This window comes from Solanum stenotomum, chromosome 12, assembly GCF_019186545.1.
Source record: "Solanum stenotomum isolate F172 chromosome 12, ASM1918654v1, whole genome shotgun sequence".
NCBI lineage: Eukaryota > Viridiplantae > Streptophyta > Magnoliopsida > Solanales > Solanaceae > Solanum > Solanum stenotomum.
In genome coordinates, this window is record NC_064293.1 from 44666277 (window position 1) to 44738149 (window position 71873).

The 71873-nt window shown below is 32.4% G+C and overlaps 7 protein-coding genes across 8 annotated transcripts; 4 read left to right on the forward strand and 3 right to left on the reverse strand.

The window, feature by feature from the left end:
- Positions 1 to 716: 716 nt before the first annotated feature.
- On the reverse strand, positions 717 to 3933 carry LOC125849423 (BTB/POZ domain-containing protein At3g49900). The gene is made up of 4 exons (XM_049529506.1): positions 3296 to 3933; positions 3074 to 3143; positions 1682 to 2203; positions 717 to 1528 (listed from the first exon to the last, which is right to left on the reverse strand). Exons 1-4 carry the CDS (start codon positions 3439 to 3441, stop codon positions 770 to 772), a joined length of 1497 nt encoding a protein of 498 aa, XP_049385463.1. The 5' UTR covers positions 3442 to 3933; the 3' UTR covers positions 717 to 769.
- Positions 3934 to 7329: 3396 nt separating this feature from the next.
- On the forward strand, positions 7330 to 7932 carry LOC125848162 (60S ribosomal protein L26-1-like). The gene has a single exon (XM_049527980.1). The coding sequence runs from the start codon at positions 7402 to 7404 to the stop codon at positions 7840 to 7842; it is 441 nt and encodes a 146-aa protein (XP_049383937.1). The 5' UTR covers positions 7330 to 7401; the 3' UTR covers positions 7843 to 7932.
- Positions 7933 to 9878: 1946 nt separating this feature from the next.
- LOC125848142 (mitochondrial outer membrane protein porin 2-like) lies at positions 9879 to 13684 on the reverse strand. The gene is made up of 6 exons (XM_049527950.1): positions 13508 to 13684; positions 13305 to 13372; positions 11032 to 11142; positions 10852 to 10938; positions 10545 to 10753; positions 9879 to 10435 (listed from the first exon to the last, which is right to left on the reverse strand). Exons 1-6 carry the CDS (start codon positions 13554 to 13556, stop codon positions 10129 to 10131), a joined length of 831 nt encoding a protein of 276 aa, XP_049383907.1. The 5' UTR covers positions 13557 to 13684; the 3' UTR covers positions 9879 to 10128.
- Positions 13685 to 19680: 5996 nt separating this feature from the next.
- On the forward strand, positions 19681 to 24608 carry LOC125848328 (calcium-transporting ATPase 2, plasma membrane-type-like). The gene is made up of 7 exons (XM_049528178.1): positions 19681 to 19904; positions 20459 to 20513; positions 20591 to 22542; positions 22659 to 22817; positions 23224 to 23395; positions 23519 to 23817; positions 23920 to 24608. The coding sequence occupies exons 1-7, from the start codon at positions 19728 to 19730 to the stop codon at positions 24157 to 24159; spliced, it is 3054 nt and encodes a 1017-aa protein (XP_049384135.1). The 5' UTR covers positions 19681 to 19727; the 3' UTR covers positions 24160 to 24608.
- A 2173-nt stretch (positions 24609 to 26781) lies between these two features.
- Positions 26782 to 29730, forward strand: LOC125849118 (BTB/POZ and TAZ domain-containing protein 4). Of its 2 annotated transcripts, none has more exons than XM_049529137.1 (6): positions 26782 to 26958; positions 27426 to 27690; positions 28051 to 28193; positions 28511 to 28814; positions 28918 to 29231; positions 29370 to 29730. In XM_049529137.1, exons 2-6 carry the CDS (start codon positions 27442 to 27444, stop codon positions 29494 to 29496), a joined length of 1137 nt encoding a protein of 378 aa, XP_049385094.1. In that variant the 5' UTR covers positions 26782 to 26958; positions 27426 to 27441; the 3' UTR covers positions 29497 to 29730. The 2 variants fall into 2 exon arrangements, with proteins under 2 accessions (XP_049385094.1, XP_049385093.1); XM_049529136.1 differs by having other exon boundaries at positions 26783 to 27169.
- Positions 29731 to 31997: 2267 nt separating this feature from the next.
- LOC125847574 (formin-like protein 6) lies at positions 31998 to 37278 on the reverse strand. Its single transcript, XM_049527192.1, has 4 exons — positions 35646 to 37278; positions 35365 to 35564; positions 34011 to 34252; positions 31998 to 33298 (listed from the first exon to the last, which is right to left on the reverse strand). Exons 1-4 carry the CDS (start codon positions 37067 to 37069, stop codon positions 32504 to 32506), a joined length of 2661 nt encoding a protein of 886 aa, XP_049383149.1. The 5' UTR covers positions 37070 to 37278; the 3' UTR covers positions 31998 to 32503.
- Positions 37279 to 61042: 23764 nt separating this feature from the next.
- On the forward strand, positions 61043 to 65478 carry LOC125847698 (BTB/POZ domain-containing protein NPY3-like). The gene is given in 6 exon segments (XM_049527363.1): positions 61043 to 61061; positions 61511 to 61932; positions 62756 to 62825; positions 63293 to 64468; positions 64642 to 65196; positions 65198 to 65478. Coding segments are annotated over 5 exon segments (1917 nt in total). The 5' UTR covers positions 61043 to 61061; positions 61511 to 61870; the 3' UTR covers positions 65252 to 65478.
- Positions 65479 to 71873: the final 6395 nt, after the last annotated feature.

Here is a 71873-nt window from a genome sequence, read left to right on the forward strand (position 1 = left end):
TATTTCAAGTTTCAACTTCAAAATGTATGATCAAATGAAAACTCAACTCAACGTCAATTTATGATTGAGTAATTCATTGAGGCGCAAATTTAAAATAATCAGACTCCTAAAGCTCTTCAGATTTGCATACATGAAGCCCACCGAAATGCTGGCAACCAAGATCTTTTCTCTATCTTCCCTTCAGGTTTACAACACACATACGGTTTAATTTCTGCCTCTTTAAATAAGTCACATGTGAACGTATTAATAAATCACGTTATTTTTATTGGACTACACTCTGTATAGCATAAATGAGAATTTAGTTTGCATATGCCACTCAGACCAATTTATAATTTGAGATACAAGTATACAATTGAAATTCTAAAGAGTTACTACAGCTTTTCAGTAGTTCGCCAGAAGGACAATTAAAACAACCTTCTACTTTTAATTTTTTTTTTTTTTTGGGGAGAAACTATTCTTTTCATGTTTTATTACTAATTATACTACTATTATTTTTCCTAAAAGCTTCACCAAACACTTCTACTCAACCAAACAAACTATGAATTGTGTGGTGTGCGGACATGGTCTCACATCGAGAAAACAATTTGGAAAGCAATACAAGTCAAGCAACTAGTAACACAATTTAAATCCTATACCAGTCCCCAAATCAATTTTGAAAAACGCTAACTTCCCCATGTTGTTGTTTACCAATAGGAGAAAACAAATTCAACAAAACCTCAAGTATCACATAAATGTAAATAAATTGTGCAAACGGAAGGACTTTAATTTTTTAATCTAGAGAACGAGGCTGCCTGCTAAAAGGCACATCCTTCTTTATCACCACAACCTCCCCATGTTGTTGTTTACCATCTTCGGCCTCTTTTACATTTTCCACCTTTGTCTCTGTTTTCTTCTTTGATACTCGGAATGCGCTCTTCAATCCATTCATAAACCTTCTACTAAAATTTATCTTTTCCACTTTCGTATTTTCCTCGTAAGATACTTCTGATGAATTAGACGATCCCATAACCGCTCTATCTCTAGCGGTAAGTATCCGGAAGCTTGCTGATGAAACTGATCCAATTTGTCCTCTATCGATCTTATTCTCGGAACTCAATCGAAAACTAGCAGAGCGAGCAGAGTTATGGGACAAATTATTCTTCGCGTTTTGATCTGATTCGTTAAGAAGTTTCTTCATGCCACTCAACTCTTGCTCTAAACTCTGGATTCGTGAGCTTGTGGCGTTCATAGCTGCCTTAAGCTGTGACACTTGACGAAGTGCTGCGTCTCGCTCTAGAATTGCACCCAAACTGACATCGTTTTTGCTTCGGAGAAGATCAATGTGATGATCGTGGTTGTCAGCAGCAGTGGACGTTAGGATAGAGCGGCGGGTGCTCAATTGCTCAATGAACATGGCTTGGACCACAAACCTTAATGGCATTCTGGCGTTTTGGACCGCATGCATGAGAAGTTGTGGCGAAAGGATGCTACAGTCGATGTAATTGCACATTATGATTTTTTCTTCATCTGTTATCTTCCCCTTGTATTCCTGTTGAAAGAACAGCGTAACTAACAAATTAAAGGAATGAAGTGCATCATTGCTAGTAGGGAAACTATGAACTAGATTAAAAATTTATACTCTCTTGTTCCAATTTGTGTGATATAGTTTGAATTTTGTAAATTGGGATTGGGGTTATCTTACCTTTAGATAAAGGTCAACAACTCTATAGAGCTGATCATGGCTTCCACTCAACCACCGATTCATGGACATCACGATTAACTGAAATTCCACAGGCCGCAACTCTTTAACTTCGCTGAGGCACTTCATAATGCTGTCACCGTTGTCTACCAAACTTAACGCTTCAATACATCTACTCAACAGTGACGATGTCGTTTCACACTCCGGGAGCAGAGGAACACAAGAACGCAGCACGATCGATGCATATTCACGATTAACGGCAATTACACGGCGGAAATATGCTTCCGTTTTCTGAGCCAAGTTTTCGCCACCTGCAATGTTATTAGCCTCCGCCATCTCTAGCAATTCCGCCGCCGTATGAAGTGCGGCGACGTTAAACGGCGTAACGACGATGTGCGAGTCATAACAAAACTCTGCGATCAAAGAGAATGTTTCGGCCGTTATCTTTAACGGCGGAGAGAGGGTTAATTCGGACAAACCCTTCAGCTTTCTTTTCAGAAATCCACTCCTTGCTGCCAACGGATCCTAAGGTAAATTTAGTAAATACTCAGTAAATGCCCCCAGTTTTTGCATTAATTGAGAAATGTACACTTCAGTTGTAGGCACAGCTATCAAGTGCATAATTGTAAAACAATTTTATGATCTTCAATTATGTAGTGGATATTTCCAAAGCTAGTGTCAATTTGAATTATAAGAACTGCAAAATATAATAGGTCTATTTTATATCTCGAAATATTCAAACCTTTTGAAAACAAAAGAAAAAGAAGTGGTGAGAATTTAGTAGTCCAAAATAAAACTCAAAACTATTTTGTCTTTTTTAACTTTTAAGGGATAATTTTATTTTATTTTTAATTTGTTAATGCAACACTTATTTCTGTAGGAAAATACTAGTAAATTTTTGCAATCAGATATTCTAAAAATGAAAGAAGAAAGGGGGTATTCTGGAAATATGTAGTAACTAGGAATGGGCCTTGATGACTATAGACAATTGCATCTCATATTAACATTTTATTATAGTGTACTTTTTTTGGACTATACTGTTTGAACTTGAACATCTTATCATGTTAATTCTTGTATTGTTTGTGAAATAGTTTTCATATTTATGTATAGACAGACAGATAGTATAGATTTGTATTGAAACAATTTAACTTAAGTTTATGTTAAGATACGAACAAATAAACAAATTATTCGGTCAACTTTAGTCCTGTTTCAGATTGATGGAGATGTAGCAACAACACACCAACAAGTCAATAATTTTAAAGAAAAAAATTGTCGAAGAAACAAAAAAACAAATTAAAAAAAGGAACAAGTTCCTTCTGAATCAATTTACCCATGGGTAAAAAAGGAGGAAAAGATAAAGGTGAAAAATGAAAAATGATTGGAGCATGAAAGTACCTTGTGTAAGCGAAAACGTGAGCTCTCAACATGTATGACTACATCAGTCTCATTTCCAGTGACTTTGGACCTTACATAACAAATGCAGATCATAAATCAAGCGTAAACCATGTTTATTGAAAGTAAATTCACATTTTAGTAAACCTCCAATTCCTATAATTTTAAAAAAGACAGATTATCTGATACAACATATAAGATTCATATAAGTAATTAAATTATTACCAGGAGACGACCCTAGAGCGGGGAGGTGAAGGAGATGGGGAGATTCGTGGAGAGATCGAAAGAGAAGTAGTAGAGGAATCTTCAGCATCGTCTTCATAAATAGTATCAACAATCCCTAAATCTGCCCAATTTCTGATGGCTTCCATGGCCAACCCCTTTAATTTTCACCTTACAGCCCAGTTCAACTGCTTCCGCTGAAAACGTTACGTTTTTTGTTTTATGATTTTAGGGGCTGAGTACTAATGGAGAAACCAAGGAAATAGAGGAGGTGAAAAAAAAAAAGAGAATTATTCCCCCGCTGGTAATAATGTAGTTGAGGGGCATTAATTATTTGCAGGTAAGGTAATAAATGCTTTTTTTCCCTTAATAATCTTTTGGGAATGGAAATTCAAAATTACTTGCTTCCTTTTGTGAGTACTATTGAATGGTAATTTTGCAATCTGATTTGCTTTCTTATGTAAATCTCCACTTTCCTTAAAAACCCATCAAACTGCACAGAACCTGACTAGTCCAAACGGTTGGAAAGCTACACAGGACGGAAGAGAAACAAATATTTTACTAAAAATAGAATATGACGATCATTAATTTGTTTCTCGGTTGAAAAGAGATGTACTAAACCTGTTTACCAAATGGCAGCAACAAAGAAATATCCTCACATATATTCAATGTGAATCTGAATTAGTAAGAAATTTCAAATACTGAAAAAAAAGAAGTCTAAGCTTGTCTATGAAATGACAATGGCAAATACTATTGAAGGAGGGGTGGAAGCTATCGCTTTCAGGAGCGGTGCATGTAGTTGTGCCAAATTGAACTAAATAAGAGACTCATTCAAAGGGGGGGGAGGGGGGTGTTAATTGAGTAATTATTACTTTATTTTATGGAATTATTAGCGTAATTGTTTATGTTTATATTTGCATTAAATTATTATTCATGGTTGTTCCGTTTTGTTGACACCTGTGATAGCATTATGAGTGATGCATTCACCTAATTAAAGAAAATATAAATAGAGCAATGACTTTTTTTTTGTTAGTATTCTCCTTGTTTTGATGGTCAAAGAAACTTTTAAAATTGTATTAAGTAGGGATTTAATTGGAGAAGTATAATTAATAAGAATTATTAATGATCAATATTTAGAGCCCGGTCAAATATATAACTAGATATAACAAAATTAGCTCATACAATCATAACTTGTTCAATTCGTTCAAGTTTGGGTTGATTATTGTCTCACCCATTTATTAGCTTAACCCATCAATTTTGGATTGTTATCTAATCAAATTAATTCTTTTGAAATCTGGTCAAAATATTTTCAAAAAGACATTTTTTAAAAATTTGATGTATATATAGTCATAATAAAGAAAAATAACAATTTTATTATGTAGTGAAAGATTATAGAAGAACAAATAAAACAATTATAACTTAGTAAGAATTGAGGGGGTTAGATTTTAACCCGTATTTTAGCCCATTTCAACTCAAGTAACTTTTGAACGAATCAATAATCTAACCTTTTTAACTCACTTCATCTCCACTCATCCAAATTTAGCTCAACCCACTCATTTACCACATCTCAATAAGATTTCGTCTAAATTACTCTTGGCTGCACAAAAGAAGGATTGTTAAAAATAATACTAATAAAAAAAGTTCAAACGCTTTAAGGGACGTGGCTGGAGTTAAAAGGAGTTCAAGAACTTGATCAAAGAGAGAAGAATAGGTTCCAATTATTTTTGCCCTCACAAATCATAATTGATCAAAGGCATGAGATTGAACGGTCATGTGAATATGTTAATAAAAAATTAATGTAGTTAATATATTAAAAAACGACAGAGAGTTACATTTTTAGTAAAATAGGCAATTAAATGTTCATCTTAAAAAAAAGCTTGTCTTGTCTGAATTATTTTAGTATTTTGAAATAAACCCAAGCAAAATGTGTCATAAAGTTTATAGTACTGAATCTGCCCACCCAAAGAGAGTTTTTTACATTTATTTCCACACAAATTATTGAGAAAAAAAATACTAGACAAATTAGTATGGATTTTTTAAAAAAGAAATAGTGATAGTTTGAAAACTAATTATCAAAAATATCAATAATTTCTAAAATTCTCTTTGTTTTGGTGATATAATAACATAAACAAAATGAATTGTTATCACTGGTGCATAACATATTAATGTATCATTGATACCTGACAAATTTTAAAAACTATTGTATCATTGATGTAAGATAAATTTCAAAAACTCTCGCTATATTTAATAGTATTTTAGAACTCTCAAAGTTTATCTAGTTAAGTAATTGTCTCAATTAGTATTCACCGAAGACCAGCTTTCATATGGACCAAACCAAAATCTATGTAGAAAACTCTAGCGAAGTGCCCAAATAGTACTTGTTTTTGGTTGCCATTCAATTTATAGTCGATGTCACAATTTTTTAAAAAAAGTTTACTCATTTGTGGCACTACTTAAAAATTCCTGTCTAACTTCAGACGTTTTTGTTTGAAGTGTTATAAGGCCAAGCATTGGACCATTTTAACTAAAGTTGTGACTTTGCAAGGCCAATAATTAAACATTTGGACATGAGCCCGTAGATCACGTCGTTTCAAGTCCAATATATTATAGGAAAAACTACCTAGTTTGACATACTTTAGCACCATATATACTTAATTTATCTCTAGTTTAAAAAAATTACGCACAATACCACTTTTATTTTTTATTCCATATAGGTTAAAATATTTAATTAGATACACAAATCTCTTATATATGATATTAAATAATTATCTTAAAATTTAAACTCATTAATTAATGGTAAATTATCAATTCAAATAGTTTTTCTCTCACTTCAATCTTTTGCTCCCTCCCCAAATCCCATTACCTTCTGTCTCTCTCACCCCTAGCCCCACCCCCGATCTTCAAACACTTTCACCATCTCCCTTTCTTCCTTAATCCTCTCAATTCATGTTTGCATGTCCCTAATTCAAAACTAAATTTTGATAATCACAAGTATACAAAGATGTAAATTACTTTTTTTTCATTATTCTAATGTATCTTGGTTTTACATCTTATTTATGTATCTGAAATAGAGTTCATATTTCTTTAAAGTTCTATTGTATAAACTTTTACAAATTAGGCTATGAGAGACATGCTCGAGATACATGTATCATTAGTAGCGAGATACATGTAGCTAACAGTTTTTAAGACTGAGATACATATTGATACATGTATCTGAGATAAAATTCATATTTCTCTAAAGTTCGATTGTATAAACTTTTAAAAATTAAGCTACGAGATACATGCTCGAGATACATATAGCGTTATTAATGACGAGATGCATCATCCACCTTTGTAACGAAATGAAACTAGCTTGCACAAAGGGCAATAAAGAGCCTTTCTGGTTGATGCATATGACAAGGATTTTGGTCGTTCAGCAGCAGAGTTCAATATCAAAGGAGAAAACTACATGATTTTTTGTACCAATTTCATTCTATTTAGTTCCGTTATCATAATTAGACTATTTTAAATTGCACCTCAACCTGCCGATGTATTCCTCTTTATATGTGTTTTAAAAAGTTGGCGTAGGATTCAGGCGGATACAAAGGAAGGAACCGATGAAGAAGATGAAGAGTACAATAACAAAATTATTTGGGATTATGATTTCGTTATTTTTGGAAAACTTGTTAGGTTGATACTCAAGATCCTGTAAATCTGTTGGGTTGTTAATTAGTCAACAATCAATCCTTTAATAAAGGAAATAAGTTACACTTCTTTAATTCAAATTGATAAATTATTTATCTTAGCTTTAAAAACTGTTGGATACTTGTATCTCTGCCCTTAATGATACATGTATCTCGAGGTCAAAATATGGTATAAAAAGTAATATTACAAACTATTGGGAATTATAATAAATAGGATCTAAATTAGTGGGATTATAGTCGTTTCAAGTCCAATATATTATAGTTGGGCCGGATACTTAAGAAAATGGCCCAAATTACCGGCCTACCAGTTGCCCTAGAATTTGCTATACGTCCATCTATGCCATATAAGATCTCAAAAACCCTAATCACAGTCATCTCTACCGGCCACATTTGCAGAGAGGGAGCGTGAGAGAGAAATCGGCGAAGATGAAGTACAATCCAAGAGTATCCTCCTCCCGCCGCAAGAGCAGGAAGGCACATTTCACGGCGCCTTCCAGCCTTCGTCGGGTGTTGATGAGCGCCCCTTTGTCCTCAGAGTTGCGAACCAAGTACAGCGTTAGGTCCATGCCGGTAAGGAAAGACGACGAGGTTCAGGTGGTTCGTGGAACCTACAAGGGCCGTGAAGGAAAAGTTGTCCAAGTTTACCGTAAGAAGTGGGTGATCCACATTGAGCGCATTACCAGAGAGAAGGTTAATGGATCCACTGTTAACGTTGGTATTCACCCATCCAAGGTCGTCATCTCCAAACTCAGGCTCGACAAGGACCGTAGGTCTCTTCTTGACCGTAAGGCTAAGGGTCGTGCTGCTGCCGATAAGGATAAGGGTACTAAGTTCACCGCCGAGGAGATCATGCAGACAATTGATTAGTCCTTCTTCTATCTATTGTGTTTTCTGTTTTGTTATATCTTATTGCTCTTGCTACTTTGAAGCTTGTTGGAATAGCTAAAGAGTATTTTTTCTGAGACTCCCTGAATTTTGTTTAAGTATTTTAATAGTATGCAATTTTGGGTATAATCAGTTGTCATTCTCGTTTAAGTGTTATCTGTCTTATATACAATGCCCTATATGTCTATTTCCCTGTTATTTGGCAAAAATGTTTGCTTCTTCTGCTAGTATGATTGCTCTGTAAATATATGCATTGCTAGCACACTCAATTGCCTAGTAACATTTGAGGATGAAATGCTTTGTGTTTAATGTTCAAGCACTTGATTTTCCGTTTTCTGATGTAGGAGTTTAAAATACCCCTAAATTTGAGTATTGAACTCGGTTGAAGTGTGTTAGAAGTTGAAAACTATATTAATATAGCTATATCCTTGTTTTTGGCTGCAAAGTCATTGCATGCATTACTGACTTTGAGGATATGTGATTGAAGTTCTGCTGTGAACTTGTGATAATTTTTGGTTATTTGTCTGGCTAAGTTTGGAGTCCGAACCTCTGTTCTACTAGAGTATTAGGCAGGAGGTGAATCAATATTTAGGAAGAGTTTGATTGATGAATGTTTGACCTTGCTACATTTTCTGCTTTTAACCAGTATCTACCCGATTAGGGACCTCAGTCATCTTTAATATTTCCCTCTCCTCTACTTAGATTCATGCATTGCCTCATACAGCTCATAGTAGTAGTGATTGCTAAAAGGTGAATACAAGAGTTTAAACATATAGGTTAAGTACATTATTTTTTTAACTTGTTAATTATTTTAAAGCTCGAGAGAGTATTGTATGGCGTATGTGCTTATGTTCTGATTGCTAAAAGCTGTGAAATGTGAGTCACTCACTAGTCTTTTATATCTTCTCTTTACATGTTGCGTTCTGTAATTGGAACTTGCAAGCGTAGTACTCCTCTCCTTTCTGGTTGCCTGAAATTGCATAATCAGCATCTTGATTTGGTCACTTCTAGCACACACACTTCCACCACTCCAATTGATATTAAGTATCAGCATATCTTCTCTTAGGTTAGTTTGAAGTGCCAACTTTAAATTACACTTCTATAATTCTAATTTATAGCTGAGACAAAAACTTGTGACTTCAAGCTTGTTTTCCTGTGTGCAACTGGTAGTAGTCTTTTTGTTTGGTTCCTGTATCTTGTCCTATTGCTTTATTTATATTTCTATTTTCTTGTAAGTTCTTGATTTAATTAGATTCATATCCTTTTGTAAGTTCTTGGTTCCTATCAATCTCCCCAAATTATGTATGCCCTGCAGTAGCACTATGCAATGTTACTGGGTATGAATGAAATGAAAACAAACTTAGTGTTTCATTGAAGTTTATCAATTGCGCCTCAAAGATAACAGTAGATGTCAGCAAACACAAGACAGCAAGCAGATCAAAAGCATCTAATAAGCAAATGTATTTTTAATTACCACCGAAGGAATCTAGTAGGCATTTGCTCATAAAACTTGGTTGAAACATGATAAAAAGACAGCTTTGATGTTGAATGTCGAAATGGTGTTTGAACATTTATCAACTTTGAAAGAGTTTTAAGTTCTTTGAGTGCAAAAGTTTTTCAACAAAACCAATTTTAAAAACTCATCTCCAAAAACTAAATAAAAACTCATTGTAATTTTTCCTAAAAAAAAAATCATGTCGAGACAAGCTCAGTACTATGTTGAGGTATGGAGAATTGGTCTAAAAAGGACACAGGTAACGTAGTATGGATTGTATGATTTCATTCGCTACATAACCTTGAGATAAATTGCATTTCCACGTGCCCCTCGAAAGTACTTAAGAGAGAAGGCTATGCAGGCTTCAACTTATTTTGAGTCTATTTGGACTGGAACTTACTTTATAAAGGATGAGAAATTAACCAGTCACAGCAAACAATTTCCAAAAAACAGAATGTAGCAATAGATCTACATAGAAACAATTAAAATGAAATTAATGCAATTGGTGAAGTTACCTAATTGCCACCATATCAAAAGAAAAAGCTCTTCCAGAGGGAACACATCAAACACTTGGTCTTTCTCCGAGGGGATATGGAGAAGACGGGGAAAACTAGAGAAATACCATAAAGAGGCCCTAGAATCAGAGCAACTCATTCAGAAACCATCTAAATTGTGGAAAAAAAACACAAGTTTGTCGAACTACTTATTGAACACCTCTCCTCCAGGCACTAACCCCCAAAAAAATGTTAGTTGTTCACATCCAAAAATGCAGTTCAAGGCTTCAGAGCAAGGGCCACACCAAATTTGGGAGTCTTTTCCAAGGCCTTGGTGTCAAACTCACTAGAAATAGTCAACAATGACTTCGGAATCAGCTCATGCTGCAGTAGAGCCCCCAGGTTGCCATGATTATTGAGCTTGAGCTTCACAATTGTCAGGTTATCAACAGCATATGACCCTCCAACTGTGAAGGTGTTCTCATTTGTGGAGAACCGTCTAGTGATCTCGCCCACGGCTGCACTCTTCTTCAATTCATCTAGATGATGTATGTATGATGCCTTTATTGTGTCCCCTTTGTCACCTCTGGTGTAAAAAGAATCAATTAGAACAACAGGTATGTCAAACTTTTAACCTTCTTTTCATTTATGTTTTAGTTTCATTTCATAGATACAAATGCTCAGTGAAGACTTACAGTATTATAGCAGCACAAGAATCTGGTTTTGTCACACTAATGCCAGCTGTATATTTTGCAAGTTTACCTTCGGCTGTCTCATAACTTGCCTCTGCACCGATGGCGAAAGTGGGAGTACCAAGCGTGACAGAGAGATCAACTATAGGGCTTTGTTTCAGACCAACAGCTGTACTAAAGGCAGCATGATGGTGATAGTACTGAACTTCTAGCTGCAAGAACAACCAAATTTATGTTTCAGAAGGGAAAATTCTAAGATTTCCAGCAATCAATCAATACTCATTTGCCATAATATAGGAAAAAATTTCACCTTCCCAGAACTGTAGTCAGGGAATTTTAGCGAGGCAATGGTTTTCGTTGAGGGGGCAATGTCATTTAGAGTAAGAGTAGTTGAAATCTGCAAGCAAAAGGGAGAAACATGAAAACATTATAAAACCAATAAAAAGAGAGGCATTGTTTTGCAAAGAAGACCAAGGCGTGAGCAACTCACGTTTGACGCTGTATCAACTTTGACATCAATCAAAGCGTTCTTATATTTGTATTGTGCTCCAACATCTCCAGTTGAAAGCCCCCCCTTCTTTACTGCAGTTGATGTAAGGGCCTATATCGAGAAATCAAGATTAAAGAGCACGAACTTAGAAATCCAAATTGATATCTATTATTGTCAGTAATCCAAATAGAGAAGATAACTAGCACGTAAAATCTGAAACTATCTACTGGAGCAAATAAGACCATATACTTTTGGGAAAAGATTCAAGCCACATTTTTTGAGCAGCAAATAAAGGAGATTATCTTATTTCTGAAAAGTACAGAGCCGACATGGTTAGAAGATTGTATAAGGATCTTTATCAATATACTAAGAAAGTCCAAAACTATAATGAATCCAATGAGGCCATAAACTGCAAAAGCTTCTCAGTACCATGTGCACTCTTGTTCTGTACCAAAAACATAAGTCCATCACATTTGAATTCCTATCTAGACATAAGAATGGAAACACCAAAGTTTTAAGTTTAGTTGCCCTTTCAACATATTGTGAGACAAAATATAAAGTTCAGCAAGGGCTCTAGATATCAGTCACTGAAGTTCTCAAACAATCTTCATAGGAAACTGTTAATAAAGAGGACCACCTCAAATCTATGTTGCTCGGACTCTCCAAATCTACCGACAGGGGCGTGTTGGATCCACCAAAAAGTAGTGCAATTTTGAGGATCCGATGCGGGTGCAGCAACACTTTAGGAGCTCCCAAGCAACAGCCTTAAATATTTCAATCTTAGAAAGTCTGGTACTTCTAGTTGGTGGGAGTAAGGACAGAAAGTTTGAACGAAATACTTTGACTTAGATATTAGCTAGAATCAATCGATAATATATTCAAAGGAGTTCACCAACTATGAGAAACATACGCTGGATCCAAAATAGTTTATTCATTAATCATTGAGAACCCTATTTTACTCTTAAAACGTCAACCTATTTTACAGACTTCCATAGATGTAAAATATAAAAATTCAAAAGTGTTATCAATACTAATTTAAGACATCTCAATTAGTCAACTCATACATATTATTACCTTACACTAGGCTTAACTATTGCATTCTTAATTTGATCAATGCAATTATTTCCACGATTCTGAAAAACAACAAATATAGGTTTTTGATGATTCACATATCTTCAACATGTCAATTAAAGGATGATTAGTTCGTCATTTGAGCATCTTATCAATCTTTAGGAGTGCTCTTGTTGGGAGATGGGAGAGGGTTATAGGAGGCTGGTGCCTGGGACTTTCTAAAGAATTTTCTACTTCTCTTTTCAACTTCAAGAAAGAACGCTGTCTAGATCAATTCTTAGCCAAAATGTACTTCAGACAGATGGCGAATAAAAAATGTAAGAGAAGAGGGTAGAACTTTCTGTCTGTCGTGTCAAAACATTAGTACTTAAACACCTAGTATATACATCAAAATTCTAAAACATTTTCTTTCAGCTTAGAAAATATAAGAGGAAACTTCTATTGTTAGAATATTACTGCATCTACATACCAAATGAGGGAAATCCATTATCAAATTTGTGCAAATGATTGAAATATCCCCTCGAAGACATCTATCTTAACACCAATAATTAATCACAAGAATTCTAGGACTGAGCTAACTTAAAGGTGATGCTTGATCATTTTATGAGATAAATGGAGGAGAAGGATTGGAGTTTAGTTGTGCACTGCAGAATTGAATAAAAGGAATATCATATCCAAAAAGTAAGGAACAATATATTGCTGCCGGCAAGATCAGCAGAAAATAAGAAAGTACAGTTATCCATTCAGATTGGTTATTATTGGCAGCTAAACGGTACAATCCCACTTTTTCTGTTATGTAGTTTAAGTTTTAAAGAATGCACTGTGCTTTTACAATAAAAATGATTGATGCAGAAAAAAAATCAAAATCAAAACACACTTGAAAAAAAACCCTAACATCATACAAATTCATCATAGAGCAAATAGCAGTTATCTCATAGTTGAGAAATCTTCATCATATGATAAAAGATCACTGTTACACTGAAAACAGAAAACTCCACTTAAAATAGGAAAATGAGTTAAGACGCCTGGAATTAAACCATCGTCTGAACTCCAAACGACAACTCAAATCATGAAATCACTCTAAGGAGATTGCATAAACCCTAAAATTCACACAGCACCGAAATCTAACTAAAACCAGAATCTCGACTTCAAACTAAGAAGAAATAAGTATCAATCAGAGCTAAAAGTCAATAAAACCATACCACTCCAGTGTCGCTGTAGGTTGAAATAGATAGTTTCTGATCAGAGATATAGTCCTTAGTCAGAAGATCTGCATCAAAATATCATGTGGTCAGTATAAATCATATGCATCTATCTGCTTAACTTAAAATCATCGCTAATTAGTAGCAAAACTGAAATTGAAAATGAAACGAAGAAGATGAAAGCAACTGGATCAGAAAATTACCTCTGGCTTTCTTGCCAATATCAGAGAAAAGTCCAGGTCCCTTGCTCATTTTCTCTCGCAGAGGAATGGAAGTTTCGTAAGAACAACAGAGAGAGGAGAGAGAGAAAACTAGCGTAGCGAAGGGATCTAAATAAATATTGGGGCAGCCACCACGAGAGAAGGTCCGATCAACACAACGTGACAGTTTGTGGTCGCCAGCAAGGATCCATTATAGACCGTCTATTTTAATCGGACGGTCAGTATTTGGGTTCTGGTCTATTAGAACTTCTCTTATGTGAATCTGGTAAACGGGTGGGCAACTGATTGGAATCTTCTTCTTTAATCTTACTTATATTAAAAATATTATTATATCCAAAAAAATAGTCTTAAGAGGCAATTACTCTACTACATTTTTAGGTCCTAAGTAAAATTCTTGACGTTGGCAAAGTAAAGTCCAAATCTAAAACTAATAATTTTACTAGATTAGCTTAATTTTCTTTGCATATTGACTTCCCAAGGGAAGACGAAGGAAAAAACTTTAAATGAACCTAGGAATAGGGTTCAAGTCTACCGGCCCATTAAGATGCCCTGTTTCATACATTACTGTACTTTCACTTGACACCTATAACAACTCGTCTTACTGTGACCTTCTCTTGAATCCTTATAATAATAAATAGATTGCCTCATAGTTGTGCTATCGGAAGCTTTGTGAAAGTCGAGAACTTACTATTTAGATGCTTTTATAAGAAATCTGCTTCACACTTGGATATCCAACGTTTATTGTGCACGTGATAATTGATATCTCGAATTCAGGATAACTATTCGGCATACACAACCAAATGATATATACGAAATTCATTTAGTCTAAAGTTCCCAATGTTAATAAAACAACAAACCATCACGAGAAAGATGAAATTATTTAATTCATACAAGTATGTATGATTTGTTTTAGTCATAAATAAACTACATGTGATTAGTTAAAACATACTCCTTTCTTCGATTTGTTCTTTTTTAGGTCGTTATAAAAACATGTCTCTATTTTTTTAGTGAATTTTTTAATTCTAATTTTTCACATAGCATAGCATATTTAAGATTATTAGATTAAAAAATAATTTAATACGTTCTAAATATCTTTAATTTAATATTGTAAGTTTCAATTTTCTTAAATATATTTAAATTTCTTATCAAATCGATAAAATTGTAACGGAGGGAGCATAATATAAAACAAAAGAGAGTATCATCTTGAAAAATGAAGATTACAAGCGATTGCGAGGTAAAGGGACGTGACTGACTTATCGTTTACGAAAGATCTAGTTAGCAGTACTACAAGGTAGGGGTGTACAAACCGAACCATAAAGTCAAACCGAACCGATGAACCAAGTCAAATCGAGAAAAAAAACCGACTTATGGTTTGGTTTGATTGGTTTGGCGTTGAAAAAAAAAAACCGACCATTCTTGGTTTGGTTTGGTATTAATAAAAAAAAAGTCAAACCGAATCCAACCCAAACCGACATAATACATATATAATTTTAACTTTTTATACATAAAAATATTTATATAATCTATTTTGTAAATATTTTAAAATTAGTTTTATTAATTTTCAATATGTACAAATTAGAAATATATTCAGATTTGGGCTTATAACTTGTAATTGGTGAAATGATCCAAGCCCAATATAAACCTAAAAGTTAAAACCCTAGAAACTAGTCATATTCTCATTTCTCACTTTTCACTTTGCAATCTTTCCACTTTCCATAGAGCTGCTCAATCTTCATCTGCTCATTCTTCTCATTCATCCGCTCGTCTATTCATAGTCAAGTATGTTTTTCTTTTTCTTTTTCTTGCAAATGTAAATTTATCAATGAAGTTCGTCACTTACTTTTTCTTGCAAATGAGTAACTTTATTTTGAATCATTGCTGGCTGTTGCTACGAGTCTTAATTTTTTGTGTTTCGCTTCCTTAGATGGAGAATACGGCTGGAACTGATGTAGAAATGATTAGCGACAGTCCTCCGGTTGTATCAATACCTCAAAAGAAAGGTAAAAGCACTCCTCATCTCCGCACTCCTCCTAAAAAGCAAAAAAGAACAACCCCAATAGATTTCATTTCTACATATGGTAATACTGGGAGAGAAACGTCACAAATTTGGGATCACTTTGCTAAATTTATTGCTAAAGGAGGTAAACAAAGAGCAAAATGTAACTATTGTGTAAAACACTTTGCTGCTGAGACAAAAACAAATGGAACCTTTGTATTGTGGTCACATTTAAATGACAAATGTCTCAAATCTCCCTTTAGATTTGTTGATAAAAGGCAAACAACTTTGAAATCTGTCCCAATCAAAGTAGGGGGACAAGAAAATGGAACAAGTTCTATAGAAAAGGTTGTGTACAATGTGGAGGATATCAGGAGAGCCATCGCTGAATTTGTCATTATTGATGAACAACCATTTAAAGTTGTTGAAGGGGAAGGTTTTAAAAAATTGATGGCCAAAGCTTTGCCTAATTTTGAATTACCTTCACGGGTAACTGTGGCTAGACATTGTTTGAAGATCTATCAAGAAGAGAAAGAGAAGCTTAAAAAACTTGTCAAGAATCAACATATATGTATTACTAGTGATACATGGACATCACTTCAAAATTTGACTTATATGGTCGTGACTGCTCATTGGATTGATGATGAATGGAACTTACAGAAAAAAATTCTTAATTTTTTCCAAACTCCGGATCACAAGGGTGAGACTATAGCTAAAGGTATTGAAGCATGTTTGTTGGATTGGGAAATTGAAAACTTGTTTACAGTGACTCTAGATAATGCATCTGCCAATGATGCTGCCATTAAGCATTTGAAGGCACTTATTGATGATTGGAAAGGGGTCATATTGAGAAATGAATTTTTACATGTTAGATGTAATGCTCATATTTTGAACATAATTGTAAAAGAAGGTTTAGATGAACAAATTGAGCCAATTTCTCGCATAAGGAATGCAGTGAAATATGTCAAGTCTTCTGCTTCTAGGTTTGCCTCTTTCAAGTCATATGTTGAGAAGACTAAGCTAGACACTCATGGTCTATTAAGTCTTGATGTTGAAACTAGGTGGAATTCTACATATACAATGTTAGAAACTGTTGTAAATTTTGAAAAGGCCTTTGCAAGAATGAACGTGGATGATCATAACTATCGAAAGTATTATTTTCAAAGTGAATTGAAAGGACATCCAACTACAAATGATTGGCAGCTTGTGAAAGGTTTTATAAAGTTTCTTAAAATCTTCTATCAGTCTACTTTAAAATTTTCAGGGAGCTTATATGTTACTTCTAATATATTCTTCCATGAATTTTTTAATGTTCGAAGTTCTATATTGAAGTACTCTTGTAGTGAAGATCTTATTTTGATTGATATGGCTGGAAGGATGAAGGTTAAGTTTGATAAATATTGGGAGAATATTGAGAAACTTGAGAATTTGAGCATATTGTTGTTCATTGCTATTGTGTTGGATCCTAGGTATAAGATGCGATATGTCAATTTTATTCTTAGCAAATCATATGGCTTCTTATTGGGAAAATTAAAGGCAGATAATGTAGAAGGTGTCTTGAAACGTTTGTATAATCATTATAATTATTCTTCGACTGAAACTTTTACAAATAACATTGGAGGTGACACTAACATGATGGGTGAAATTGATGATATATTGCATTCTCAATGGGAGAAACATTTAGAAAATGAGGAAAACATTGAAAAAAAATCTGAGCTTGATCAATATTTGATGGATAATGTAGAGAAGCCAAAAGATTTTAATATCTTGACTTGGTGGAAAGCTTCATCGAATAGATATCCAACTATTTCAAAAATGGCAAGGGATGTTCTTTCTATTCCCGTGTCCACTGTTGCATCTGAATTAGTCTTCAGTACAGGTGGTCGTATTCTTGATTCATATCGAAGTTCTTTATCACCAAAGACAGTAGAAGCTCTTATTTGCACTCAACAATGGATACGGTCACCTTCTAAAGAATGGAAGGTTCAAGATTATTTGGAGGAAGTTCAGAAAATTGAAGAAGTTGAAAAAGGTAATTTACTAATTTAATTCTTAATTCTCCATCTTTGATATTAATGTTTTACTTTGAAAACAACTTTATGCTAGTTGCGATCCAACAAAGTTGAGTTGACAAATGATTCAATATCTAATTACTCATTTATGTGCTAATAATTCTTTTCCTTTCAGAATGTCCAGGTGCTCCTTTGAGTATCGATTAGTTTAATGAAATAGCTTTTTGCAAATCTTTTGATATATAGGTATTTCCTTTCCCTTTATTGAAATGGCGTTTTATAGTTCTTTATTATCTAACAAAGTTAATTTAAAAGGCTAGTTACTTGTTCACGTGCTGATAATTTTCTTTCTTTCAGAATGCATGTCTAGGTGACCTTTTGAGTATATATTAGTTTGGATGAAGAAAATATGCAGCTGGATCATGGTAGTTGAAGATTATTGGAGTAGCTTTGCAGTTCTTTTGTTGGGTTTTTAAGAGGATATTTTACAAACATAATGTGAAGTGCTGTGTTTTTAATTTTCAATGTTAAATAGACTTATTTTTTATAAGATATTTGCTCCTGCTGATCATGTGAGGATTTTGATAATCAAAACTTGTAGAAATCAGATTGAAATGAAATGGTTATTGAGCAGTTGTTAGGATGATGGGTTATTGAGTAGTTGTCAGGTGGCGTTTCTCTTTGTATCTTCTTCTATCTCGATGTGTTGTCTTCTGATGTTATAAAATCCTCATTCTGTGGTTGTTTGCTTTAGTTTGCTATTGGGTTGATGATGTCTTAGCGTGATGGGTATTGTTTCTTAATTGTTCTTAGTCGTTTCCTTGAGTCGGCATAATATCGAGTTAAAAACTTTGAAGATTCGTGGTCTGTTGGCATTTTTATGCTACTTTTTTGAGGTTTTTGCTTTATTGCTCCCTTTCCCGGGTCTGCTGCTTAATTCTGTGATTGGGTCTAGTCGAAGCTTGTGGGTTTGCAGCTGGTATTGGTATTTCTTGGCTACTCTTTTGAGTTCTGTTTTTAATTAGCTCTAAGCTTGCCGTTCCAATGCACATAATTTCATATGTGCAATTGTGCATTGACTAACATATTCAATTGATGCCACTTAATGACATTCAGGTAGAAACTGCAATTGTCACTTAACCAATTGAGTATATACATGCATTTATGTACCTATCAATACATATGGAGCCATAAGAGAGAAAAAAAACACTTGCATTCCACTTACAATAGTGAATGACTCTATCAAAGAGTTTAAGTAATTTGTTTGACAGCCAATAGATATGTGTAACATATGAAATGATTATGTCTGCATTAAATTGGCCAGAAACCAAATAGTTGTCCAAATGTAGAATAAAGGCTATTCTTGTACTAAAAACACCTCTAGCTTGTACGAAGATGGATAGATGAATATTGACTTCTCCTATTGTAAAACCTAAATACTCTTTAAAAAAATCGATAAAACCGAATAAAACCAAAACCGAAAAAACCGATTTATATTGGTTTGATTTGGTTTATAAACTTAATAAACCGACATAATTGATTTGGTTTTTTTGATAAAAAACCAAACCAACCCGACCTATGTACACCCCTACTACAAGGAACCAAAAAGGAATATATGGGTCCTGCGTCTGCCAAACGCGTAAACGAAGCACAACAATTTTAACTGACTTTACTTCAACTAATTTGTCTTTAATCAAGAGAGTAAAAATAAACACCCATACTCAATTAATTTTCTCTTTCACGTAATTACTACTCCTAATAGACTTTTTAGCATTACTAATTAGATGAAACATATGACGTAACATATGCCATAAAAGAAGGACCGTTTTAATGCAAATTAATGAAGCTCCATTAATGTTAAACCAAGTATTCATAGCGTCTTTCACCCAAAACTCGGATCCATCTTCTTCACTACTCCTTAATTCTTTTACTATTATTATTCTCCTTGTCTCCATAAAGCTCCAACACACACCACATTTTTCTACTTTTGTTTCTGCAAATATATTCTTTCATCACAAGTCACAACAATGTCTTGGAAACTTCTTACCCCAATTTAACTTTCCTCACTTTTTCTCTTTCACCGCGTCACTGTTCTTTCTTCAATGCGTTGCCTTTCATGAAAGTAACGGTTTGTCTATATATTGATTTGTATTTGTAGTAACTAAAACAGAGAAGAAAAAAAATTAAATTAAATATGGAGAGCTATTTGAATGAGAATTTTGGAGGAGTGAAGGCGAAGCACTCCGAGGAGGAGATGCTCCGGCGATGGAGGAGTCTTTGTGGTGTAGTTAAGAATCCAAAACGTCGATTTCGTTTCACTGCAAATCTTTCAAAGAGATATGAGGCTGCCGCCATGCGCCGTACAAATCATGTACGTACTCCCTTTTACTTGTACCATCAGTTTTGTGTTTTCTCTATTAAAGATATACTTATCACTGATTAATTTTATATTATACAATTGTTAACACTAATAAAGGAGTTGCCGTAGAATATGCGCCCACTACAATGGGTGCAAGCTAGAATGCTTATGTCAGCTTGATTGTTCAAAAAAAAAAGTCCTGTTTATTGCGTTATATAAAGGATTTGAGACATGATTGATTTAATTTGATTCATGTAGGAATTAGGCAAAATAATGAAATGCAATATCTACATTTATAACATAGGTGATATATTATAGAGTAGTACTATATAGTATGGATCCTTTTTAAGCCGTTTCGTATAGTTTTTTTTTTTTTCAGAAGGAGTAGTTTTGTTGCCTGATGCATGCCAATTTTACAGCACTAGAGTTTTGTTATCTCGAAATTGTATTAAAACTTGATATCGTTTGATGTTACTGTCGTATTATGTTGTGTACTGAAGTGACAGATTTATGAACAAAATGCTTGTTGGTAAATGTTGTTGAATGTTATGTTTCACGTGTTACAGGAGAAATTAAGGGTAGCAGTTTTGGTTTCCAAGGCTGCATTTCAGTTCATATCAGGTGAATTTCAATTTATGTTCGGTTTAATAAGGTAACCCAATGGGAAAATCTTAAGGTGTTAATTCTGTGGCTTGCAGGTGTACAAGTAAGTGACTACACTCTCCCTGATGAAGTTAAAAAAGCTGGTTTTCAAATTGACGCGGAAGAGCTAGGATCCATAGTTGAAGGCCATGATCTGAAAAAGGTGAAATTTCATGGTGGAGTGGATGGCATTGCAAATAAACTGGCTACTTCAAGTACTGATGGGCTATCTACACGTGATTATAGTACTCTAATCCGCAGACAAGAGATATTTGGAGTTAATAAATTCCAAGAAAGTGAAGCTCGGAGCTTTTGGTTGTTTGTTTGGGAAGCCCTTCAGGACATGACCCTCATGATCCTTGGTGCTTGTGCATTTGTTTCTCTACTTGTTGGCATTGCAATGGAGGGATGGCCAGATGGGGCTCATGATGGCCTTGGTATAGTAGCTAGCATATTGTTGGTGGTCTTTGTTACTGCAACAAGTGATTATCGCCAATCCTTGCAGTTCAGAGACCTGGATAAAGAAAAAAAGAAAATATCCATCCAAGTTACTAGGAATGGGTACCGACAAAAGATGTCTATATATGATCTAGTTCCAGGTGATATTGTTCATCTCGCAATAGGAGATCAAGTCCCTGCAGATGGACTCTTTCTTTCAGGATTTTCTGTTTTAATTGATGAGTCCAGTTTGACTGGTGAAAGTGAGCCAGTGACAGTCACTGCTCAGAATCCCTTTCTTCTTTCTGGAACCAAGGTTCAAGACGGGTCTTGTAAGATGTTGGTAACAACAGTTGGGATGAGGACTCAGTGGGGAAAACTATTAGCAACTCTCAGTGAAGGCGGAGATGATGAAACTCCATTACAGGTCAAACTGAATGGAGTGGCAACAATCATTGGGAAAATAGGCCTATTCTTTGCTGTTGTGACTTTCGCGGTACTTGTGCAGAAAATGTATAGCCGTAAACTTACAGAAGGATCACACTGGAGCTGGTCTGCAGGAGAGGCTAGGGAATTATTAGAATACTTTGCAATTGCAGTTACAATTGTAGTGGTTGCAGTTCCTGAAGGACTTCCCCTGGCAGTGACGTTAAGTCTTGCGTTTGCCATGAAAAAGATGATGAATGATAAGGCACTTGTCCGGCATTTAGCAGCTTGTGAGACAATGGGCTCTGCTACAACTATTTGTAGTGACAAAACTGGCACGCTAACAACCAACCGCATGACTGTAGTGAAAACATGCTTCTGTATGAATGTCAAGGATGTGCATAAGCCGAGTGATGCATCCGCCCTTTGTTCTGAAATCCCTGATTCTGTACTCAAAACTTTGCTGCAGTCAATTTTTAACAATACTGGAGGAGAAGTTGTAGCTACCAAGCACGGGAAACCTGACATATTGGGAACACCAACTGAGACTGCTATATTGCAGTTTGGTTTATCACTTGGTGGCGATTTTCAGGCAGAACGACAAGCTGGGAAACTTATAAAAGTTGAGCCATTTAACTCTACAAGGAAACGCATGGGTGTGGTGCTGGAGCTTCCTGAAGGAGGTTTAAGGGCTCATACTAAAGGTGCTTCGGAAATAGTTTTAGCTGCCTGTGACAAGGTAATTAATTCCAGTGGGGAGGTTGTTCCCTTGGATGAAACATCAATGAACCATCTGAAGACCACAATTGATCAGTTTGCCAATGAAGCTCTTCGCACTTTGTGTCTTGCCTATATGGAGCTGGATAAAGGATTCTCCCCTGCTGCTGATATTCCAGTTTCTGGGTATACTTGTATAGGTATTGTAGGTATAAAGGATCCTGTTCGTCCTGGAGTTAGGGAGTCAGTTGCACTCTGTCGTTCAGCTGGGGTCACTGTTCGAATGGTTACTGGAGATAACATCAATACTGCAACAGCCATAGCTAGGGAATGTGGTATACTGACTGATGCTGGTATTGCCATTGAAGGTCCAGTTTTCCGGGAGAAGAGTCAAGAGGAATGGCTAAAACTGATTCCCAAAATTCAGGTACTTCAATCATTTTGGTTTACAAATGAGAATGAGGAGATTATAACAAATTATTCTTTTAAAATGTCCCACTCATTGTGATATCTAATTTTTTTACATCTTCTTTACTTCTTCAGGTGATGGCTCGGTCTTCACCACTAGACAAGCACACGTTGGTCAAACAATTGCGTACCACATTCAATGAAGTGGTAGCAGTTACTGGTGACGGAACTAATGATGCTCCTGCACTTCATGAAGCGGATATTGGACTTGCTATGGGCATTGCTGGAACTGAGGTGAAATATAATCTCTTGTTAGTCCATTCCCAATCAAAGACAATAAATAGTTCAGTGTTTTACGTTTTATTTGGTACCAAATTCTCACTGGATAGTGCATTTACATGCACAGGTAATTGGTTGACAGCATACTCATTCTTAGGCTTAACAGTTGAAATAACTGGTCTTCATATTCTGCTTGCCAGTCTAATGAAATAAGTTGCATCGAGCAACGAGTTTAGAGATTATTTTTTTGACTATTCTTAGCTGATCAAACAGCTTGATGTAAAATAAGACGGAATAAAAAGGATAGTGTCTATCTTATGGCGAGAGTCTATCTATACTGACTACATAAGGCAAAGTTTGCAACATTGAGTGGTTAATTTGTAAGTTTACTCTGACATATTTCCTCTGACTCTGGTTTCAGGTTGCCAAAGAGAGTGCTGATGTGATCATATTGGATGACAATTTCTCCACAATTGTGACAGTAGCCAAATGGGGACGCTCAGTCTATATAAACATTCAGAAATTCGTTCAGTTTCAGCTGACTGTTAATATTGTTGCATTGGTTGTCAACTTCTTATCAGCTTGTTTCACTGGTCAGGAACCTTTCTCTTCTTGTACTATGCTATTAAAGCAATTTTGATTGCCAATTACTTCTATTTCATAGACACCTGAATATTATTCTCAACTATCATGCTTCTGCTCAAACTATCCTTCAGGAACTGCTCCACTTACTGCTGTTCAACTCCTGTGGGTTAACATGATCATGGATACTTTAGGAGCCCTTGCCCTCGCGACAGAGCCTCCTCACGATGAACTAATGAACAGAGCCCCAGTAGGCAGGACGGGAAATTTTATAAGTAACGTCATGTGGCGGAATATCTTGGGACAATCCTTATACCAGTTCGTAGTAATATGGTTTCTTCAGACAGCCGGTATGGGATTATTTCGTCTAAGTGGCCCTGATGCTACACTAACCCTCAATACAATTATCTTCAACACATTTGTATTCTGCCAGGTAAAATTTGAAGAGACATTTGCAATTGTTTTTTTCCATTAAGTCAGATAATGATGTAAGATAGCTTCAGTGGTTTACGTTACTTTTAATTCTTATTTGCAGCTCTTCAATGAAATAAACTCCCGAGAGATGGAAAAAGTTGATGTTTGGGAAGGAATTCTTGATAATTACGTATTTGTTACAGTTATCAGCGTCACACTTGTGTTCCAAATCATAATTATAGAATATCTGGGGACATTTGCAAGCACAACACCCCTTTCATTCTGGCAATGGTTTGTTAGTGTATTTTTCGGTTTCTTGAGCATGCCAGTTGCAGTAGCCTTAAAGGGGTTTGAGGTATGAAGTACATGAATTGAAGGTACCAGGTCTTTTTGTACAATTCCTTCACGAGAGGAACCGGAACCGCCCTACCAACTCTCTCAGATTGCCTGAAAACTCAATAAAAAGATTTGTTTTCTCTTTTGATATTGCAGCCTCAGTAACACAATTGTAGATCCCAAAATTCCTTACATTTTCCCTGGTTTTTCTTTAGCTCGAGGGGAAAAAGGAAAAAGAAAAAAGAAAACACCAAAAGAATTAGGAGGATCCAGTATTCCAAAGTTTGTGATTTGTGAAGAGTGTCTAGCCTAGGCTTTCAAACAGCTTGTGATTTACCTATAATTTTAGCACATAGATCAGTACCTACTCCTTCAAACAGCTACTAGTAGTTCTTTAGCATTTTTCTGATTTGTTGGATTTGTCATGTAATTATTACTTTACCTGTTGATGAAGAGATTTTATGCTTAAAGCTTCTAAGTGTGGCTCTTCTTGTTCTGTTTGTTGGATAAAATGGAATAAAGAACATTGTAAAATTTCTATAGCTGTTTGACATTCTCTAGTGTTTCTAGTTGATTAGTCAGTTCATATGAAATTGCTGCATACTATTATTAACTTTAGTATAGTCATGATTAAGATGCGCCAAAAGTTCAGAAGATATTAAAAACTTGGAGAGGAGAAGCAAAAGCAAAGTTAAGATGAACGGTAGTTTTAAGCTATTAAGTCATTCAAAGTCATTACTTAAAATTTTGATGAAAAAGGTGTCAACAATCTACTTCCTCCGTCCAAAAAAAATTCTCTTGATTTGGAATATGAGGGTCAAACTAAGATGTTCGATCTGAATTTAGACATAAAATCTTCCATTTATTTAAAAAGGGGACCCAATTCTTGTTTCACTCGATATGAAGTCTCTTACATTATCTTGTCCATGCTCTAGTGACGGTAAAGAAAGTGTTAGTAGTCCCACATTAGTAGTAGGTGAAATAATAATTTGTCTCTTTGCATGACTTTGGAGTAGCTCATCTACATGAAAGTAAAGGGAAGATCCATATATTAAAAAAAAATAAAATAGCAGAGACAAACCAAAATTATTATACAAATCGGCATTGCTGTCATTTTAAGAACATGTGTGTTTATGCTATATTGATATACGATTTTGTAATTATTTGTATGTGCTATGTTAATATGGTGGTTGAGATACTGTACAATATTTTTATTAAAAATAAACTACTAAAGGTAGAAAATTTATCATCTTATACAACTATAGGGACGTGTGAAATCAATATTGAGTTGCCTCAATGATCAATGATGCACATAGACAGCTTTACAATGTTTGCATGTGGTTTGTTGTATACTATAAAAAATAGTAATACTTTAATTGATAAAATAATATTCCATATGCACTATTTAAAATTCTGTATCTGTCTTACTATTTAAAGTATAGGAGAGGTTAAAATAAATAGAGGAAAAAGTGCAAAGGGCCCAAGAGAATAAAATCCAAAATCAAGAAAAATTAAATAAGTGTTGCTTCACCGACGCAAGACGGTTCAATTTGTTAATACTTGTGTTTCTTTCAGCTGAGTCAAGTGAAGTTACGTTTTCCTCTATTTAATTTGCAGGTTGGTATAAAAAATAAAAAGACAACTTATTGTTATTTTATTTATGTTGACAGTTTCCCAGCTACAAGTTCTTAATAACTTTTGCGATAGAAAGATGGTAACGTCTCGTGATGTGAAGGGTCGGATGGTTTAATTACACAACTTTTGGTTCTATGCAGTAATTACATATAGTGACCTGAAACTCCTGAAAGGTGTGCATCCTTGAGATAATAATTTATACTCCGTGCATTTTATATTATCTACGTCAAAAATAGATATTTCATTTTACTTGTTTAATTTAAGAATTAAAAAAAATATTATATATTTTTTCATTTCTATCATTGGTATTTTGTATCTATGATTTAATTAGTAAAATACACTTATGATAAAATATGAATCAAGTAAAATGAAACATAAAGAATAATTATTTACAATAATTAAAGCCGTTTCATTTTACTTGTTAATTTGATAATTTGTTTTACCAAAAAATCATTTAAAATTATTATTTCATATAATAATTACTAAATAAAAAGATTAATATTTTTTTAAAATCTAATTAAAATTAACAAATTAAAAAAATATAGTAAAATGAAACGGAGGGCTACATGAATGACCCCAGAACTATAGAGTTAATTTCACATGTGGTTATTGAATTTTTCTACATTGTATTAGTATAGCCCTGTGTTTAAAATTCGGTTCAATTCCATTTATCAATAGTAAAACAATTTTTATCATCTCCAAACATCACTTTAGAAGAAAAAAAATAACAATTATTTAAATGGGGAAGCTTAATCTTTTTATTTTATTTAAAAAATAAAATCAGCCAAGTATGTAATAATGATTTCCAAAAGTACGACTCGGTTGGATTAGATTTGACTTAAATAAGATTCACTCAGTCTTTGTCTAATCAATGGTGTAATCGCATAGGAGCTGACACAAATACACATCATCACATGTTTATCTATTCGTTAATTAATTAATTAACACCCATTCCTAATTTGATCCCAAATCCTTCTTCCTTCCCCTTTAAATAATCGGCCTCCACCTTCTTCATTACTCTCCTTCTTCTCTCTAAATTTCCTATTGATCCAATCTCCCAATTGTTGCCAAAATCGGCTGGCATTTTGCCGGTAACTGCAGCGGCAATATTGTTAAAATTTATTTTTTTGGGCCTCCTGCCGTAACGTTTTGTTCGGTAACAATTGGGTTTGACGGATTGGTTTCAAAGGTGAAAATTTTGGTACATAATATCTAGATATTAGATAGAAATTTTGTATTAATCGCCTAGTTTTTGAAATCCTGGCACAATTGATTGATACAGAAAAGTCTCTTTTTGTTTTTAAATTTTTTGGCAAGGACAGATTAAAGGGTTTGTTTGAACATTAAAGCTGTTTCCCAGAATTTGTTCATATTGTTTCTCTGTTGGGTGAATACACAAGGTAATGCCCATGCAGAATTGATTCATTCAATATAATTTCATTGGGTTTCTATCAATCCACAAACTTTCTTCATGAATTCAAATAAACACAAATGATCACATTATAGGTTTTGTTGATTAGGAGATATGGAATTGCGTTGAATTGATGCAACCTAAATATAATGGATCATGCGATCTTATTGTTTCCTAGAAATTAAAGCTTGAATCTCCAATTTGACACGTTATTGATAGTAATTTACCTTTTTAAAATACTGTAGAAGGATCGTTAAGCGAATGAGCAAGAAAGATGAGGAATCTCCGCGGGTGAGCGCCTCACCAAACCCGCCTCCATTGCCAGTGGATTTCATAAGTAGCCGGCAGGAGAGCACATTTGCAGCGAGGAAATCAACAGTGAGAAAATACTGCTGCACGCCAACAGCTACAAAGAATACTTGGGATTGCCTCTTTGATGAAGGTTACAGAGCCGACGTTTCGATTAACACAGATAACGGTGGCGTCCTCTACGCACATGCTAGTATTTTGGTATGTTCTTTACACAATTGTGTGGATAATATATTCCATAAGAAAAATTGTATGAAAATTATTTTATCTTGGCGTGTGGTAATTGTTTAAGGTGTAAGATAGGGTACAACAATAGAAAATACTTTCGTTGAATAATATTTTATCCTGAAATATGATGGTTGTTTAAGGAAGAAGATAATGGTGTAGCTTATGGTGATTAAAGACAACAAATGTGTAATTGTTCGTTAGAACAAGTGATATTCAGTAAAAAGTTAGATTTATAGAACATTAATTCATTTTCCTTTGTTGAAATTCAAGGTAAGAAAAGATTTTTCACCATTCAAAACAGACACTAAGATTTGATCCCATTTATGTGAACAGGGTGTGAATTCTGCAGTATTTAAAAGCATGTTGAGTTTAAAACAATCAAGAGCACATGGTCGATGTGGTCAACGATCCATCTCCATAAATGGGGTTCCACCTGAGGCTGTTCAAGTTTTCATCAGATTCTTGTATTCTTCCAGGTACAATCATTCTCCTTTGACATTATTTGTGTGCTTTGGTTCCTTGGCACATGCCTATTTGGCTTCCAAATTCTTTAACCATATTTCTTACTGTACAATTATCATAATTTGACATAACTTTCTTATTAACTGTCATGTTTTCATGGCAAGGCATTTAATCAATGGTAGTTGTCTCACGTTGTCATTGAGATCTGCAAATTAATCTTTACGAAGTGATCTAAAGCCAAATCAATATTGAGATAGCAGTCTAATATATATGTAATCTAAATTACAGTAAATTAGGTTGATCATCTGTATTTTCATTATTCACTTTCCAGGTATGAGGAAGAAAAAATGAAGGAGCATGGGTTGAGCCTTTTGGTGCTATCGCATGCATATGCAGTCACCCACCTAAAGCGAGAATGCGAGTGGCAGCTGGAGCAAAGATTAACCACGGAAAATGTGGTTGACATCTTCCAGTTAGCACTATTGTGTGATGCCTCTCGGCTTAGCCTTGTTTGTCACCGTTTTATGATGAAGAATCTTAAGCCTATTTCTGCCACAGAAGGATGGAAAGCTATGAAACAAAGCCATCCTGTGCTTGAAAAACAGATGTTAAAATCCATAATTGATGAGGATATTGTAAGTAAAGTACCCTCACATGTACAAAAGGGATCTTATCTCATTTAAGTTTTTTTTTTTCCTTTTGGGTTTGATACTAACTAATGTAACGACTTGTTTGCAGAGGGAAAAGGAAAGGGTGAGAAAAAACAATGAGAGGAAAATGTATATGCAGTTATATGAGGCAATGGAAGCCCTGGTTCACATATGCAAAGATGGTTGCCGTACAATTGGTCCCCATGATAAGGTTTTGAAAGAGGATCAAGAACCATGCCATTATGCAGCATGCAAAGGGCTAGAATCCCTCATTCGTCACTTTGCTGGGTGCAAGTTGAGAGTCCCAGGTGGCTGCATCCACTGCAAGAGGATGTGGCAAGTTTTGGAGCTGCATTCTCGCCTTTGTGCCAATTCGGATGTTTGTAAAGTTCCTTTGTGCAGGTTTGTTATGTTAAATTTATCTTTCTCCTATTTTTGCAAGAAACAAACACAGAAGATCAGCCATTTGTTGTTTTATATCGAACAGAATTCATTATATTTATAGGTTGACTAATAGTATTATTTTTTATGTTTACGCAGGAGTTTTAAGCAGAAGCGCAGAAAACAGAACAAGAAGGATGAAATGAAATGGAGTATATTGGTGAGAAAGATAGTGAGATCCAAGAGCATTTCTGGAGCTCCATTCTTCTCATCTGAATCCACATAATGTGCAGTATAATCAATTGTTGTTGCACCTTATTGTATTCATTCTTTAAATAGATATACAATTCATTGAATCTTCTACTATTAATTTGGAATTTTGTGTCAAGCTACACTTTCTACAATGTATCTATACAACTCATTGTAACTATTTATTAAGATCAATGGACAATTAAATTACTCAGCTAATTGCTCTCAGCTGTACCTTAGCTGCCTTCAAACTATTCTTAGTTGCTGCTTACTTGTCAATGAGTCAATATTTAAAATGTTGAATTACATTACTTTAATTTATACTACTTTTGCTGTAAGATTATTGAAGCAACAACGAGTTTTCTTCGTGCACCCCTTGCCCTTGTTGCTGTTAGAAAAAGAACAGTAGTTGAAACATTAGGGATTGTTTGGTACAAAGAATAATAACGGAGGAATTAGTAACGCATGAATTAGTAATGTAGGGATTAGTAGTTAAAGAATTATTTTTATTTCATTGTTTCCACCTCATCTTGTGTTTAGATTAAAACTCTATAAAAAGCTTCTTTCCAACTATATCCTTGAATTATTATGTAATTAGGTCGAGGTAGATAATTGCCGGACAATATTTTTTTTGTGGCCTTCTAACTAGTTATGAGAAGAACAGTTTTGTTGTCATGTTTGCTATTTTTTTCACTTGAATTATTTGAGGATAAATAATTGTCATATTAATAAATTGATCACTCACAAAATGTCAATTTTCAATTTAAAAAAGATAAACCATCTACTTTTAAAATCGAAAAGACAGTCAACAATGGTAAAACTGAATAAACCATCTACATTTACACATAAAAATTGCAAGTTGTAATTTTTTAAATTGTTCAAGAATACAAATAGTTAGAAAACCACACAAATATATATATATATATATATATATATATATATATATATATTATCACAAACGTATGTAGTGATATATTTGCCTTTTTAATTAGTAAGTGTTAAACAACTCACATTTCAAATCTGTATTGGATTTATAAAGTAACAAACAACTCTTTCTAAATAATTTGTAAATAAATTTATTAGTACAAATATAAAACATAAAATCAAGAAAATAAACAAAATAATTAAAATGATTTGAGGGATATTTTTATCTTTACATAGACTTATCACATGGTATTATATCATATGTATTGCTAATACTTCCAAATAGAAGGTATTAGTAATACATCGTATAATACCATGTAGGATGTATAACTATTCCATGTATTAGTTATATACATAGGCCCAAATTCCCACTAAATTTAGTACTAAATAATAACATACATAGTACATGGATTATTTATTCTAATGCGGCCTACCAAACGCCCCCTAAAAGAGTTACAAGAATGACACACACAAATTAAAAAAAGATAGCAATTTTTTTTTTTGAGGGAATCTGACCCGCATGCACGAGCTAAGGTAGACGGCCTATATTGCCTCCTCTCGCTTGACCCTTCTCATATTCATTTGAGGCATTGCGGACCAATGTCATTTCATTTTTATAAAAAATGAACAATTTTCAAGTTTCAAATGCGTACTGTTCAATCAGATTAACTTTAATATTCTCCTTTCAAAATTACTAAATACATGAGTTAATTAAAATCTTAATTTTATGTAGTAGCAATAGAATACTCCTCCTGTTTTATTTTCATGAAAATACTATTTTGACAGAGAAATAAATAAAGACTTTTAGAATTTGTTATCTTAAATATGTAATGATATTTCACTATTTATATATATAAAAAAAATACAACTGAAAATTTAATTATCTTAATATTAGTAGTACTATTTTTTAGAACAAATTAAAAAAAGTATTAGAGTGCCACCCGGAGAAGAGGGGTAAAAGAAGAAAGGAAAAAAAAAAAAGTAACGCAGTTATATAAGGGCGTAGCTTACCTGTCACGCTTCAAATGTTTCGCCAAGAGAAAGAAATGGTGCCTCTTGTGGGAAATCGGCTTCACAAAATCAGTGTAGTTGCCATTACTCAACACCAAAACGCTTATTTGGGATCTGTGACGAAGGGGAACTCACCGGAACTGTAGCCATTGATGAACCTGTGCTCCTCTGGGTATGTATGTCTATGTACGATGCCTAATTCCGACCCCATCATATACTATAAGGAGAGCTAGTACAATTATTAATCAGGTCTGCTTCGGCTAAACATGCATTTTTACAGTCATTCTACTACGGTATTCATCATTGATGCAGTTACCATTACAAAAGGCTAATTTACGTAATTTAATGATATTGGATGCACCTGTAAATTAAGTATTTTTACATATCCACTTCATAAATGTTGGATCCCCGTCAACATCAGGAAGGGAATTGTATATCCAAAGAGTTGATTAGGTTGCTGAAAATGCTTTACTTTATTTAGTTTTTACTCACCTTTTTGCATTAGTTGTGGCTCCGGGGCCTAAATCCCGACATGCTTTCCGTAATATCCACTTAATCTGCTGGTTTAACAGCTGTATGAGACTTAAGTTTTTGACAAAGGTGTATGTAAAGAATGTTTATTCTATAGAGTAAGAGGAACAATTTCTTTGTATTACAGCATGATACTAACAAAACTGAGATCAGACTATCATGTTCCTCGGCATTGAGCTTTTATGTCTCTTCACTATGTTTATAAATGAACAGGACTGTGTCTAGGTCGATATCCGTCTCAAAAGAAAAAAGAGGAATAATCCCTTTACCTCATATCGATTCATTTGCATTGAAGGTTCATTATGAATAACTAGTCCCATTTGATGGAATCCTAGAATGTTGCTGTCTAATATTTGTATCTTTGTGAAGGTTTGATGTATACACTGCCTACTCTCTGTACTGTTCCTTCACTTATTGCGTCTTGTTCATGGATCTGGGAGCTATTTTTGCCTGCTAGCACCAAAATGTTATTGTCTTCTTGAAGATGTGAGACTGATTCAATCTGGTGTTGCTTTCCTCATCTCCATGCTCCATTTGTGCTGGTACATTAATGATATTCAATTATTTTCACCTAAATCTCATGGTGATAAGCTATTATCATCCCAACTCCTTTTTTGTTTCACATTGTATCTGCTTAAGACTGGTAGTGATGCAGTAGCAGCTATTCTGAATGATCTTGCACCACCTACCACTGTTTGATCCTGCATTCGCCTAACATCTTTGCATACATTATCCAATATGGAGAGGAAGTCTCGCACGATCACGAATATTCTGAGAGGATGAGCTTCCTCTTTTGCAGCATCACCATGAAAATATTCTGTTACCTGTTTGACCATGGATAAGGCCTTTCTTTCTTCTGCCCTTATCCTCACTATTCCATCTTCTGCCTCCTTGAGGAATACTTTCATCGATTCAAAAAAGTTACCTTGCATACCTTGCTTTTCATATTGCAAAACTGATCTTGCTTTATCAAGTCCCACTGCAAGCTTCAAGACATAGCTCCCCAGGACATCTGAGTCCATTGCTGCTGCTTTTTTGACATTGCCAAGTTCTCTGCTTAATCCAGAAACAACCTGCAAACCTTGTTTCTTGAAATCCTCCTCTTTGAATTTGATGTTTGCTTTATTAGAAAGATCTTCGCCTGGGGGTTCAGAATCCAGCTCTTCTGACCTGATAATCTCCTGGACCACAAAGTGAAGCAAGGTCGTCTTCCCATCTGTTCCTTTTATATCTACTAATTTCAAAAGAGTGTCAAGTTTGAAAGCTCTGGCATCACCACGATTAGTTCCAACGTTCATGCGGTTTCCTGTCCTTAGAACAGCTTCAAGGAGTTTGAGGAATAGTCTACTATTCTTCAATTCTTCACTGGCTACCTGTTCGTATGATGTGCAATGCACCAGAGTTATTACGATCCTTTTAAATTATTGTAAGAAAAGTCAAATACCAGGTATAGATGCAGAAAGAAATTTAGCCTAGATAATGTTATTTAGGTAATTCACACAGCATTTCTCCGAGAGTGGCTCAAGTTTACCAGTGGAATAATTTGTTGTAGTGAAGATTCTTAGAAAGGTAATCCATGCTAATAATATCATTAAAAGTGTTAAATTTAACTCTAAATTCAGGCACAAAGAACACCAATGTAAAAGTTCTAGTGCAGTCAAGATCCTGCGAGACATCAATATATAACATATTTATGTCACACCATTCTGAGAAATTAGAGTCATGAGGCATACTAAAATTTGTGTAAAGGAGGAGTTCAAACAAGATGATAAAAGGGTAAGGGTACATCTGAACGATTCTTGAGGTAGCCTGATACTGATTCTACAATCCGAAGGTTCTGTATTTTGTTAAAAAAAAAAAAAAACAATTCTTGAGGAATCATAGTGGCAAGGAGTCTATCTTAATGTATATTGGTGGAATAATTTATAATGGTTATCTGGGTTGCATATGGAATGTCCTAGTTTTGTGAACAAACATCAGAATTTTGTCCTAATCAATATATTGATGTATTATTAATAAATGAATACAAATGACTTTTAAGATCTGTGGAGATGGTAAAAATTTTAAGTAGATAGTTGGCAGTACCTCGAGGGTTTGGAAGGATTTCCTCAAATCTTTTACTTCGCCATCAAAATTTGCTCTGTAAAGCATGACTTCTACTCTTTTGAAGGCAAATGGTAAATCAAGCACTGTCTTAAGGAATCGTTCTGCAGAGCCTAACTTTGAGGCATCTTCACTGTACTCTCTTAGTTTTATCTCTTCTTCTTTTGTAGGAGCCATCTTGACCAAAGTCTCCAGAAGCTCAGGCCCTAGTCCTTCTGGATTTCCTGCAACACCAAAAGACATTCCATGTATAATGAAGCTGTAAAAAATGGATTTCCTGTGATAGCTACGATAAATAGGCATCATCATAGGTGTAATGAATATTCAATCTGATATGATGTGCATAAAACATGCCTAATTTACTGGTGTCATAGGTAAATTATTTTGGTATATGAGCTGAAAAATATGCAATTAAATACTCCTAACTATTAGACAATTAGCTTCAAAATGGCATATGAAGTCCTCTTGTGCACTTGTTGTGTTCAACTCTCTTTGTTCAAAGATGGCACAACTTGAGACAATATACTCACGAAAGATGTATTTTAAGTTGATGTTGCATGCATGTCTTAAAAGTTTGGTTCAGCAAAATGCTGTCAGAGTTTCCAGGGAGATTTACAAAGTCTACACATAAGAATGACAATAATATGCATATTTTCTGGCTAGACAAAGCATGTATAAGTTTTCAGGAATACTGAAAGAATTATAAAAGATGAAGGGATGCTTTGTCTAAATGCTTCAAAGTGATTATTGAATTCAACAGGACCATGTGTATTTGGATATCTGCTGTTTTCTGTTTTCTTGTTCTTATGAAGAGGCTGGAGTTATTGCTGAATGAGAAGCAGAACTATAAGCTTTTACCTTTGGAATAGGAAAACTTTCTTTATTTTTGCTGGCATAATTTGATAATACTCCGAGGCACCTAATGGTATTAGGGGAAACTCTTAAGACTACTATGGCTTGGATGCTTGAACTCTACGGTGCAATTAGGAACTTGCAGTTGGAGAACTAGAAAAATATGCATTTGAAATGGCTTTCTCATTACACGGAGTGTGAAAGTAGGAAGGAATAATACCATATGAAAAATGCAAGTTCTCGCTGGCTATTTCTAGTAATTGACTTGATTCACCCTTTCTAAATGTTCTCTAACCTAAAGGTCCAAGGCAATTTCAGAAGCTAATGGCTATGCTTGTTATATCATTTATCCATTTCAACAATATGCAGAAAGCGATTGCAGTTTCACTTGTCTGGGCATATCTGAGCTATGTACAAACTACTGAATCACGACATGAGAGACTACAAATCATAATTCTGAATCTCAACATGAGAGATTACATACCATTTAGAAGGGCTTCAGTAACCTCGTCCTTAGTCACATTCAGTGCTCGTAACATTATGGCAATGTTCTGCGACTTCTTGGGGTCAAGTACCTTATTATCCTTCTCAGCAGGAGGAAGGACTGATTTCCTTGTTGCTTCTTTTGGTACAGAATTTGCTGAATTACATCCAAAAAGTGATTCCATCATGTCCTCATTCAATCTGCAATACAAAAGGTACTTCTTTGGTAAGATATTAGTGTTGCTGGTAATCCAACCATATTATATTTGAGCATCTACTTACTGGAAGGAACTCGACTTTAATTGATCCCACACTGTGGCTCGATCAGAGGTTGCTCGCACTTTGTCCCAGTGCAAAGGCTTCAACTTAGGCTTGGATGGATCTGTATCGCTAGAATCATGTCTTTCTAAAGAACTGGCACCTCCGCTTTGTTCTTCAGAAGTACTTGTCTTCTCACTCCCTGGTGTTGATTTTGGAGTGGGACTCCTTGATTCTGTCTTGACCATTTGCTGGTAAGCTGCTGAAGGAACATTCCTTTGTGATCCTTCCGGTTTGTGGGGTGTTGAGAGTGGAAGTGGGGGTGGTGGAGGTGGTGGTGGTGGTGGTGGTGTTGTTTTTAATATTTGTTGGGCTTGGTTGCTTATCAATTGAAGCCTTGTCATATCTGGTGGAGGAGGTGGTGATGAAAACTTGGCCCTTTTTGTCACATATGGCAGTTCTGGCCTAGTATATTGCAAGGGAGGCTCAGGTGGAAGTTGCTCTATCAAACCCCCTTGTGGTTGCCGCGGAGGAAGTGGGGGAGCTGGAGCTTGCTTAATGGATGGTATTATAGAATGTTTTACTTCAGGGGATGAATCAGAAAGGCGTGATCTTGGAGAAGTTCTCTTTGAATAAGGAACATAATTCTTGTTGCTTGAGTAACTCTCACGTAAACTGGGAGTGTAATAACCTTCTTCATTGCTGACAGTGGAGCCTTGTGGAGTGTGAAATGCAGTGTCATGACTCTCCTCATCGGATGATGACATTGCAGTAGGTGAATTAATGCTTGGAGGGGGTTGGGGTTTGCTCAATGGTGGAAGGGGTTGAAGGTCAGGACTTGGCCTATACCTGGTATCCATTCTTTTCACAGAGCTCAACTTTCGATAAGGTGAGCCAGTAGCACCATTGGACTCAGTCACAGCTGATGTCTTAGCAGGTGGCTCAACTGTCCCAATGTAAAGGAAAGTCGAAGGCGGCGTTCTTGATTCCTCATTGATCCTCTGATCAGAATTTCCTCTTACAAGCTTTTGAGTTTCATCTGGGTGCTTAACACGGTGCTTGTAAAGGTAGAATGCCAAAGCAGATAACATTCCCAAGGTAACAATTCCAACTGATATTGCAATTGCCACTTTCTTGACTGGCTTTGCTGGTTGTGTGGCAACTGAGTTTGACACTGGAGTTCCATTAGCTGGAGTTACTGGAGGTTGATGTGTCTGATCTGGTGTAGTCCCAGTAGGGACTTCTGGAAAAAAAGGCTGAGAGTTGACTGGCTCTGCCGGTGGCGGCGGCGATATTTCAGAATCCGGCGGCGGTGTTGAACTTACTGGAAAGAGTGGTTGATGCAGAATCCTCCTGGTTTTTTCCTTGACAACCAAATCTTGAAATTGACAAGTAAAAGATGAAAGCAGTGATAATATGAAGAAGATGCTTAGACCTGCTGCTCTCATGGTAATGTTTTGAAGGTATCTCTTAAATTAGTATTTTCTTTTCCCAAATTCATCTCCGAATTTTGCTCCACAAATAATTCTCTAGAGAGAAAAAGACAGTAAAGAGAAGCTTCTGTTAGCTGCAAGATCTGTTTGTTGTAGCCTGTAGCCTATAGGGGTGGGGTGACCATTAGCCCGCACTTCCTATAATTATGCCCTGAAATTAAGATTTTGTTAAGTTTAGAGTTAGCAAACTAGATTAACTTATTAAGTAACTTGATTTAAAGAATAATTAAAAAGGGATAGTAACCAATATATATCATTTGGCATCTAGTTTGTCAAACATAATCGAAGTCGATGTATATGCATATTATATATATATATATATATTAGTATAAAAATACTATATATATATATATATTGTTTGTAAACTAGATAACCTAAGAAATATTGAACGGTAATTTTCACAATTAAAAACGTCTCAATTTTTTTTCACAATTAAAAAGAGTCAATTGAGGGACGCATAAAGGAATGGAATGCCACAGGTGTAGTGAGAATCTACTTTTATAAGATTAGGTGCTTTTTTCCACGTTAAAGAGGGGATATGACAATTGCTGCTGGGGCAATAAAGATCACGTTCCATATTGCTTTTTATTTTGTCCATATAAAACTTTTTATAATTATTTTTTCCCCTAAACTTTGCCTTTTTCGTGACAGAGTGGAGGGGACAAAGTAACGTTCCACTCTTTTCTTCTTGGCACTGTTAAATACGTAGTCATGTGTCAATTTTAGCTTCCAAATTTATTTGGGCAAAAATGGGTAATTGAAATTTATATTTGATTGCTGACTAATTATATTCATCTCATTTTCATGTGTTCACACATGTGGCATGAAAAAAGTAATTTGAAGAGAATTCTGGATTATATTTTTAGCCAACAATTACCATATCTGTAATTAATTAAGGGGACAGTACTAGCAATTTGAGAGAAAATAGTTGACGTTAGTCTCCTTTATTGAACTTTTTCCATTTTTCTGACAGCTAGATCCACCGACGATTTATACATCTAATCTTGCTAATATTTTATGGGATTAAAAAAACACGTCGTTCGAGTATTTGCTTTAATCTTCTTTTTCTTGTTTACTTTTAATTATTCAATTATATTTATTTCTTTATTCATCTACGTATTGTGGTTGGATCTACAGATTACAAACGAGGAACGACAGCGTAATCCTTTTCACCGCCCACCACACACTATATATTAGGTCCATATTAACATTCCACCAGTTGACACATTTTCAAGAAAGGTAAATATTTTTTTTAATTTCTCTAATTAATTTTATTATTTTTCATGTTTTTATAAGAAACTTTGAATTTTTTTAATATAATATGGTAATTTTGAAAAAAAATAATATGAGTGTCATACGTTTTAAATTATTAAAATTGATTAGACTTGCCAAAACAACCCTAATGACATGGACTTTAGAATCTCTTTAGATACAAGTTTCACGTCTTTACATTTGGGAGCTACAATTTTCACTAAAATGTCCCAATAAAAATTTTGGTGGATTAATCACCACTGTTCAATTTATCTTTTCCTACTTTCTATTAATTATATAGAAATTTCTTTCTGATTTCTTTATATAATAATAGGGTCCTGTACCAGGATTTTACCATAGCTGGAAAGAGCAGTGAAGATGCACGCATAATTAGTAATTAGTGCTAACGTTACTCAACCATATGATATAATGATAATCATTTCGTAAATTTTTATAATTTAGATCTCTCATCATAATAACTTTCACAAGAATTTCCCTTTTCTATTACGCCAAATGGTGGTCACAATCATAACAAGCTCATGGTTTCCCTGTTCGGGAATGAATACTTTGCACTTATTTTAAATAAAAATTACATTTAATGTAGACATCAAATAATGGTTAAATAATAAATATGCATATTTCATTCGTTTGGTGTAAATATTCTATGCTGGATAAGTTTTCCTTACCCTCATTTAGTCATATGAAAATTAAATAATATAGACATTCTTTAATTATTCTTCCTCTCAATTTTGCTTCTTGCTCAAAATTTGCTAAATTAATTAGAGGAAACTACAAAATTGAAGCGTGCTAATTTGGATGAATCTCCAAACACGCAAAAACTGTCGGTGTTTTAGTTGAAGAAAAGTACACAATTAAGAAAAAAGAAACCTTAAATTAGGTAGGTTACAAATTACAATACATAATTTATCATTCATATGGCCATAATTCAACTTAAATTATTTTGATTAGAAGTAAATGACACGCTGATTTCTCTTTCCATGCCCAATAAAGCAACTAGCTTAATTAACATGTACAATCGTAGATACACGAAAACATAGCTAAATATGTCTTTTTATATGCTTTATAAATTTGTTTGCACCTATAAATTGTACTTATTTGAATCAATTTCCTTTGAATGGCCTACACTGAGTGACGTGTTAGATTGTTTATCAGCTTGGCTTTCTGATTTCTCTCTTTAATAAATCAAGAACCATATTTACATTTTCAGTAAATGAAACATGTTAGACTGTACAACATAATTAAACTCATGATAAAACTCGTCCTAAACCTAAATTAGCCTCTAGGTTAGGTATATCTAATGCAACAGTACTAACAGAACCAAACAAAAGAGTAATTTGGAGTTTTAATGGATCATGGATGAAGATATTATGTTAGACTGCAGGGGCATATCCACATAGAGTGATCGATGGTCGATTGAAGTATCAAAAAATTATAAATTTATATAAGTATCAAAAAATTATAAATTTATATAAGTATCAAAAAATTATAAATTTATTTATTATACCTGAAATATTTTTAACGAAATGTCCGAATTTGTCATTATTAAATTGCAATATTTTAGGAGCTCGGTGGATAGTAAAATCATTGAGGAATAATAGCAATTTGGTAGGTAAATCGATCTAGTCATTTTGCCTCGATCGTGACACACACGTTTAATGAATGGTATCTGATAAGGTCGATGATGGGGCAACAAAAATATCCAGTACGATTTGGAGCAACTTGAACTTAGACACCTTGCCTCTCGAATACTTTTTGTGCTTTTGCACCATTTGATACTTCACTTAGGGCCGTTCAAGCTCGAATCGAAAAATATTATTGATTTATTGGTAATGGATAATTGATATAATGACTTGTGATTTTTTTTGTTATCAAGCTATTGATTTTATAATGATTTAAGATTTTTTCTTAATGGGTTAATCGATAGTAAAATAATTACTAAATTACAGTTATACCCTTGATATGTAAAGTTGAACATGTAATAGAGCCGAATATATCTCATTAAACACCGTCCATTTGTCCTTTGACATATGATGGTCCTGGGCCCAATGATAACACCCAGACAAATTAAAACAGCAAACAAGGCATCTTCCTTTCTTACCTTCAAATGTTCTGTTGAATATCACTTGTATTGAGGTTTGGTGGTCAACATTCTTTGCATTAGAATGGTACAATTGGCTATACGGAAAGTAAGGCAGGGGAGTAAGTTGTAATGTTGAAGAATCCTTGACGTATGAAAAGCAGATGAGTGGTCTCTTTATATAGACTTGTACAATCCTCAGCTCTTAAGCTAGCTTTTCAGATTGAGTTATGTTTGAAATTCATTTTTTGTTAAATTACGATCAAAATTCATTTTTCAACCCAATATATATGGTGCTAATTCTGAAGTCACAACTACTTTGTAAACTAATGAACTTAACTTCTATTTATTGATGGTTTAAAAAATATTTGCACATCATTGGGTAAAAATATATATGTATATTTATATTATCAATGCATATAAATTAAATGTAGTACGGAACATTTTCCTTCATACTCAAAAATGCTTACTCATAAACACCAACTACCTGATAATAAGCCTAGAAGTGTTCAGTTGCCAAATGGTGAAACAACTCTAATTACACATACGAGCTCCTGTCGAGTAATTCCTAAGGACATAATCAACAATGTTTCACAACTTACTAAAGATCTTAAGTGTGCAGTATGTTTCTTTCCTGACTTTGTTGTCATTCAGGACCTCTCAAATGGGCAGGTGAAGGAGATGGGTAGAGAGCATGCTGGACTCTACCTTCTGCCAAATCACACCTCACCTATAGAAACAACCCCTCAATGCTCTTCTTACTTAGCACATAGTGGCATTTCTTCTTCAACAGAATCTCAGTCACTGTTATGGCATCAAAGGCTAGGCCATACTTCTTCCAGTGTTCTGGCTCGTCTACTTGCTATTTCCCCTACTCAATGCTCTAAAGATCTCCACAGCTGCACCATTTGTCCCTTAGCCAAGCAACATAGACTTTATTTTCCCAACAGTATTACTGTGTCCACATGTTTTTTTCAATTACTACATATTGATGTTTGGGGGCCTTTTAACACCCCCACCTATGATGGCAACAAATTTTTTGTTATTATAGTAGATGATTGTACCAGAATGCTATGGATATTCCTAATAAAACTAAAGAGTGATGTTTGTGTAGTTTTGAAAAACTTTCTCATTTTTGTTAAAACTCAGTTCAATGCTATGGTGAAAACTATTAGGACTGATAATGGATTTGAGTTTGTGAATGATGAATATCACAACTTATTTACCAGCTTAGGCATTACTCATCAGAGGACGTGTATTCACACACCTCAGCAAAATGGTATTGCTGAGAGAAAACATAAACACATTCTTGAGGTTGCCAGCGCAATCAGACTTCAAGGTCATATCCCTATCAGGTTTTGGGGTAATTTTGTCCTCACAATAGCTTACATCATTAACTTGTTGCCAACTCCTATCTTACATGGAAAATCTCCTCATTAAGTATTTCACAACTCCAAACCTACTCTTCAACATTTGAGAGTCTTAGGTTGCTTGTGTTTTGCAAAGAACATGTACATTCATGATAAGTTTCAATCTAGAAGTGTGGTGGTTGTTCACATGGGCTACAGTACTACTACTAAAGGTTATATTCTCTACAATCTAAAGGACAAGAAATTCTTTCTTAGCAGAGATGTGGAGTTTCGGGAATCCATATTTCCCTTTGCAGCTTCTCCTTTCACTGTCTGGCACTTATTTCCAACTGTCTACATTCCATCAGATGTTACTCCATTATATGGTGTACCTTTCACTGATGTTGTTCAATCAGATGATGTCACTGATCTGCCTACAGTGATTCCTGAGTCAGTTCCCAAGGGTTCTGATGTTAAGAGATCTCAAAGGAGTTCCAAAGCCCTTTATGGTTGCAGGATTATGTTGCGTCAGCTCATCTCAAGCCTATCCAGCCCCTATATTCTATTAACAAGGTTGTTGGGTATGGTTGATTGTCTCCCTCTTATTAGGCCATTTTATCTTCTTTTGGTACTGAGGTAGAACTGGCTATATTTGAAGAGGCTTGCCAGGATCCTAGGTGGATTGAGGCAATGCAAGCTGAAATCTCAGCTTTGGAAACACATCAGACTTGGACTGTAGTACCATTACCTTCTCATAAGAAACTCATTGGCTGCAAATGGATCTTCAAAATTAACTATCATGCATCAGGTAAGGTAGACAGGTTCAAAGCTAGGCTAGTTGCTAAGGGGTTCAACCAAAGTGAGGGTCTAGATTATCAAGAAACTTTCTCACCTGTGGTCAAGATGGTTACTATCAGAAGTGTGTTAGCTTTGGCTGCTGTTGAGAGCTGGCACGTCCACCAAATGGATATGTCAATTGTTTTTCTTCAAGGTGACCTCTTTGATGAAGTGTATATGACTTTCCTTAGGGGTTTCAACTACCTAAGGGATTTACTGTGCAGGGGGAGAAACCAGTGTGCAGGCTCACTAAATCCCTATATGGATTGAAACAAGCCCCTCAACAATGTAATGTGAAACTAACAGATGCTCTTATCAGATTGGGATTTGTTCAAAGCCATGCAGATTACTCTTTGTTCATCAAGAAAACTGGAACATCTTTGGTGATATTATTAGCATATATTGATGATATAATGATTACTGGCAATGATCTTAGTCTTATTCAACAGACTAAAAGAGTTCTACAAACTACATTCAAGATGAAGGACCTCGAAGATCTCAGATATTTTCTAGGCATTGAGTTTGCTAGATCACATGAAGGGATTGTGATGCATCAAAGGAAATACTCTCTTGAAATCATCTCTGAGGCTGGACTTGGAGCTGTTAAACCGGCTTCCAGACCTATTGATCCTTATGTTTAATTAACTACAAAAGAGTATGATGAAATAAATTGTACAGGAAAAGAAGACAAGCTACTGGAGGATCCAGCTGTATACAGAAGACTAATAGGAAAGTTATTGTATCTCAATGTCACAAAGCCAGACATAGCCTTTGCTACACAAATTCTGAGCCAATTTCTACATCAACCAAAACAGTCACACCTTAATGCTGCTATTAAGGTGGTGAAGTATGTCAAAGGCCAAACAGGGCTTGGTGTACTATTTTCCAGCAAGAATAACAAACAGTTGAAGGTCTATTGTGATTCAGATTAGGGAGCTTGCTTACACACCAGAAGGTTTGTTACAGGATTCATAGTGACTCTCTAATATCATGGAAATCCAAGAAACAAGGTACTATTTCTAGGAGTTCAGCTGAAGCTGAGTACAGGAGCATGGAAAGTACAATAGCTGAACTGGTATGAATAACAAAGTTGTTTAAAGAACTACACGTAGAGATTATAACTCCAGCTACTATCTATACTGATAGTAAGTCTGCTATACAGATTGCAGCAAATACAGTACTACATGAAAGAACAAAGCACATAGAATTGGACTGTCATTTTATAAGGGAGAAAATTTAGAATGATTTAGTTAAAACTGAGTATTTACATACAACAGAACAAGAGGCTGACGTACTGACTAAGGGTCTAGGAAAGTCTCAACATGAGTATTTGTTGTCCAAGTTTGGAGTATTGAATTTGTTCACTCCTACCAACTTGAGGGGGAGTATTAAAGATGGTATTACTTAGTATTCTATGGGTCATTATGTAAATACTAGAAGTTAGTGGATTAGATGGAAAAGAGTTAGTTAGAGGTCGTTACATTAGATTCCTTTCTTATTGTATATACAGGTACAGATCCTCTTCAGTGAGGGATTAATGAAGTTCATATGAAATTTATACTTCTCTTCTCTAAGAACATTCTAGACTAACAGAATTGCTCTTCAACCTATCTTCTTCTTGATAGTTTACACATCTCCAATCCTATATTCTATTTTACTCTCCAAATATAGAGTTTTCTATTTTTTCAGACAACCAACTCCAACCCAATTTTCTATTTTACTCTCTAAAAAAGCATCTTTTTTTCTCTCCTCAATGTTATATTATTATTTCTATTTCATTCTTATTTCATAATATAAATTCTTTATTTCTTTTTCCCAATAATTACTTTATATAATTTTCATGTGATATAAAATTATATTTTTTTAAATTTTTATTTAATATAAAATTATATTTATTCTAAATTTTTAAATAACAGAATTTGCAAGAAAATATTATATAATATACAAATTAATGGACAAATTCAAATAAAAGTGAAATACAATTACATAAACATATATAAACACTCAATTTTTGAAATTATTACGTTGCTCCCATAAATGCTCTATTAATGCATTACGGAGTTCAAACTGAGCATTTTTGTCCTTCATTTTTTTATGTCTTAGCTAAAAATTGTTCAAATCGGAGATTTTCATCCACCACCATTTCTGTCGTTGGAGTTGGAGCCTCTACGGCATCTTGATGGTCCTACAATAATTGCAAAACGTGATTGCAAAACTCTGAATGCACGTTCAACATCTTTTTGGCATGATTCTTGTTTCATCGAGAATTAATTATTATGTTATGCATTGTATTTTATCTCGTATTTAAATTATTATGTTATGTATTGTATTGTTATCTTGTATTTAAATTATCATATTATGTATTGTATCTTTAAATTAAAATTTTGATCTTATCATTTTAATTTTGTGTATTCTTTATAGTGAAAATTAATAATAAAATCAAATTATATTATTGACGAAAATTAGAAAAAATTAAAATACTATTAATTTAGGATAAAGTAGTATATATTAAATAACATATTTTTAAAAAATATTATATTACATTTGAAAAGAATTATGAATATTAGATATTTAATTAATGACATTATATGTAAAATAATATGTTAATTAGAAAGTAATATAAATAATAGTAAAATATTCAAAAAGTAAAATAGAGAGTGTGAATAGTAGTTCTCCAAATTGTTCACCTATCTAAATATGAAGAATAGAGAGTGATATGAAGGTGGGTTGGAGTACCCACTCTCTTTACTCTCCAAATATAGAGAATGAAGAGTAAAATAGAAGTGGATTGGAGATGGTTAGAAATGGCAAAAGACAATGGTGGGGCTGGATTCCATTATTATTCTGTTGTATCAATGGGCCTAAGAATACAGGTCCAGCAGCAATTGTTATCTATAGTCCGTAACGATAATATACATTGGGTTCCTTATATGTCAAATCGATGGTACTTGGTGGCAATTAATTAAGAATTTTCGCTAAGTGTTCTTTTAAGAAGTAAACACACGAAAAAATCAATTAAATTATATATACATGAAATTTAATTTTAACAACCCTGTGTAGACAGTGTAAAATTTTGTCGAAGGGTTTTCTAACTTAGCTCTGCCCCTGGCCGTACTAGTCTCAAACTCTTTGAGATGCCCCTATTCGAAAAGTGGAACTGAGCTCTATGGGGGCTTAATGAGAAAATTTGTGTAATTATTGAAAAATAATTACTATTGTCTTGGAGCTTTAACTTTTACTAGCAAACTTTGTGACATGCTCCAAGACAAATGTTATTTTATTTGCACATCTCCCTAATTTTCCCTGTTTTTTCTTGTCTGACAAATCAAATTCATTATGGCTATGAAGAATCCAATTCTCTCATGTTCGGGTGGTTAGATATTTTGAAAAATATTTTTTCTAACGTAAGCAAACTCCTAAAAAATGAGAAAAAAGAGAGTTTTCATGAAAGTAGGACAATCAAGTTCTACTAGTAACATTTGACATTGATTGTGTCCTCCCACCCTCCAACACACCTCATCTTCATCCCCACCATTTGACACCCCAACCTCCCCACGTATTTTGTCTAAATTATATACAAATACTCTTAAGATAATGATTTTTGTTTACTTAACGAACAAGAAAAATTAAAATAAAAAATACACTTATTTTTTGAGAACATTTTTCAAAAAAACCTTCACCTTTGTATTGAACCCACGCTGAAGTGATCTATGTGAGTATTTTCCTGTGCAGAAATCACTATATTGGGCTGCAGCATATTTGTTTTGGACCTTGGCTTTACAGTAGCCCAATTTGTTTTCTTCCTTTAACAGTTGAATTTTCAGTCTCTTTAGAGTTTCATTCTTTTCTAGATATATAATAAGTAAAAATTAGGTAAATGACATAGTATAAGAAAGAAATTACTTCCTTTCCCTACTCTTTCATTAATTATCAAAAATCCCTTTTTTTAGTATTTTTCGGATACATAATATAGCAGTGTGGATACTTAATATAGCAGCGGGGATACTTTAATTAATAACGGATGGATACTTAAATTATTAAGTTGTTAGCAGCACGGATACTTAATTAACGGGCGGATGCATAATATAGCAACGCGGATACTTTAATTAATAATGGGTGGATACTTAAACTAATAAAGTATCCGGTTAAGTTGAATTGGGTGAAAATAAGGGATTTTTGTATTTTAGTAAAAGAGTAGAAAAATATTGAGAATAGGTAAAGAAGTGTTGTGTATTTAAGTAATTTTTCCATATAATAATACACAAGGATACATCTATGTGTGTGTTTTATTTTTTAATTAGTTATAGCAGTTATTTTATTTTATATTTTAGGTTGGTAGTGTTATATTTGTTTGTTAAGTGACCTAATAATGTGTAAAAGAAATATGGGAAACTAAGCAAATACTGCATAAAAGCAAAAATATTTACAAACATATATCCCTTTATATTCATATCGTACTAAATAATTACACTATATATATCCCCAACTAATTTTGTTTAACTGATACTAAAGTAGTATCATATATTGTATTGGTATCATTAAGGTTGATAATTCGCTTAATTGATATTTGATACTAAATCAGTATGTCTATTAGACATATATATATATATATATAACCACCTCGATCGGATTAGAGTAAACAACAATGTCGAATTAGGACACCTTTGCCTTGAAAGAATTCACACGCAGCCACCAACTTTCCCAAAATAAGGAGAGATCTGTTGCTTACTGCTCACGGAAACATCCAACCTATACTATAGTCAAGTCGTTCGCGTATCTTTCTGATTCATCATATTTTTGACTTTGACCTAGTGAAAAATGAGGTTGATGGTGTTGGTTAAAAAAGGGGGAGAGAGGAGAGAACCATGTCAAAGAGATAAGGATAGGCTAAGTGTGTCCAACGCAGAACAAAGAACGGAAAAGAAGGGGCTTAACCAGTCCTTCCTTGCTCCCGTTGAGGGATAAAACTCTTCCAATGAAGTAGGTGATACATCCAAACAAGAAGCAGACTAAGACAGTGATTCGGATCTCACACCTTCCACCAACCTCTTACAATAGGGCCTTTTTTTTTTCTCGAGTTTCTTTCCTTCGTGTTGGTAGTGGTACCTACCTGCTAAGCTATCCCCTTTTATTCTATACTCTATTTTTTGCCCGCCCTGAAGAGGGCCCAGCTTTTAAAGGGAGTGAAGTAATTGAATTTAGGATGTCACTAGGCGACTAACCCACCTTTCCGGTACAACTTCTTTCTACTTCCGGATCTCGTAATAAAGGAAGAAAAGAAGAGCTTGATCCGCTCGAAGAGTTTCTCACCCGGACTGTGACTTCTTTCTAATTTCCCAATCCCATCTATATATATATATATATATATATATATATATATATATTATGGTATCATTGAATAATGAATAATTTCCGAACAAAAAAACTTAATGATATACACCGTCTGCATTTATAAATAACTTATTAATTAGTATTGTTTTTATATTTTTTATGGCAAGCATCGAACAAGGTAATTCTTTTATCTTGACTTGAGCTATATATATTCCTCTACAGAATGTTTTAACCTAATTAATTTTTTGGATTCAGCTACCTCAACTAAAGCCCAAAAGTTTCGATTAGTGTTGCGGGAGTGTGTATATATATATATATATATTTATTACTCTTATTTAGAAGTGAGACTTAGAGGACTAACTCTGCATTGCATTACTTGTACAACATGCATAGAATTTTGTACATTAACTTTTGACTGCATTAAATTAGTTGTACAACGTGCAAAAAGAATTGTACATTAACTTTTATAAATGACAATTACAAAGACTAACATTGCAATTATTACTTACTTGGTCTCATTTTCAAAAAAATGGGTCGAAGTTCCTTCTCTCTCTTACTTTTTAACTTTTTCCCTTTATTTTAACTTTTCCACTTTTTGTTTTGTTTTAACCATTATTTCAAATTTAATATTTTCCGTATCTTTAAATAATTTTAAAAGTATAAAATTTAGCCTAATTCATCATACTTCTAACATTTGCTATTATTTTTCTATCCTATATTAGTTATATAAATTACTAAAAATAATTATTAAAATTATTTATCGATTAATAAAATTAAACTATCATTTTTTTAATTTTCATTACCCTAGCAATTATTTGTTTTAAAGTATAAACAAAATTTGTAAAGTAATAAAAAAATAAATATCTTAAAGAGTAAATTAGTAAATTATCATTTTTATTAATAATTTCTTAAAGAATGTGTAAAAAAAAGTAAAATAACTAATACGAAAAGAGTATAAAATCAAAATTTTTTCTCTTCTCAATAGTTTCATAATTTTCTAATTTCGTGAACACTTAAATGTATCTAATATTCTCCAACAAGAAAATATAACAGAAAGATCATCCGTAATCTTCACAAATAATTACATAAGTTTTGTTTCTATTTTCATGTAATCCAAAATCGAAAATCATCCATAAACTCCTACATACATACATACTCTCTCAATTTATATGATATATGTTTATTCTTGAAATTCAAGCTATGTGAAATTTAATTGATATTTTTAAAATATTTTTTTTATTATTATATTAACATGATAAGAATTGCAACTTATAGTGTTTGTTCAAAAATATAACCTTCTGACTAAGTTGCAATTCAACCTAAAATATTATTAGTTGCAATTCTTGTCTACTTTGAAATGGGAGTTTGGGAGGACCAACATTGCACTAAAGAGTTAGACTAAAAGCTATAGAAATTGTACATTGAGGCCCACCAAAAAGATGAACTAAAGTAACTTCATCTACTTCTACTTTTTCTACACATTGGAATGTGTACTGTTTTCTGTACACGTGTTTTTCTGACAATTTTGGTTATATTTTTCTTTAAAATAATTATTGCCTCGATTTTTATTTTTATTTTTAACATTTATTTTAAATTTTAAAAGATTGGAAATTTTATGTTAAAAATTTAAATAATAGAAAAAATTATTTATTTAACTTTTATCATCATCAATACTACTAATTTATTTGACGTTTTTTCTGAATCTTCATCTCATCATTAATGTTATTTATATAATTATCTTAAATCACTTATGTTTTCTTTTTAAACTCTTTTATATATAAAAAAGTTGGATATGTAAATGATGATGTCATATTTCTTAGAAACTAAGATTACTATTTATCTAATTTCTCCAAAAAATTTTAAAAAATTGAAGATATCATACGCAAATTTATGGTCAAACTTAAACTATTTGATTATCGAAAATAAAAAGTGTCACATAAAATGGGACAGACGAAGGATAACTCTCAATTAAATTTATTTCACTTTTTATTTTCCATTTTAAACATAATTTTTCAAGTTGGATTTCTAGGAATTCTATAGTAGACCCATTTAAATTTTACTTTTTTGTTTTAAATTAGAGAACTTGGCCGCACTTCGCATGATCATTTTAATTAAATATTTTTGATTAATTTTATATTTACTATGTTGTTTAATCGTAATATTATTATTTGTTTTAATAATATGAAGATTGGTATCATTCTTTTTTTATAAAACTAAAAAGGAAAGCATGAGACATTAATTATTTTTTCCATTTATCGCATGCTTTATTTTTAGTCCTTTTGTTTTGGGAAATTCTTCATTTTGAATTTTCATTTTATTCTTAATAACTTGTTCTTATGCTATACTAATATCAATTGCCATATATAATTAAGTTTATCACAAATTTTAATACATTATTTAATTTGTTCTAATTTATGTAGTGGCATTACCATTCGGGGAGTAAAAAATATTCTTCTTCAACCATAATTTTGTAAAAAGAATGTTTTAAAATATTGTGCATCATACAAATAATTTATTATAATTCATATTTAAATTTATATCGAACATTAACTATTTTAATCTTCATGCATGTTCAAAACCTTCGTGTGGATTGTGGAACATAGGATAAATATTTGTACTTTGGAAATATTTTTTTTTAAAAAAAATTATGATCAATCAAATATCATTATATAAGACAAAAAGTATACTGTACGGTCGGTTAGTGACTAAAACATTCGAAAAAATAGATTTTCAAATTTAATAATTTTAATCAGGATTATGTTGTAATAACATACCTTTTGAGTTGCTGACTGATATGGGACAGAATATTTAGGTTCTAAAAAAACCCAGAAAAATTGTGTTAGTAGTTTTCACGTATATGATCAAACATCTTGGACGCGTATAATGTAACACTGTAATACTCCCTCTGTCCCTAATTACTTGTCCACTTTTAAATTGACACATTTATTAAGAAATCAATTAATGACATAGTGAGTTTATCATTTTACCCCTATTAATTATGAAGTAGATGAAAAGTTCTGCAATTTTCAAAGTAATTAGTCATTTAATTGAGGGTATAATAGGTAAAAAAAATGTTCCTTCTTGATTTGTCAAAATGGACAAGGAATTAGAGACAACTATAAAAGGAAAAGTGAACAAGTAATTAGGGACAGAGGGAGTACTAAACAAATGCATCAGCAAATGAAGTTATATTAAAAATATATTGAATAATGACGTAATACTACCTTAATAGAATTTCCTATCCATTTTAAAAAAAAAAAAACTTCACCCTTTCAATTTCGTTATATCTTCTTATTTAGTAGAAGAATCATCATTTATTATATTCTACTCCACCTTAATTGTACCATCAGAGTTTTAAGAATAAACATTAAATTTTGAATCGAAATAACAAATCATTGAAAAATGACAGAAAAAATAATAATAGTATATGAAAATTAAATAAGGTGCAAGAAAAGCCTTTTCATGATAATTTTTTGAAATATATTGATAACAGTTAAAATGAAGTTGTTATTTTATCTTTAAAATTAAGTTTGATTGAATTGAATTAGTACAATGAGAAAAAAATATTAAACTAATAATTTTTTATGTTATTAAATGCATTTTCATTTTAATTGAGTAGTAGATTAAAATTCCGAAATAGGATATTAAAATAATATCTTACTCTCTCCTTAATTATTATGGTATTGCAAACATTTATTTTCCTTAAACGGTGATTCATTTTTCATTTACAGTTATATCCAATTAATTTCTAATGGATTGAATGTGGTTATGGGATATTGAAATAATATCTTTATCTTTCCTTAATCATAATAAAATTATAATTTAACATTTATTTTTCTGAAATGATAATTTTGTTTTAATTCCTAGAACATATTATTTACTATATTGAATGTAATTATAATAAAACATATTGTATTTAGTATGACAAAAGAACTCAAAAATTGGAGAAATTAGATAAATAGTAATCTTAGCTTCTAAGAAATGTCACATCATCATTTACATATCCAACTTTATATATATAAAAGAGTTAAAAAAGAAAAAATAAGTGATTTAAGAAAATTATAGAAATAACATTAATGATGAGATGAAGATTAAGAAAAAACGTCAAATAAATTAGTAGTATTGATGATGATAAAAGTTAAATAAATCATTTTTTCTATTATTAAAATTTTTAACATAAAATTTCCAATCTTTTAAAATTAAAAATAAATGTTAAAAAAAATATTGAGGCAATAATTATTTTAAAGAAAAATATAACCAAAATTATCAGAAAAAATTGATAAAAATAAATAAGCATCTATTACTAAGAATGTTGTCACTACATTTTCTATTTTAACTTTATTGTTACACATGGATAGAAACTTTTAGAAGAAGAAATGATCCAAAAATTTAAAAACAATGATTCCTTAAATGCTGATTTTTTTTCCATTTACAGCTTTTCAATTAATTTTTAATGTATTATATATGGTTATGGATATTGGAATAATAATTTTATCTTTCCTTAATCATAATAAATTATATTTTAACCTTTGTTTTTGTGAAATTGTAATTTTGTTTTCATCCGTACAACATATTGATTAATATATTAAATGTAATTATAATAAAACATGTTGTATTTAGTATGACAAAAGAATTCAAAATTTTTAAAAACTAAATAAATAGTAATCCTAACTTCTAAGAAATGTCACAAATATATATATATATATATATATATATATATATAAGAAAATGATATAAATTACATTAATCATGAAATGAAGATTAACAAAAGAAGTAAAACAAATTAATAATAATATTGATGATGATAGGAGTTAAATAAATCATTTTTTATATTTTGTAAATTATCAATATAAATTTTTCAGTCTTTTAAAATTAGAAAATGCTAAAAAAATAAAACTAAAACTAAAAATCGAGGTAACAATTATTTTAAGGAAAAAATAACAAAAAATGTCAGAAACATTGATAAGAATAAATAAGTATCTATTGTTAAGAAGGTGTCACCCCTCATTTTCTATTTTAGCTTTATTATTACATATAGATAGAAACTTTAAGATGAAGAATGATCCAAAAATTTTAAAAATAACAAATGAGTTATGTAAAAATACATGTGTAATTCTTATAAAGTTATAATAACTAATTTCTTCAAATAAATAATTAAATGAAAGAAAAAAAAGTAATTAAGAAAATAATATAAATAACACTAATTATGAGATTAATAGCATTGTTGAGGAAAGGAACTAAATATGATCATCTTTTTAAATTCTTTTTTAAGAAAATATATATAAACTTTAATTAAAGATAAATAAGAAAAGAAATAATTAAAGATACAAAAAATTAAGACAAAATAAAAGAAGAAAGAAATTAGAAGAATAATGAGGTTGAAATAAATAATATCTAATTTTCTCTCTTTTCAAATGACAAAATAAATTTTTGCTTGTTCTCCTCCTAATTTGATACGAACTCCATAAATAGAATGATTTTTTCTCCAAGTAATTTTTCTTACCCTTTGAAACACTAATCAACCTTCTTATAAATTTCTCAACCACAATGAATTTTCTCTCCTTGTAGGAGGAATAAACATTTTTTCAAAAAGTCTTTTATTTTGAAAAGAATCTTTTGTTACATAATCTCTTTCTTTACATCAACGTCTTCACAAGAATCATGAGATATTCTCTCTTTCTCTTTTGTTAAAAAAGTCACATGACCTACAGGGTAAAAAGTTAATGACCATTGTGAAAATATTTCCACCTTCTAAGCAAACTAAAGTGGTAAATTCATGGAAAATTCGATTCAGCTATACGTGTATGAGTTTTTCAGTCCAAGATATATGCTTTCTGTGTAAGAGTAGCGTGACAAAAGAATTACCTAGGATCAATGTCCAATGCTATAGACTGATTGATTATCATCGTCAGAAGAAGAAGAAGAGCCAAAGTGAAGAAATTTGTTCTTATTTGTTACAAATGCTCAACTATTTTTTTTTATTTTATAGGCTAAATACTCCCTCCGTCCCATTTTATGTGGCAACATTTCCTTTTTGGTCAGTCCCAAAAAGAATGTCACATTTCCTTATATGAAAAGTATTTAAAGGTACAATTCCTTTTTTATCCTTGTTGGTCCCACTTAATCTTAAAATAATACTCCAATACATTTATGAGGAGAGAGAAATTGAGTCTACTTTTTAAAAGGGCAATTTGGTAAACATTTCAAAGTCTTCATTTATTTCTTAAACTCCGTGCCCGGTCAAATGTTGCCACATAAAATGGGACGGAGGGAGTAATTATAAACAGTTATAAAAAATGAATAGTTTTTATCTTTTCATCTTCCATTTTCATTTACTTAAATCTATAGTAGTGTAATGGATGTTATAAAGGGCATAATTAATCGGGTATGACATAAATATTTTTTTTTAAAATACAAATAAAAAATACAAAACAAAGATAAAATGTCAAAAAAAGGAGAAAAAAGATGAATAGAAATACTGGTCATAGAGAGATGCCACATCAAATTGTCTATATTCAGCTTTATATATACATATATAGGTTCATGCCCTTAGATGTTATTTTATTACTTTAGCTGGCATCACCATTTTTGTAAATCTGATATCTACTTTGGAACATTTTATAATGTGGCATAGGCTGACAATTGAGATCATAAATTTAAAAATAATAAAATTTAATTTATTATATATATATATATATATATATATATATATATATCATTTAAAAAATATATAAAAAGTATTATAAATTGTAATAATTAACCGCTTTAATTTTTTTAAATCATATAACTAATTTTATTTACACTCCAAAATTCATAGGTGTCACATAATTTACACATTAATTTTTCATTACTTAATATATGTAATTATATCAATGACATATAAATTGAAATGAAAAAATTACATATTTTATTTGAAAATCACGTAATAGTATTATAAGGTATAATAATTAACAACTTAACATATTTTAAAATTTTAGTTGACTCTCCAAATTCCATATGTCTCATGTAATTGAGACAGAGAAAAACATATATTGGTTTAAAATTAATAAAAATATTATAAATTATAATAATTAACAACTTCAAATTTATAAAAAAAATCCTTTAAAAAAATTTAGTTGGCTCTCTAAATTCAATCGGTATTACAATAATTAAAACATATAAATTAACACAGATTGGACTCCTGCTGACATTTATGTTTCCTTTTTTTGAAATTTTTTCTTTTATGCTTTATATAAATAAATTTTTTATGTAAAAAGTATTATAAATCATAATAATTAATAGCTTAAAATATTTGAAAACATATAAAAAGTTTTTGTTAACTTTCAAAATTTCATCTGTACCGCATAAATTGGGAGAAATATATATATATAGATATTTTAAGTTGCTAATTATTGTGAGTTATAGTATGTTTTATGTAATTTTCATATATATTACTCGCTTTGTCCTGATTTATGTGATACAAATGAAATTTCAAAAGTCAATTAATTTTTTATAAGTTTTTTTTTATATTAACTTGTTAATTATTGTGATTTATAATATATTTACGTAAAACATACTCTAAATAAAAATAATTAGGAACTTAAAATATATAAAAACATACTAAAAAATTGATTAACTTCAAATTTCATATGTACCACATAAATTAAAACAGAAACAGTAACATATACTCTAAATAAAAATAATTAGCAACTTAAAATATATAAAAACATACTAAAAAATTGATCAACTTCAAATTTCATATGTACCACATAAATTAAAACAGAAACAGTAACATATATTGGGCCCCGTGCTGGCACGGGATCCCATATCTAGTATATATATATATACCACTAGTATGTTTATTTAGGACCACAGATGAATAAGGGAAAAAAGATATACATATATATATATATAGTCCTAATAGTTATAGGGCGGTCCATACCTAACTTCCTACGGAGTATAGGCTTATAATTCTTTTACAAAATATGTATTTTGTTCGTTCAATTTTATTTCGATTTCTCTAATTTTTGAAGTTAAAATGAATAAGATTCAATATTTTAAATTTTAGATGGTTTGAATATTTTAAGTTGTAATTTTTTTCATATTAGCATTATGAAAAAATATATCTTAAAATATTAATTAAAGTTCATACCGTTTAAAAAAAAGAAAAGATGTGTAAGTAAAAGTGAATAAAAAATGAGTGGGCAATTGCCAAAACTCCATAAGCTACCCTATAAGATTGATAGGGAAAGAAATTTGAGTGTACTTTGGGAAAACATGTAAAGTGATAGCGGATTGGCGGTAGCTTTTACATTTATGTAATGCAAATTTCACCTAAAAAACGCAGGCACTCATCTTTTTAAACCACTCTTATATAGTCTGATCAACCTTTTAAGCTGTACCTACATTAATTAATTTTAATAAAAGATAGTATTGTGCTTATACTAGCCGTTGGTCTTTTCCATCTTATGCATGTGCACGTTTATGAGGTATACACAAAACAAATTACTATAATTAGTACTCTCGTCATGTACTTCTTATTAAAAATATTTTTCATTTTACAAAATCATTTTATAAATAACAATATTCTTCTTATTTTACCCTTGAGAGTTATTAGTCTTGAAAATTTTTCTTAAAACAAATTAATTTATGTTTATTTATTGAAAATTTGATTTCAAGAAAAAATATAATGATAAACTTATCTAGCTTCTTAATAAGTGTAAAACCTAAAATTATGATAGCTAAATAGGAATATAATATAGAAAACAAATTCTCAATTAAGGAAAATTCTTCAACTAGAAAAAGTAAATAGTACAACATAAAGTGAGCGATTACGCATGTGTTTATACATCATTCGTCCGATTCTTTACTTCGACAATTAGTGTTGATCGAGCATCTTCCCTTATTCTTTTTCGTGTCGGGTAATATCAATATTCTATCTATAATGTGAGTAGGGGTTGGATTGGGTTAGGTTGAAGTTACAATCGAATATAACGCTTATTTAGTGGGGTTAGTTAAAAAATAAAATTACGCTATCATAGGATAATAGTGATTTTTTAGGAGCGAAAGATGGGCAATATTCCTTGTACCAGCAGTTTTAATTTGGATTTGTTAATTAGTGTTAGGAACATTGTTTGACTTATGGAAAAGCACTCTTTTCCAGTTTATTGATAAATGCCCCGTAAATCTGTGTTTTGCTGTTGATCCTTAAAAAGTTGATGAAGAAGGCTGCCTAATTCCTGCATATTCATTGAACCAATCTCGTTTTGCTTCTAAAAAGATCCTATTAGTAATAATTTACAAGTATATAAAATGGTGATGATGCGTAATTAATTAATACTATATGATTAAGAGTATATAATAAGGATGCATGTGAGCTTCATCATTTTCCTATTCTGCTTAAACTCAATCCGACTTTTGAACTCACTAGCCTTCATCATTGCTCTTATAGTAGATAAAAATTAAAATATCATGGGGTCGTACGTAATATTAATTTAAATGGTTTTTTTGGTCTTTTACAACAATCTCATTGAGTAATATTTCACTGAAATAAAATGTCATATAGTATGACATCCGACTAAATATCACATTCCACTAAATGTAATATATTTCAAGAAAATATTTGAACTTTATGAACTTTTATAATGATTCTTTGAATTCGAGATGAGATTTTGGTTATCAAATGATTGAATAATCGGGGGTGATTTAGGTACAAACATATATATATATATATATATATATGTAGCTATGGAAAGAATAAAATACGAACAACTGACATTGAATGAAATTCAAGTTAGAAAAATCATTAATAGATTTTGTAGTGATACGACTATCAAAGAAGGTGATTGACAAAAAAGAGCTGAAACTATTTTCACTACTGCTTGTCAATATGTATATATATGTACACACATACATAATTCTGTATTTCATCTATTAAGATGTTTCGTTATTATTTCTCCTTCCTTGGATTTGAAAAGAAAATAATAGTATCAAATATCATAAAATCCAAAAAAGAAGAAATAAAAGTAGTGTATTTCCCAATGAAGGAAGAAGACATAAATAAAATGAAATTAAATGGCAGTCGTGTGTGTGATTGCAAGAAAACAAAAGGAAAATCTTTAAGAGACATCCGACCAAATGTGGTGGATATATCTTTATCAAGATTGCCTCTAAAATCTGTGTCACCTTAAATAAATTATCTTTGCCTAGATCTTATTGATGCAAAACTATAATAACTACTGTATAATTAATAAAATATAAATAAAACTAAAGAACATTTATATTCCCTCTTATTTAAATTATATGTAGTTGTTATTTTTTAAAAATTAATTATTAATTGTCATATGTAAATTCAATAAATATGGGGGGAAATTAATGTAATGAAAAAGAAAGTAAAATTAAATTGAGATTAAAAAATATATTTAATTAAATTATTTTTTTAAAGAATGACCAAAAATATATGAGAAGTAAAATGGAATGAAGGAATATATACTTGTTTGCAAAATAAATTGTTATTATTACAAATAAACTTTGACGAAACATTTTATTGATGAATATTAGTGAGTATTATTTTGTTCCTTTAGTGATTCTTCTCTATAAATTTTCTTTATGATTCAAGAATGTTAGTAACCTATTTATTGAATAAATATATAATTATTTGAACTTCTTTGCAATGTATTTAATCTCTAGAAACGTCTGTTTACATTTCCTTTTCTCTTAAAAAGAATATATATCCCTTTTTATAAATATAAAATAAATTTAGAATAAAATAACTTTTAAAAATTCTAACAAGATCGAACTCACTCATAAAATTTTGATGTCTACACTGGCGTAAGAATAAAAGAAAGAGTTTGGCAAAGAGATTCCTCACACGATGTTAGAATTTAAATTTAGCAATGGAGCATTATCATAGGAAAGTGTAAAAAGCAAAGAATATGGCATGTCAGAAGAAAATATTACTCTTAAGTAATTTTATTTTTGGTGACATTGGAAGAAGAGGTGCTTGGAGTTTGGGACATGGGCATGTGAGAGGTTTCGAGACGAAAAATTGAAAACAAAATACATTTTTTTTTGGGATAATAGAAAAGGGAATGTGGTCACATTTTGTCCATAAGGGATGCCCATTTTATTGATTGGACAACTCCATGCCATACATATATACTATAAAACATTAAAATATCATTCTTTGGAACTTTTAGTTTATTGAGGGTCCATTTAATCAAATTTTAGAGTTACATTTGTTGGACTTATTTTAATTTATTGCACAAAAAGTACTTTATGCTATACTCAATATTTATCAAAAGTCATATCAAAATGACTACAAAAGTTTATTGAGGATCAACTTATTTGGCTCTTGAGAGCAACAAGTGACGCTAATAAGTAGTTTGTCACTACTAAGTAGCTCATTACATAAATGCAAAATTAATAGATGATAACTTCAAATATTTATAATTTATTATTTTACTATTATCAAATTTTTAGAAAAGATTATTAAGTTAAATTATTAGCAACTACACACAGTATCAAATATTTTATTTATTTATCTAAATCTAAGTAGATAAATCCATTCTATACCTATTTTGATGAAAAATAATAGATTACTCGTGAAACTAATTGACATAGAGAAAAAAACAAATACAAAGTATACTTTAATTAAAAGCAAAGGCAAAGTCTAATGATCTAATAGAGGCGCATTCCTTGCTCCAAAGTTAGAAGCCATTAGTTACCCATGTGCCACCCACATTATGGCCTACTTCTTAACTCATATCAGTGTGGAGTCAGGTAAAATTGAGGATTCATTCGAACGTCTTTAAAAAAATAAATTATTTTTATATAATTAAATTTATCTTTTATATATATACACGTTAGATGTTGAACTTCTTTAGTGAAACTTTTTATTTCATCACTAACTCATTCACAAGCAAAATTTACTTTTAATGTATTTGATGTAACAGTGTCCCTGCCAATTAACCCTTTAATTCATTTTACAGAGTTCCATTTTATGACATTCGTGTGAACGAGTTTGCACCCAAATTACTGCAACGGTCTATTAGTCAAATAATGATACGTTAATTTCAAACTTAGTAGATTCAAAGGCAACAGTTTAAATTTCTCCTATCCATTAATGTCAACGAATCTGATTTCGTATTTACACTACACACTTCAAGAATTTAACTATATAGCATTAACGAACTTCCATTTTGTATAGCTTTTCATTTATGTAACAGATCATTTTCGAATCCTTCAAATATAGTAATAAGATATGCGTAAACTCTACCCTTTTTCAACTTATATGGGATAACTTGTTGCTGTTGGGTGGTGGTGGTGGTTGAGCTTACCTACGCTTTGGTGCTCAACAATTATAACTCCAACCTTACAATTTTTGTAAGCTATTATATTTCAACTCGCCAAAGGGCAAAGGCTATAGAAAACAAAACAAGAAAATTAAAAAATTCATTGTTGATTCAATTGAGAAGAAATGAGATGGAAAGCACTGTTACAAAAGTAGGAGAGGAAAAAATGGAGTGGTCATTATCTTAATGCTAAAACAATACGGGTAAAAGAAAGATTTGTTTAATTGGGAAAGTGTTGGCAAAAAAGTCGATTATGTCAGATTGGCGTGCGTATCACTGTATCAGTGCTTAAAACAGAGAGAAAGGATATAATTAGAGTTTGGAGGATGATGATTCTTTACAACTTTATTTGCGAAAAAAAGAAGCCAACCCCACTTTCCAGTTTCATCTAAAAAGATAAAAAAAAAAAAGAAGAGGAGGTAAATAGAGGAATTAAGGGAGTAGTTTGTTTTCTTGATAATCTGTACTGATTTTTTTTTTTTGGGTGGAGAGAAAAAGGAAAAGAGGGTAATGGTGGTGGGGACGGCGGTGCTGATTCTAAAGAGATAGATTGATATCTAAGTTTTATTTTGGGAACATTCTGAGATTGGCTTTTTGTGAATACAGAGTGTTGCTTTGGTGGCTGGCAAAGATTAGGGACAAGTCATCTTTTTCTTGGTTGGTTTTTGTGTTCTTGTTGGCTTCTTTCTCTGATTGTTCATAGTGGGTTTTTTGTCCTTTGGAATGTCTTCTTGGATTTGTACCTCAAAGTTGTTCTGCTTTCTCTAGTGCTTTTACACTGTATTTACATCCTTCATTAGCCTTTGCCTTCCCATCAAATTTTTTTCATTGCTCTTTGCTTCTTTCTTCAGTATCTGAAAAAATGTATGTTGAATTGGGTTCTTAATTTCTTCTTCTAATTTTTGTTGGTTGGGTTCATGCATTTTTCAAGAATGTATGGATTTGGTGTATTTGTGATTTTCTTTGTGGCACGTTTTCAGTTTGATTTGTGTGTTAAGTGATATGTTCGATGCGATGCTCTGTTTGAGGCAAATTTTGTTATGTTTTCCTTTCAAGTTCAGAACAATTTTTTGGGTATTTGTGCCTGTTTGTTCACATATATGCGACCTTCTAGACCCAATTGATGATTCTTGTCGACAATTTTTGGTGGTTGTGTTCTTGAAAACATATCTTACATGATGTTTCTTTGTTATTACAGGTCCTTTAACTTCATTGGTGAGAGAAGACTATTTGAGTAGAGGAGGTTGTTGTTTAAATAAACAATTAGAGGAAGGGCGGTGAGCATGTGGCCTCTGGTTTTGAGAGCTTAAATTTGCATATTTTGAGGTATTGAGTCGGTTGGGTTGTATATCTTGGACTGGACTTTTGTGGTTGTTTGTAGTTGAGCTTACAACAAGAACCAATAAAGAAGCCAAATCTCTCCTTCTTTAAATCTTGTCAAGTTTGGAAGTATAGGTACTTCCAGGTTGCTCTTTCCTTTCCTTGGCATTGTTCTCTTAATTACTGCAAGTTTTGAATTGAGATACTGTAGGTGAATCCATACTTTCAGAGCGTAAAGATGAAGTTTATGAAACTTGGATCCAAGCCTGATCAATTTCAGACAAAAGGAGATAATATCAGGTCAATAGTTCAATCATCTTTGTGAATTTACTTTATTTTTCTTGTCATTCTAATTAGGTATTTCTTTATTGTTCATATATGTCTTTATGTATATTTTTATAGTGAGACCTTGTGCTGCTCATAATTTCTACTCATTAAGTTGCTGTGGACTGTTTCTTTAAGCTTGTGAAGTATCTGAAAAACTAATTTGCTTCACCCTATTTTGTAAGTTTGGGAATAGCATCATTTTCTCACTACATGAAATAAAATAAAAAAGTAGAATTGTCCCAATGAGGAAGGAGTAGAGTGTATAAGTTTCCTTTTTCTCATCTATGAACTACACTTTAAAAGATTGGTTCATAACATAGCTTCATTGATGCCAAAAGCTTTATCTCATGTGGTGTTTGTCCAGAAGCAACCCCCTCCCTGCTACCTCAGTTCAAATAGATTGGTTAACGGAGGAACATATTCTCTAGTTCCAATGAAATTTCTCTTTAAATTTTTTTTCACTCATGAGAACTGACATCCTTCCTCTCTCCTTTAAGCCTATTCACAAAACCTTCTTACAAGCACTTAGATCATATACCATTTACAGTACCTCGACAAAGCTGGTTTTCAGTGATGGCTGATCTCAGTTTGTCCTTTGTTTCGGCAGGGAAAGCTTCCATTTTCCAGTCCAGCTACTACATATTAGTTATGTGCACTATGGTGGGGTGTATCATCTCGACTTTTTAGTTGCATTTTTTTTTTTGATACGTAATGTGATAGCGATGTGTATATTTTTTGAGTTAACATCATTTGAAATGGTTTCATCATGAATATGATGTATGAACTTCCTATTCAGGTATGTAGCAACTGAATTGGCAACAGATATGGTCATCAATGTTGGAGATGTAAAATTTTATCTCCACAAGGTATGCTCTCCATCTCAAGCCATATTTGTTACTCTTTTTTCTGCTTGTTAAACTAAAATTGTAATTTTGAAACACAATCTTAGATATTGATTGACCTGATTACTCCAGAAATACTACTAAAAGAGTAAATTACTTATCCTGTTAGCGTTAGACATGTCCACCAATTATCGAAGTGGTTAATAGACAAAATTGATCAAGGTGCAACTTTTAACATACATCAGCCTGATATTGTGGTAAAAAATAAATTTCATCGATTTCATCTTGGCTCCTGCTTACTGCTGGTTATTCAAAAGGATAGCCTAGCTATGAAGGGATTACTCTCAATGAGAGAGCCTAATCATTCATTTTATCAGTAGTTCACATGCAGATAGATGTGAACCGTACTCATGTTCATAGTGTTGTCTGCTTACTATCTTATCCATTCGATACATTACTTGTTAATACTGATAGGATTATACTTTCTCCAGTTCCCCCTTCTGTCCAAGAGTTTTCGTTTACAGAAGTTGACAGCTAATACAAATGAGGAAAACAATGATGAAATCAACATCGACGATATACCTGGTGGACCTGCAGCTTTTGAAATATGCGCAAAGTTCTGTTATGGTATGATGGTAACTCTGAATGCGTATAATGTGGTTGCGGCTCGTTGTGCCGCGGAATACCTGGAAATGTATGAAACTGTTGAGAAAGGTAACATTATCTACAAGCTTGAGGTTTTTCTTACATCTAGCATCTTCCGGAGCTGGAAAGATTCAATCATTGTTCTCCAAACAACAAAAGCTTTTCTTCCCTGGTCTGAGGAATTAAAGATCGTTAGTCATTGTCTGGACTCTGTTGCATCTAAAGCTTACATTGACACCTCAAAGGTGGACTGGTCGTATACATATAACCGCAAAAAGCTTCCATCAGAAAATGGAAGTGATCCGCTATGGAATGGTGTGCAAAAGCAACAGTATGTTCCAAGAGACTGGTGGGTTGAGGACCTTTCTGAACTTCATATTGACTTGTATAAACGGGTAATAACAACAATAAAAACAAAGGGAGGAATGTCTCCAGAAGTAATAGGTGAGGCATTGAGAGCATATGCCTATAGAAGGCTACCGGGATTCAGCAAGGGTAAAATCCCAGGAAGTGATCCTGTTAAGTATCAGTACTTGGTTGATATGATTACTTCTCTGTTGCCCACAGAGAAACATAGTGTTTCATGTAGTTTCTTGATCAGATTGTTACAGACGTCTGTTTCTTTGGAATGTGGAGAAACAGTACAAAGTGAACTGAAGAGGAGGATTGGCCAGCATCTTGATGAGGCATCGGTAGCTGACCTCCTTCTTCGGGCACCAGCTAATGAAACTACTACATATGATGTTGACACGGTACATGAACTTGTTCAGCAGTTCATGCTGCAGAAAAGGAGCGGTCGGAGTGATTTTCCTGAAGATAATGAATTTCAGGAGATGTACCCTGCATTTGCATCAGACTCTTCCAAAGTCAAGGTGGCAAGGGTGATTGATGGTTACCTTGCGGAAGTTTCTCGAGATCCAAATCTACCTTTGGTGAAATTTGTCAATCTTGCTGAAATGGTGTCTGGCTTCCCTAGACCTTCCCATGATGGAATTTACCGTGCTATTGACATGTATCTCAAGGTATCCTTTTTGCAATTTTCTTTTTTCAACCAATATGTTTTATAATCTGTAAGTTTTAGATACTCGGGGAAAAATGTATTAATTAGTAAAAGCCTCTATCTTGTCCTTGAGGCTCCGCATTGGCATATTTGTGTGACTGGGATGGACTCTGAATGATCATTTCTTTTTGACAGGAACATCCAGGAATCACCAAGAGCGAAAGGAAAAGAATTTGTAAACTAATGGACTGCCGGAAGCTATCAGCTGAGGCCTGCATGCATGCTGTGCAGAATGAGCGCCTTCCGTTGAGAGTAGTTGTACAAGTTCTGTTCTTTGAGCAAACCAGAGCAACAACATCATCTGGTGGTGGCAGCACCCCTGACCTAGCTGGAACAATCAAGTCTTCACTTCCAGGGGAATCCCATGGGAGCTCAAGATCTGCCACAACAAACACAGACGAGGACTGGGATGCTGTGCCTACTGCTGAGGAACTTAAAGCTTTGAAAGGGGAGCTTGCTACTCTAAGGTTGAGGGACAAAGAAGCTGGTTGCAATGATACTAATTCAATAGACATAAAAATGAGTGTGGAAAAAGTTATTGGTGGGAAAGCGAAGGGCTTAATCATGTCCAAGAAACTCTTTTCAAAACTGTGGTCCAACAAAGATAGACTAAGCGAGAACAGCAGCTCTGATACATCAGAAAGCCCCGGTTCTTCCAATGCTGGCGAATCAAAGTCCACTCCATCAAGAAGTAGGAGGCATTCCCTGTCTTAATGTTAGTTGCAGATTAACCAATTTCTCTTAAGATTTAAGTAAAAGTTTCACCCCTTGTTTGATGCTAGGATTGGAAGAAGCTACGTCTGCCGCTAACCCTTTGAAGTAGTAGGGGAGAATTCCTCCTATAATTTTTGAGTATTTTGAAGAATGTATTTGGAAGGTTAGATCAGCTTGGGACTGAATTGGATCCTCTAAGCTTTGATAGTTTTTTCTGTTGTATTCAATTGTTTCCCAAGAGAAATATATGTGACCACCACCTTTGTTTTAGGCTCTCTTTTCACAAGACTGAAACAAGCAAAGTCATTTATGTATCAAAATGTGTGAACCAAATTGTTTGGACTTGCATTCCTTATGTTTCTTATGCAGGTGATTAGATAAATCTGGTGGAATTAATTGAAACAACTATGGGTGATCATGGCCAATGTAGCATAGTCAAGGACAAAGGCATGCAGGAACATTAAAATATTTTGTTCTATTGCTTTATGCATTCAGTATTTGTAGTGGATAACAAACTTACATTTTGAAGCAAGTAATATTACATGTATAGCATGAATTAACCATACACAAAGGTGGCAAGAAGCAATGTTGATTATCAAGAAATTCAAATTACATATACAACTATTTACATAATGCATATATCTAATTAATAAAATATCATAATAGTTTAGGTAGATAAAGATGAAGCTAAGTTCTTTCATTTTTTTTCGTCTTTACACAATTGTCAGTTACATTCCCTTATTTTTTTCTAGCTAGTATATATAAATTATGCACTAATACACACATTATATATCCACTGGATATTTAATTCTAAGAGAAAAGAGTGCATGACTATTTAGGTTAATTCTTCTATTCCTAAAAAACTTTGTGTTGTACTGTTGGGCCACCAATTTAGCTCCCTTTTTCTTATGGGTATACCGTTGGGCTAGTATTTCTGGTTAAGTTTTGGGCTTAACTGTTGAATGACAGTAGCAGTCAGTGGTTCATCAACCATTAGTAAACTAAAATACAGTAGTCTACCAATAATGATGATTATTTCGATCATGCTAATTCCAGTAATTCCTATCCATCTTTAAATGGAATTAAAGTAGACCAAGGTTTTCCTTTATGTTCTCTATACAACTCATCATTGAATGATTCATTTTCAAGTTCTTACATAGTGTTATGAATGAGCTCGTTCAGTGTATGTATAATTTATCCAGGAATTGGACCGAAAAATGGGTGGAGAGAGTGTAAACGAAGGTATGTGCCTTCTCATAATCTTGGTCATGTTGCAACATTAGTCTAACATGAAATTGCACGTTTTGACTTTCAAATTTTTTGCTCTTAAAATTGTCTTTTACAATCGATGCCTAATGAGGCACAAGTTCTTTAGAAACTGAAGTTATCTATGAGCATAGTTTGTGGAATATTACGATACAAAAATATGAACTTATATTAATTTGTGTAAGTTTGGGACCCTCCTATTGTATTACTTAATTGCTCATTTTGATCTCTTCATTTCAACAGGTAAAAGTTAAGTTAATTGGCTTAAATATGTAGCTCAACTAAACAATAACCTTGACAAAATATTAATTAAAGTCTTTTTTTAATTGTGTAACATGTTATGTATGGTCTAATAGTCATAATAATCATAATGACAAAAAGTTTTATTACGTGATTAAATAATTTATAAGAAAATAATAATAAAAAAAGGTAGGAAGTTGATAAGTTCGGCTATCACTCATTATTTAGCTCATCTTAAGCCAATTTATGCCCAAAAAAAAATTGTCCCACCTATATTCGCTCAAAGTGTCTAGTATTTAACATTCATAATTGTTATTGATTACCCTTTATTTAGGTCGAACTTTATTTTCATAATTATTTGATGTATTATCGTGATGTGCTAGATATATCTGTTCCCTCTTATCTTATTTTCTTATTTGACATTATTGGTTATTGCTATTTCCATTCAAACAAATCTTTCTTTTATGTTGCTTTCTTAAACAGTCTTATTCTGCTGAAAATTGTGGTTTATGCTACTTTTTTAAATGACGTTTCATAAGTACACAATAATCTTCGTTTTCTGAATTCATTTTGTTCATATATACATTTTTTTTACAAAGAGTAGTTTTAGTAGACTGAAATGGGAGGTAGGGGAGTGCAATGAATTATAAGATTTCTTATAGTTCTTACAATAAATTATAAGATTTCGAATTGATAAGATTTTTGAAGTTGCTACTATACAATAGAAGTAGGGCGGAAAAAATAGTCTATAAAAAAATGACCTACTAGATTGGTTTAAGTTTCGGCAGGTTAATGATTCATGCATTTAATTATTAACTTTAGTCCATTTTAATCTATCTAATTCAGCTCATTCAAAAATTGATTGATTTAGGCTAAATATATAGCTCAAATTAATAAATGAGAAATTTTATCAATTATTTTCAAGATTGAATAATGATTATTTTTTTTAGTTTTGCTTCATAGTAAAATGATAAATAAACAAAAAATTGAAAAAATGCACGATTGAGTTATGACCTTATGTTATACTCATGTTGGTCTAGTCAATCTCAATCGAAACAACCTTTGGGTGAAATTGAAAATATCTTATCTATTACTTCATATCATTTTAATCCGTTCAAATTAAATCCAAATTGACTATCTGTCACTACCCTAAATAATAAAAGTGAATTATATTTTGAAGTTTTGACAATTATAACAGTTATACAAAATACTAACCATTTGTCACCCCCATAAATAATAGAAGTGAATTATATTTTAAAATTCCGACAATTATAATTGTTATACAAAATACTAGAAAGAGTTGTCAAACTCAAATGTCTCGACCTTCTAATAATTTCGTACAAAAATATTCCTCTAATATTTAGCAAGTACCACTACTTTACTAACTAAATTTATACTAGTATACTACTCCCTCCGTCCCTTTTTAGTTGTCCACTTTAGAAATGGCACACAGATTAAGGCAACAATGATTAGCATAGTGAAGTTACAATTTTACCCTTATGACAACTTTTCACTTCAAAATTACAACCACTTATTTGAATTAAAGTGAAATAAATTGGAGGGAAACAACATACACTTTTACAATTTTCAAGAAGTGTAAATAAGGGTATAATAGGAAAAAATTTGTTGTCCTTTCTTGATTTGTCAAAATGGACAACTAAATAGGGACAACCAAAAAAGGAAATATGGACAAGTAAATAGGGACGGAGGGAGTATTTCCCAGGTGAATGCACACACAAGGACAAAAGGATAGTATATCACTAGTACAACGGATGGTACTGCTCTTTTCTTAATTAAAGATTTCAGGTTTGATCCTTGAATATAGAAAAATCTTTGGTAAGGAACGCTTCTCCTAAAATTGTGTCCTACGAGGGTGTGAAAATTAATTAGTCGAGCTTCGATATTAGTATGAAAAACGAAATTAAGAGAAAGATTTGTAGAAATATAGTGGGGGAAATATTGAGATGGGCCACAGAATCCAAGTTGGGCCCCCACAAAGTGATGCCTAAATATTCAGGCCCAGACCGTACTTGACCACACACGCGAGAAATGACGTTTTCTAAAAAAAACAAAACGTAGCAAATGGAAGTATCCTTCGCCTACCGACATTCCATTATGCTATTTTGTTTTCACATTAGAATGTTCTCTTTTTCAATGATTTTGCCTCTGAATTTCTCTTGTTTAAATACTCAGTTCTTGTCATAATTTCAACCACAAAGACAAAAATCATACATGGGTTTTTTGAGATTATTGAACTTTCACTTCACAGTTACGTATTACTTCCCCAATCACTCCATATATATCAATTATGATTTTGCATACTTTATCATTGCGACACTTCGCGTAAAAAGAGGATTCCATGTGTTCTTGCGATCAAACGAAATCTGTGGGGATCGATCGACAGAGTTACTAAATTCTGAGTCTAAACATCACATACTAGTTAATCGCTTCTCATGTCTAATCTGATGGACAGCGTAACCAAATGGGCTTAAACAACACCCACCACCCGTGGGACATTCCAGGACACCTACATAATGGATCTACAAAAGAAAACCAGTACAAATCGATAATGACAGATTAGTAACGAAATTTATTTTTAATCATCTTTGACTAATTAGTAGTAGTAGTAGTAAAAGCAATTAAGGCCGACAAAACTTGACTTATCTAAATGTGTAGTAAAAATTAATGCTGCTTTTCTCCCACTTTACCTAAATCAACTATCGAAGATCGAGCCAGGTGTGAATTTGGTACAATGTTGGGCAATTGCAGCTACTTTTTTTTAAAAAAAATAGTATGTAATTAATTATGGTTAGGACCTAATTACTTTCTCATTGCCCCGGTCAAAGCTTGCCTAATTCGTTATCTTTTTACCCTAATGATACAGACAACAGAATTATAATATTGTACTTTGAAAGTAAATAAATATCTACAAAACTAGTGATTCATTATTATTTTTGATTTTGATTATTGATGAAATTGAAGCGAAGAAGCGAGCCAGGCAAAACTTATGTGGCTTTGGGTTATATTGATACATAACCTAAGTAAATTTGTTTGGACAGGGATCAATAGAGTCCGAAACATAAAGTATCAAATTATAAAGATATATCCTGCATTAAATGATTCCAAGTCAATCACCCTCATCTCTAAGATTGTCTCAATAGATTTTGTATACCCAAAAACTAGAAGACATCTTCTTAATTATTCTAACAAATAAGGCTTGTGCTAGACATTGCCTTCTTTAATTAAGGCGTATCAAGCTGGGTGAGAAAGATAGATGTTATTATTTGAAAACTATTTTCCTCTTTAATTAAATGATTTTTCATTGACATGGAGCAATCGTTTTAGTATGCCAGGTATATCTTTGCCAAAAATTGAAAAAATTTATTATGGATAAGGCACAACTAGTACTAGTTGTATGAGGGATTAAATTAAAATTATATTTTGATTCATGGGCCATACTTTATTTTCCTTCTTGCCCTTTTGTTTCTCTTTTTTACTCTTCTTCTCTTTCTTCATTTCTCTCGTTTTATGTTTTTTTTTTTTTATTTTAATTTTATTTTAAAATTAGTTTAACTTCTCCTTCAGTTATTCTTATACTTATTTGTTTTATAGAATATATTTTCCAAATTATAATTTTCAGTATTATATAATTAAGGTCCCTATAATTAAAGGCTATGAGCATAAAAAAAAATCAAGTTAATTATTTGAATGGTCATTTATGTCATGAAAATCGACCACTAAAATTATTTTTATTTCTTTTTCTCTCATTTTTCATTTATTGTACTTTAAAAAAATTTGTCTTGATATTTCATGTCTTTTTTTAACTTCTACTTTTAGGACCCAATTTAAGCGTTAAAAATTATTTATAAAATAATTTTTCACTTTATTTAAAAATTAATTTTTGACCATGAAAATTTAAAACACAACCTTTGAAGGTATATTTTAAATTTGGAAAACATGTTTGTATAATGTGTTTTTCAACTCGCTTTCATTTTTGAAATTGTATTTATATATAATATGAACATTATTTTGAATATTTTTTTTGTAAAAATAAAACATAACTCTATTTTCAACTCTAACGGCATATATTTCAATATAATTAAAAAATATATGAATTCTATTGTCAAACACCTAATGATAATCATAACCATATTTTCTATGTTTATAACTTCTAAATATTTAATGTGTAATTTAGTAACAAGTGTTTGATATATGCACATAACTCTAGTTTTATTAATAATATTTTGAAATTTAAAATTTAATTATTAATATTGTATGTAGTTATTTAATGATAAAAATAATAATTTTAAAAAAATATTTTCTATTAAAATAAATAATAATAAAAAAATTACTTTAATTTATACAAACCAAAGGAGTAATTAAATTGGTTTAAATTAGATTTTGGAAAGAACAAAAATGAGAAAAGAAGGAAAGTGAAAAGTAAGAAAGAGAAACTGTCAAAATGAAAAGAAAAAAAATGGGTCCCGCACAAGTCAAAATATAATATTAATCAAATAATACCTCATACAACTAGCATTAGTTGTGCCTCATACATAATAAATTTTTTCCATAAAATTCCATCATTAACTCGATAAATCCAGCTGTCTACTGCCAAAATGGTAATGCATTAGGCTAAAGTTTTTAGGTAGATTATATTGTCTGAAATTGACTTATCCATAATGACAACTAACACTTGATCGAACACAAAAAAATAGTGATCACCAAGCAAATTAAAGGCAACCATATATAAAAAGTAGCCTAAAAGCTTCATGAATTATATGATCAAATAACTACTTTTCCAACTAGATAGAAAACGATTTCCCGTGACATATTATTATTTGATGAAACAGACATATATGATTGTACGGACAGCTATCAATTCTTATTCTAGATTCCCATAATATTGCTTGAGAATGTAAGTTAACCGATGAAAACTAAAGTGTATATTACTTGAACAAGTAAACTTTAGGGATTTATTAAAATATATAGTAATAAAATTAAATGTAAACTGCCTTCATAAATTATTTATATTATTACTATATTTAAACTTGTTACTATTTTGAACTCCATCTACAATAGTTCTTATGAAACTTTGCCAATCATAACAACAAAAGGTTTTAAATTGCATTTTCACTTGACACCTAACT

Excerpts from the sequence above, each read along its gene's own strand:
- LOC125848328 (XM_049528178.1), top strand. The coding sequence starts at position 19,728 with ATGGAGAGCTATTTGAATGAGAATTTTGGAGGAGTGAAGGCGAAGCAC. Across the intron at positions 20,514-20,590 it reads TGCATTTCAGTTCATATCAG|GTGTACAAGTAAGTGACTAC; the intron begins GTGAATTTCAAT and ends TGTGGCTTGCAG. Across the intron at positions 22,818-23,223 it reads TGGGCATTGCTGGAACTGAG|GTTGCCAAAGAGAGTGCTGA; the intron begins GTGAAATATAAT and ends CTCTGGTTTCAG.
- LOC125849118 (XM_049529137.1), top strand. The coding sequence starts at position 27,442 with ATGAGCAAGAAAGATGAGGAATCTCCGCGGGTGAGCGCCTCACCAAAC. Across the intron at positions 27,691-28,050 it reads ACGCACATGCTAGTATTTTG|GGTGTGAATTCTGCAGTATT; the intron begins GTATGTTCTTTA and ends TTATGTGAACAG. Across the intron at positions 29,232-29,369 it reads TGTAAAGTTCCTTTGTGCAG|GAGTTTTAAGCAGAAGCGCA; the intron begins GTTTGTTATGTT and ends ATGTTTACGCAG.
- LOC125848162 (XM_049527980.1), top strand. The coding sequence starts at position 7,402 with ATGAAGTACAATCCAAGAGTATCCTCCTCCCGCCGCAAGAGCAGGAAG.
- LOC125847574 (XM_049527192.1), bottom strand. The coding sequence starts at position 37,069 with ATGAGAGCAGCAGGTCTAAGCATCTTCTTCATATTATCACTGCTTTCA. Across the intron at positions 35,565-35,645 it reads TTAAAGTCGAGTTCCTTCCA|ATTGAATGAGGACATGATGG; the intron begins GTAAGTAGATGC and ends TTTGTATTGCAG. Across the intron at positions 34,253-35,364 it reads TACTGAAGCCCTTCTAAATG|GAAATCCAGAAGGACTAGGG; the intron begins GTATGTAATCTC and ends TTGGTGTTGCAG.
- LOC125849423 (XM_049529506.1), bottom strand. The coding sequence starts at position 3,441 with ATGGAAGCCATCAGAAATTGGGCAGATTTAGGGATTGTTGATACTATT. Across the intron at positions 3,144-3,295 it reads CGCTCTAGGGTCGTCTCCTG|GTCCAAAGTCACTGGAAATG; the intron begins GTAATAATTTAA and ends TTGTTATGTAAG. Across the intron at positions 2,204-3,073 it reads CACGTTTTCGCTTACACAAG|GATCCGTTGGCAGCAAGGAG; the intron begins GTACTTTCATGC and ends AATTTACCTTAG.
- LOC125848142 (XM_049527950.1), bottom strand. The coding sequence starts at position 13,556 with ATGAGCAAGGGACCTGGACTTTTCTCTGATATTGGCAAGAAAGCCAGA. Across the intron at positions 10,939-11,031 it reads AAGTTGATACAGCGTCAAAC|ATTTCAACTACTCTTACTCT; the intron begins GTGAGTTGCTCA and ends TTTTGCTTGCAG. Across the intron at positions 10,754-10,851 it reads CTGACTACAGTTCTGGGAAG|CTAGAAGTTCAGTACTATCA; the intron begins GTGAAATTTTTT and ends TTGTTCTTGCAG.